At 33.5% G+C, this 72,089-nt stretch overlaps 2 protein-coding genes, 1 long non-coding RNA gene and 1 pseudogene across 3 annotated transcripts; 2 read left to right on the forward strand and 2 right to left on the reverse strand.

Moving 5' to 3' along the window:
• Positions 1 to 7,090: 7,090 nt before the first annotated feature.
• Positions 7,091 to 9,237, reverse strand: LOC140866360 (dynamin-related protein 4C-like; annotated as a pseudogene).
• Positions 9,238 to 13,377: 4,140 nt separating this feature from the next.
• Positions 13,378 to 15,190, forward strand: LOC140860623 (uncharacterized). Its single transcript, XM_073263625.1, has 5 exons — positions 13,378 to 13,697; positions 13,896 to 14,131; positions 14,275 to 14,556; positions 14,638 to 14,891; positions 14,996 to 15,190. Exons 1-5 carry the CDS (start codon positions 13,378 to 13,380, stop codon positions 15,188 to 15,190), a joined length of 1,287 nt encoding a protein of 428 aa, XP_073119726.1.
• A 6,386-nt stretch (positions 15,191 to 21,576) lies between these two features.
• Positions 21,577 to 22,586, forward strand: LOC140860625 (uncharacterized). Its single transcript, XM_073263626.1, has 3 exons — positions 21,577 to 21,916; positions 22,010 to 22,318; positions 22,417 to 22,586. Exons 1-3 carry the CDS (start codon positions 21,577 to 21,579, stop codon positions 22,584 to 22,586), a joined length of 819 nt encoding a protein of 272 aa, XP_073119727.1.
• Positions 22,587 to 60,497: 37,911 nt separating this feature from the next.
• LOC140894407 (uncharacterized) lies at positions 60,498 to 64,274 on the reverse strand. The gene is made up of 5 exons (XR_012153815.1): positions 64,080 to 64,274; positions 63,637 to 63,671; positions 62,815 to 62,933; positions 61,770 to 61,897; positions 60,498 to 60,588 (listed from the first exon to the last, which is right to left on the reverse strand). It is a non-coding gene; the product is annotated as an uncharacterized lncRNA (long non-coding RNA).
• Between the last annotated feature and the right edge of the window lie 7,815 nt (positions 64,275 to 72,089).

Genomic DNA, 72,089 nt, shown 5'->3' on the forward strand with positions numbered 1-72,089 from the left:
AATCGAGACTTGAGAGATTAGCGTGATGATCCGGTGTAGATATGAAGTTGTTGTCATATTATGTTAGTTTCAAGGACTATGCTTGTATAGAACTTAGACTTGAACTTTAGTCTAGAGTGTTGCTACTTGACCTTGTAATTACACTTGAATTAGTTGTGTTACTCTTGCCTTGAGATGTGGATATGATCTTGTTAATAGCTTCACTCACCTTTGTTAATGGTTCTTGAAACTTTTATGTTGTTTATAGCATGTGATTGAGCTTGTAAAATGGATCTAGGATAGCTTTGACAGCAGCTGTGTGTGTGCAGAAATTTTCTGGCCGTTTGGCCTGCGCACGGGCGAGCCCTTGCTCGCGCGCGCGCAGGCCAAGCCAAGCCAAGCCAAGGGAGCCGCTGCCCCATTGAACTGCGCACGCGCGAGGGGTGACCCTGCGCGCGCGCAGGTCATTTATAAAAAAAAAATTTTTTTTTTAAGCTTTGATGCTTGGCCTTAATCCATGAACCTTGGACTCTTATTTTGATTATAGAGATTAAGAACCGGGTCGTCACATCAATTTTCCCTTAAAAGTACTGCTCCTCAAACAAAACTATATTTTACATCTTTATCAACTCACAATACAAATTTGTTTGCCTCGCCGCTTCGCTCAGTAGAGAACGCCGATAAGGATCGAGTTTGAAAATAAATCCTCTATCTTTACAATGACGCTTCATCTACACAGATACTTATCGATGATACTCATATATATATATATATATACATATATATATATATATATAGAGTTTCTTTCAAGTGCCCACCTACCATGCCCACCAATGATGTGGCACTATTCTATTGGATGTGATAAAGATGTGATAAATTGTAGGTCCAATAGAATAGTATCACATCATTGGTGGGCATAGTGGTGGGCATGGTAGGTGGGCACTTGAAAGAAACTATATATATATATATATATTAATTAAATCTAGCTAGATCAATTTGAAATTCTGATTCACCCTTCTCTATTATGTTAATCGATCCATGTATATATGGTGTAGATTAGTTGTTCCCATTTATATATCAAAGATGTTATAAATCATAGTAGAAATAGAAAGATGAGTAGAGAAAATTCTTGAGAATAGAGAGAATCATAGGAGTCAATACTCAGGTGCAATTTTCATTGAACTCAATCACCCCTATTTATATGGAAAGATTACAAAATACAAATCTTCACAAATATTATCTTGACATATTTATCTTGATCACATATCTTTAAAATATAATCATCTATAATAATAATAATATATTTATAACACTCCCCCTTAGATGATTATTTGCACAAGCAACCAATTCTTCAAAATCTCCTTTTTGGCAAGATGGATGCTCAGGACTTCATCGGAACTCGAGTGATGCCTCGTTAAAACCTTGGCAGTAAAAACCCATGGAAAAAATCTGAACGAAGGAAAAAGAGTACATCAACATATACTTTATTCGGATGTCTTTCTGACAATGGATGCACCTCGTTAAAATCTTATCAGGAAAAACCCAGTGGGACAAAATCCTAATGAAGGAAAAAGAGTACGACATCTCGCGATATATGTTAATTACCTCATTAAAAACCTTGTTATGAAAAATCACGTGGAAAAAATCATAGACAAGGGAAAAAGAGTACAACTTTAATTTCTCATCCTCTTGCAAGCATTACTTTCAATTATTAACTCTTAATATTTCAATCTTATGCACTGATTTGCCAAAAATTGATTCGGATGCTGATTTTTTCATATATATGGTACTTCAAGACCAAATATCTTTTCTTCTTCTTCAATTGGCAAAAATAATATTTTGAGCATTGAATCTTTCGAGGATGTTTCTATATGTATCATCATCAAATCAGTGCATCCACGATAAGTACAAATATTTTCTCATAATCCGCTTGAAATACTTTGAGAAACTTTGCTAATATTTGCGCATATTGCCACATATCATTGTTATTGAAAGTTCAACAAGTTGTAGTTCAAAATAATCATCATTTTGCGTAATAGCAAAACACACAAATGATTATATCATTTCGATCCCAAATAATTTGTGAAATCTCACCTTTCAATATACTAATTATTCTTTCAAGAATAACATAATTCAAATTGGATTCATTGAAATAATTGGTCGTTCATGCTTCTAGCATCCTTTTTCATTTACTTGCAAGTAATATAAAATATGGTCCTGCAGGACGTCGATTTATTTCATAACGACCAACCTCCATTGTTCTTTTCACATTGAGATGTTCACTCATTTTCTTTAAAGGGGTTCTTCGTCACTAAAGACGATTTAAATTATTCAACTTGAACATAAATGAAGCTAAACGATCTTACACACAAGATCAAATAATATATTTGAGATTTAAACTTTGAACGACATGTTCACTTTATATTTCATTGGGATCGATCTCAAAAATATTCTTGTAGCTTCTAATTCCTCCCCCTCAATGTTGGAAACATTGTTTTATAAGAATAATAAATGAGAATTTCGCGTCATAAAATATCATTTCTCAAGATAATTGATCATAAGATTCAATTTATTTCCAACATATTTACAATCTATTCAAGAGATTTATGTAGTACATTTCTCACACAAACATTAACTTTCAGTACATGAGCATTTGACATAATATTTATAATATATCTTTCAGATATCCCCAAATATGACGCATTTATTTTCATGATTTAATAGTTGATTGGAGGCAAAATAAATCAACTAAACCAACGTATTTATAATCATAAAATTGATATGCATATCCTCTTCTTTTTTTTATCAAGCTTGTTTTGATTACATATCTGAAGTTTTTCTCAATACATATTTTCGCAAACATCATGTTGCGCTTCGTGGGCCCATGTTATTTATTTATTCCAGATAATACAGGGATTCTCTACCAATTTGAGCTAATGATAGTGATATCAAATTTGATAAGCCAATAAGAATTCATAAAATCTTCTGGATCTTTGATTCAAAAACATCCATATTTATCGATCCAGGAAATTTTGGCTTATTCATTAACAACTTTGTGCACTATCAATAATTTTTCAACTATTTATATGATTTGAATGCTCAATTCAATCCATTATGCCAAACTCTGAAAGTATTTGTATCAATGATACTTTTGGAGCTCTTTAGCTCTTATAGAAATATTGATTTGTAATATACTTTTTAAACCAAATCAATATCTACTAGATTCAAAAATACACATACGTCAATATTGTGTATCTCTATTTTATAATATCAAGCACATCATCTTTTATTATCGTCAATCAAGCGATCTTCAAGATTTTGTATACATTTATATATCATCATACGATGAATAATTTTGGATAGACATCAACGGTCTCCAAAAAAAATTTATATCTTGCTTGATAGATATCAATAAAATCTCTTTACGTACTTCAGGTACGATAATGATACGAGATACCGGTATACATTTAGTACAATACTTCATTGTGACGTATATCTCAATATTTTGTGTCGAATTACATAATTCATACGAGATAACATATTCTTCCTTGAAGAATTAAACTACAGTGTATCAACTGTGTTCATTGGCACTGTCACATTCTCTTAAAAGAACGGACAACATTAATCAGACATCTTTCATAATTGTTTTCCTTGAACAAAATATCATAAATAAGATATTACAAGAATTGAAATTGAAAAATCAATTGTACCTTTTTTCAAATTCTTGTATGCACCAAATTGAGCTTTTATTTTCAACAATAACATTCGATCTATCATGGATATCATTTCACATTGAATTTGTATTCCTACATTTGCAAAACATGTAAGATAATATTTTATCATTCATTTAAAGAGTAATAACTTAATAAAATTTTGTAAGAGTTCAAAATTTATATCCACAATCAAAATTGAGTAATTTAACATCCATAATCAAATTTTATGGAATAAAGATGTAACAACTCAATATATCCTTAAAATATAAAAATTCTCAAATCAATAAAATTATCATCCAATTACATATTATGCAATAACTCATGCAATATATAAATAGAATTTTAATATCTAAAATATATATAATCAATACATTAGGATTCATACTCCGAACTAAAAATACAAACATGAATCAACCAAATAATAAAATCAAATATGGAATATAAGATAGAAATATGATACATTTATGATATGATATATAATTAGTATCATTGTTATTGTGATTTTAACGATAAATAAGCCACTATAAATTAGTCTAATAAATAAATAAATAAAGTGGATCAAAATTTCCATAATCAATTATCAATTAACCAATAGTAAATCATAAGCTACGTGCTACCATCATCGTTGCTCAATCAATTGAAATATTTTATTTTTCAATTGATGGTGTTGCGGTATCACTACCACGCTTTCATAAATTTTAATAATTAGCCTATGTAATTCATCGTTGAATATCATGATTGAATATCAAGTTACTTTTCATAAAAAGTGTGACAAATAATAGATAATGCTTCTTCTAGAACATTAACAAATATATTATTTGAATCGATATTTAGTCAATATCTTTTGATATATCTGACATATATCTTTAATAAATTTTTCTTATGAATATTGACAATTTTAGATCATACATCGATATTCTTTGAGAAATTGTACTAAATTTCTCAATTCATAAGATCATCAACAACCAAAAGGGCATTAAATTATATTTTTCGAGAATATTTCCAAATCATGGATCTTATATTAATATTCTTCATCAATATTATCAAATCTTGCATCGTTTATCAATATTTCAATATTGATACAACATCATTTTATCAATATGTCAATATTGATATATTTTGACATGAGATCAATTTCTTCAATGATATTTATCATGATTTCTTCACTTTCTCAATATACGAAATCATATATCACATCTTTATAATGAATCTATTCAGATTCTCAATATATTATATTATAACTAAAAATCTCTTTAGATTCTCAATATATTTGATCTTATATCAGATCTTAATCTTGAATATCTCAATATTCAATATATTATATAATGAATTCATGAATAAATTTCGATATATCAAAATTGTAATCATGAATCTCTCAAAATTCTCAATATATTATATCGTGATCATGAATTTCTTCAAATTCTCAATATAAAATCATGTTGTGCTATTTTATAGCCATCAACATATTCATGATATTTCAAGGGCACCAATATATCAATTATTTTCATTGTGCTACTTCTAGAGCACCGATGAATATCTTTTTATGTTACTTCTAAAACACCAATGAATATCTCTTATAAATTTGAGTATTGACAACACATTGTGCTATTCCAATAGCATCAATAAAACGAGAATTATTTTCATTCTCAATTGGTTACATCATCGTGCTGATAACGTGTTATAAATCATAGTAGAAATAAAAATATGAGTAGAGAGAATTCTTGAGAATAGAGAGAATAAATTTATTTTGGGATATAATAAATTTGGCATTATGCTTTTTGTTGTCCCATATCTTTTTAAAGATCGAAAACGAAAAGTTTTTTTGACTTGAATGTGAGAAATTTATTTTAATTATCCATCTGATTTCATCATGTTAAAGATATTTTAGTACCAACTTGATAACTTTATTTTTTTACATTTGAAAATAACAATTAGTTCTCTGAAGTTGTTGAGATTAGCGAACTTGCTAAAAGAATGGTTCAATAAAAAAAATCAATTATATCATTTGGTACACAGATTTACTTTTAAATTTAGCATTATTATTATTGTTGCAACTCTAAAGATAGTGTTATCAGCAATGAAAATCATAAAAACATCACTTCGTAATAGGTTGGGAGATGATATGTTGTTAAATGATTGTTTGATACCATATATTGAGCTATGTGTATTTGAGACAGTTGATAATATATATATTATTAATCATTTTTTTTATTGAGTATTATTCATTATTTTCAGATTATAAAATCTTGGTAAGTGTTATTGTAAAAACATATAAAGTTAATTATATATGATATTTGTTATATATTTTGCGTTGTATTAATTTTTTAAATTTGTTGAGTTCGCCCCTCCTGGTTAAAAATCCTGGGTACGCCACTGGTTCCAAGCGTCCCAATTCTTTTAATTATACATCGGTTTACTTTGTGCCATGTCGAGAAATAAAACATTCAAAATTATTTTAAAAATTAGATAATATAATCAAAGTTTTGTTCAAGGTACAAAAATTTACGTGATTTTGGGGAAAGTTGGGTCTTTTATTTTTTGAGAAATAATTTATATTTTAAAAAAAAATCGCACTCCAGTCACTAATTGATAGGTTCCAAGCGTCCCAATTCTTTTATGCATCGGTTTACTTTGTGCTATGTCGAGAAATAAAACATTCAATAAAATTTTAAAATTAATATGATTAATTACTAATTGGTTTATTTGTTTAGAACCAATGAACTTAAAATACTTTTTGTGATGTCTTTTTTTGGGTAGTATTTTTAGTGTTTTATGACACAACGTAAAAAGTATTTGACGACATAAAAATTCTTGGATAAATAGTCATCGGCGCAAATAAAAACATGCACACAACAACTCCGCAAATAAAGTTCAAGTCTTGATAAATTCTATATATCTTGTCAATATTCACCAGATTTCACGAGTATGATTTTAAAATTCTTCATTTGAACACAAAATTAATGGTAAAATGACAAATCAGAAAGTAGCCGATATAGCAACTCATGTGCTTCTTCTTGATAGATTTTTATCGAAGGTTATGGAATTGAATTTTCATGGTTTGAGTGTTGTAGACTATAAGCATGCAGCAGCGAGACATTTGCATTGTTGAAGAGAGGCATGCATATGATATTGGTGACTGTTATCTATTATCCGGCACTTAGCTACACAAACATATATATTGTATTTCTCAAAACTCAAAGAGACTCTTTACCGCCAAGCTTAAGGTGCGCACTTGACTAAAAGACTGGGCCGCCGACAGCCTCGTTGCATCTTGAATCTTTCCTTGGGTTCATGGGCATTTATCAATATTGCTGTAAACAACTCCGATCCGAAAGATTCAATTCTCAAAAGACAAAAATGGACAAAAATTCAACTTCAAATGAATAAAGCCAGAAAGATATTAAATACTCATAGATAACCGATTCCTAGTAGCTGATCGATATTAGTAGTAAAGACAGCAAAAAATTAAAAACCAAACCAAAATCACCACATACGGACATAAAAGCTAGCTATATATCAGTAGAGCAACACAAATTAATATTTCCACAAACTACTCGTAGGTACTAGCAATCCGGTCCAAAATATTCGCTACTGCATCCTTCGACTCCTTGAGCAATTTGATGCTATTCTGCAGCCTCGAACGTTTTTTTGCCACAGATGGTGACTCGTCCAACATCCGTTGCAATCCATTTCCTTGGGGTCCCATCAGCTCATGAATGATCTCTTTTTCCATATCTTTGTCTACAAGATTTTGTATGCCAAACATCAAATGCAGGGCCATACAATCTACTAGTCTCCCAAGGACAATCCTCCAGTATGCGGTCGTCCTCATTTTCAAGTCGAATGCTTCTTGCACAATATCCACTTTGCTCCGCAGGTGAGCAACCGATACCTCCCCAAACCCGTCAATCTTCACCGTTGGGGGTTTATAATGATCTTTGGCGTGTTCCATTAGCCTCCCTTGATGAGACATTAGTTGATTCCATGTAGTGACGTATCCAGGATTACAAGTATATTCAGTCAGTTTCTCCATCTCGACAACATCCTTTACCCATTCGATGGATTGTTGTTTCTTATTTGCGACAAGATTTTGTGCTGCCCTTCTTGTTGATGGCAAAAGTTGTGGGTAATTTTCACAATGATGAGTCAAGACTCTAACCAACACGGCCTCTACATAGTTCCATATCTTACCCACAAATTCAAAGGGTGTCGAATGAATTCCTTTTATCTTTTTTGGACTAGTGAGAGGAATGCAGCTCTAGGGAGGAAATTTGGCAGCCCAATTGCTTTGGTTTCCTCCAAAACCTTGATCTCATCGAGTAAAAAACTCCCTTGAGCATCATTTTCGGGGCAGTTAGTTTTAAGTTGTGCAGAGTAGTTGTTCAGCATTTCAGCAATTCTTGCGGTACAATGCATTTCAATCACGTCAGGATACTCATCAAACTCCCCTCTAAGCAGAATCTTCAGTAGAGATTCTTTCGCGCAACCAAGCACGTGCATGAAGGCTGTCATAGCTTCGGGAACAGAGCTCAAATTCTTGGGCAACCTGTTCATTTCATTTATGCTTGTGGATAGCTTATCATCGATCTTCCTGACAATGTCTGGCAAGCATTTAACAATGATTGAAGCCTGAATTCGAGCCAGCTTTTGCGCCAAGACAGGTATTCCAACCATGGACTTGCTTATACTGGAGAGAAGGTGATGATTTTTGAAAAGCCTGGCTTCTTCAGCTCGCGCTTCCTCATAAGACTCTTCCCCGATACGATTCCTGACACAGACATATCCAAGGCCTATGTTGACATCATCGGCAGTTACCTTCTCCAGCAGGCCTTCAGGGGATTTGTCAGCTTTGGTGACAACAGCCAGAGTCCTCTCCCCATTCTTGTCCACTTTTTGAGACATTCGGATGGACTCACAAGTGGTGAAATCCACACTGGCTGAAAGAACATTCAATATCACGCTCTCTTCTGGAGTGATGAATTCCATGATTATCTTGGAAATCTGTTCGTAGATGTCTTCTGGCTGCCCATGAACAGAAACACGAGTTATCCCAGGCAAATCAACCATGGTGAGATCCGGGACTCCCTTTTTCTTGACGACCAATGTTAAGGGAGTATTAGAAATCCCCTTGCCTTCCCCAGCAATGTCATCGGTGGCAGCAATTATAGCATTAGAAATGTGTTGTTCATCAGTAGGAACAACTCTTCCATCGAACTCCAAGTAAATCTATCTCGGGCTGAGGGTTGAAATGATTTTGCAACCTCATTATAAGTGGAACCCTTGTGCAAATTCCTTGGCCCCTAGGGAGGTTGATTCCTGCAAGAGACTCCAAAACACTGGACTTGCCAGAAGACTGGTCCCCGACAACCACGATAGTAGGCAGTTGAATGCCTTCTTGCATGATATTTAGGTTGCGGAGCTTGTCAACAACATCGAGAAGCGGGCGAATACGATCATTGTAACAAGAAACTAAAGGCGCATCAACATGATGATCAGTCTCAAAAGGGCTGATGATGTTGAGCGAATTCATCCCAGCTTGCAACACAGAATCATTTATTGAACAAACTGGACGTTTCACCAATTCCAAACTAGACATGATTATCAATTATATAAGTAATGGAATTATTATATATTTTCAAAATGAAACTGCAAATCAGGAAGAGAAGAGAACAATCCGTTTATGTACAAGAACACGCTGCTCATTCACCCTGGTCAAACTTTTCTTAACCATGATTAATTTACTCACACCGCCTTACCTTAAAAAAGCAGCGGGTTGGAATTGGATTGGCCTATCATTTGTTTGAAAAAAATAAAATTTTATTATTTCTTAAACAATTACTTCTCTCCTTTTCGATTTAATTGTTACGTGGTTGTGTGAGTGAAATTTGGGAGAGTATATTATGCTTATATAGTGAGATTTGTATGTTTAATTAAGCTTTCTTTCGTTTATTTCCAAAATTAAATTAGGTGCGTTATAAATATTAGATTTAACGTATTTTAGAGCAAAAAATTATTATAGAAATTATCATTATTGATAGGAAAAAATAAAAATAAAAAAAGATATGAAATTTTTTAATTTTAACAATCAATATTCTCAATCATATTTATTTTTTAAAAATACATAATTTTTATAAATATATATATATATTATTATAGATGATTATTTTATTTAGTTAGGTTTAAAAGATATGTGGTCAAAATAAATATATCAAGATAATATCCGTAAAGATTAGTATTTTGTAATCTATTTTTTATTTAAAAAAATAGATAGTTGTAGATGATTAGTTATTTTTTTAGATTTGAAATATTTGTAGTCAAGATAAATATAGCAAAATAAAATCTGTTTAAATTTATATGTTGTAATCTAATTTTTAAAAATAGATAGTTGTTATAAATATATTGTCATTGTAGATTATCATCTTATTAGTTTGATTTGAAAGATTTGTTAGGAAGATAAATCTAGCCAAATTTTTATATTGTAATATTATTCGATATATAGGGTGATTTAGTTCAATAAAAATTTATATGTGAGTATAATTATTTTTCTCTTATGAATTCTCTTTATCCTTCCTTTTTTTTTTTCTTTTATGATTTATACTATGTTATCAGCACGAAGTTGTAAACAATTGAGAATGAAAATAATTTTCGTTCTATTGATGTTGTGTTAGTGGTGGGATTTATATCCATAAACAAATGTTTTGTTTTATGCGAGAAATATTTCAATATTATTTTTTCATGCATAATTTTGATGCTTTATAAATATAGAAATTCCCAATATTATGTTATGTGAATTTAAATATTTATATATAAGTGTTATATACAGGAGGGTAATATTTAAATGATAATAATCTAAATATGCCCGCAATTAGAAATTAAAGTTGGGATATTTAATTTAAAATTGCTAGCGTAATTCATTATATTTTGAATAAAACAATCTTATCCGATTGTTGATAATTAGATTATTGGAATGAAAATGCTTTATATAAATTTTTATGACGTTGAAACCCGCAGCTGCTTGCGCACTGAATAAACCCCTGGACTAACGCAATAGCCTGAAAACTACGTTAGTCGGGTAAACTAACGTAGGCAAGTCATGTGTGACAGACTAGTACACGAAGATGTTGGTAAGAGAAATTGAACTTCCAACCTCTAGTCAAGAGTTCACCTACTCCGCCAACTTGGACACCCCTTATAAATTAATTATATATGACTGGAACATGATTAATTTTTAATATCTATAAATTTTCATATAATGTTGAGAGTTCAATATTAATCTGATGGTCATATATGAGTCAATCTTAATTGTGAGTGATTAATAAACTCTTATTTATGGTTTTGTATTTTTGGACATATCAAGTAATAACACAAATTACATGGTGTCAAATTTCTTGGTACATTGGAAATACAATAAAATAAATAGTTGGGAATATTAATATATAAGATGAAATCAATTACTTCGTAAAGAAGTCAGATAAGTGGTTTCCTTAAGTGTTGATTCATTACTTGAATGCGCTCAATTAGTAATTAGATCATAAATATATTATTCATTAGAGAATCAATAAGACTTAAAAAATATAATTAAAGAAGTTAAGTGAAAATTACCTAGCTTTAATTATGAACCATTTATGAAAGATTAATTTATATGTACTTATGTAGTGACTATATCAATGTACTATTCAATTTCGTTGAGTAATTTTATATCTATTTCTTCAAAAGTGAAATTCCAAGTTTATAGTGGAATAATTTTGGAATTAATAAAACTAATATATAAATTAAAGAGTATAATTTATTATCAATTTTATTGGAGCTTGAAATTATAGGTCTATAGTTCTTCATGCCATCTTTGGTTTAAGAACATTTATGATATGAGTATTAAATTTATTAACTTAAAATTATTGAATTTTAAGTTATTGCACACATTTTTTATGCATAAAATCATAAAGAAAAATGTTTTCCTTGTAGTTTTAATTACAAATTTATATTTTATCTCAGTCAATTAATTTTGAATTAATTGTCTACCATTGTTTTGTGATGCAGATCACAAAAGGATATATGTATTCCAAATAATTAATTTTGAATTATTGAAACCTATAATTTTCTCTTTAAAATATTTGTTAGATAAATAGCTGAGAAATGTGATTTGAATTGTGAAACATATGAGATTTTCTCCACTATTCACGGTCAGGTATATATATGATATACATGAATATAGGTAAATGATTATATATATATATATATATATATATATATTATTATTATTATTATTATTAATAATAAAACAAGAGGGGTGAATAATAATTGCTTTTTTGGTGAAACCTTTTTTTTAGTTCCAAACCTACCCTTTCATACATTAAATACTAAACATATTTAATTTAATTTTGTAGAGATACGTAATTTCTCATATTTTATATAAAGAATTATCTTACTAAATCTTATATTATATTTATTTTTATACTATATGGTAATTAAATTAAAATTTTCAAAAAATAAATATGAATGGAGGAGGAGATCATGCCTCCTCCACGTCAATCACTTCCTTCAAAAGAGGGAAGTGACATTTAAATTTTAAACAAAAACATCATTTTACTTGATGAAGGTGATATACCAATTTAGATAAAATATACGATATATATATATATATATATTATTTTCTCAAAAAATTTGAAGAAAAATATATATATCTATATATACATATGGTGTCAGTTCGTTTGACCCGGAGTGTGAGGCTCTCGACACACACAAGTAATTATCATGCAATTTTTTTATATCATTTTAACTATATACAACGAAAAATGTGATTTTTAAATATATTACGACGTGAGTCCCAAATTTTATTTTTAAAATATAATTAATATTATGGGGAATCTATAAATAAATCCCCAAGCTGAGGTTTCATTTGTGATTCAGTCCCTTTGTCCTTACATGTTAGTAAGTGGTCCCCAATTGCTGAAAAAAATAGTTTTAACTCCTTAATACAACCAAAAGTCCTAAATGCCCTCATATGTGAGTACAGCTAGCTCACTTTCTCTTTTTCCGAGGCCATAACTTTTCCTGAATTTCCTTTCTTCTTCACAAGCATGTAATCCGCAACCGAAGATTGAATCTTAATCTGTTCTTGTATAATTGTAGCTTCCACTCTTGGGCAAAATTTCTGCGCTCCACATTTCGAAAGTTTGAAGCGTATTTTCTACTATAGTAAGTGTGTGTGTTTATTTCGCCTATATTTTTTGAGCAATTTCTTGTAAATTTTATTTCACCAATTCGTTCCATAAAATAGTGGTTTAATTCTTGCTTTGTTTTTGGTGAGTTATAATCCATGTTTTAGTTTTTGATGACCTTGTGTTCCTCAATTTTTCCCCAAAAATTACGTAAATCTTCGATTTTACTTCAATAATTTGTGTCCAAAACTGCGGTGTAATTATATTTTGTTGTTGGGTTATAAAACATGTTTTAGTTTTTTATTAACTCGTGCTCTTCAATTTGCACCTAATATTTGATATTATTTTCGAACAAGAATAATGCATTTCAATTTTTATTCTCTCATTGGTGACCAGATTTTCGAATGAATGAAAAAATCCGAAAATGTATTAATTTTTTATTGATTTGGCATCACAACAATGACATTATAAGCTTGAGACACACCATATTCTCATCAATGAATTTTTTTATTTTTTTTATTATAGCAATGAATTTAGGGGCTGGAAGTTCAAATACTGGTTTTATTGGTAGTTGTCACTACAATGGTGAACTCTATATGATTTCAATCAGCAATCCGACCACTTTGATGGAGCTTTTCTTCACCCTGTCAAGAAAATGTGTGGATATGAGGCATGAACTAATTTTCCTACAATACCAAGCTCCGCATGAGAAAATTTTTGTTACTTTGAATGAGGACGATAACGTTGCTACTATGCTTAATCTCTACACATGTTTGAAGCTGACAATCATTGATATGAGAGCGGTGAGGAGAAATGATTCATCTAGGGGCAATAGGCAGTATGAAAGGTAATTTCATTTTTAAAATATGTTACTTTGTATTCCAAATCCAATAAATATTCTATAAATTCATTTATACTACAGCATTTATGTGAATTAGGAAATAAATTTTCTGAATATGATTATACATCTGTATAAATTAGCTCTGCATGTTATATGAGTATCCGAAAAGAGATGACTGTATTGTGGTTGTTTGAAACCGAGAAGGATTGGACTTATTGAAGAGAACACCGGTTCGACCAGTGAGTCGCAGATGACAGTGCGTACTCTTAGAAATTCTTTGGATTCATGGAGTCATTGCATACGTGGTGAGGGTCAGACATTTAAAGATGCGGCAGAGTTTAGGGTTTATCTTAAGAGTTATGCTGTTGCAACTAGAAGATCTTTTTTGTACAAAAAAAATGATAGCGTGAAGGTTATTGTGGTTTGTAGTGATAGCAATTGTAATTGGAGGATATATGCATCAAAACATAAATCTGATCATCTCTTTGGCATTCGTAAATGCAATCTTGAACATAGCTGTGGCGATGACCATTTGTGCAGTCGTGGGCATCCTAGGGCTGATTCATCTTGGGTTGCAATGTAGTGAAGGATAAGTTACGAGCTGAACCCTTGTATCGTCCATGTGAAATAATAAAGGACATCCATCGAGAATATGGTGTTGAATTAGAGTATCACAGAGCTTGGATGGGGAAAGAATTAGCTATGCATGATATACATGGGACTGATAAAGGAGCGTATGGAAGATTACACTGGTATTGTAATGCTGTGAAAGAGACTAATCCAGGGAGCTTTGCAGATTGTGAGATTGATGATGTTACTCAGAAGTTCCAAAGGCTTTTTATTTGCTTGAATGCGTGTGCTATTGGTTTTGTTAATGGGTGCAGACCATTTCTTTTTCTAGATGGAACTCACATAAAAAACTAGTATAAAGGATGCATATTGGCAGCAGTTACAAAAGATGGTAATGATGACTTATTCACGCTGGCTTACGCCGTTGTTGACGCCGAGAATGATAAGAAATGGCTGTGGTTTTGTTATAAGTTGAGACAAGTACTCTTGTACAATAATGTGACGATGTTCGATGATTATACATTTTTTTCGGATCGGCATCCTGGGATAATTAAGGCAATTGAAAGTGTATTTCCCAGTAGCCATCATGCATACCGTCTCAGACATTTGGTTGATAATTTTGTAAAACAGGTATGTATTGCACTTGATTTATTTTAAAACTTTTTCAAATCATAGTCATTTTGATTAATTGAAATATTTGTTTATATTCAATATTTGTTTATATTTGATTTCAGGTTATGCGTAGATATCCTTTGCACAACAAAAAACATTGGAGTTCCGTTTTCAAGAAAGCTGCTTATGCCTATTCCAGACAGGATTATGTTGAACACATTAATAGCATCATCAAATCAATGCCAAATGCAAGAGACTTCATTATTAACTCACAACCACAATGTTGGGCCAATTCTTTATTTCCTGGTAATCGGTAGGGAGTGATCAACAATAATATAGCATAGTGCTGGAATAGCTAGGTGAAGGCTGCTAGGTTTCTCTCTATTGTCCCTATGGTTGATCATATACGCAAAAAAATAATGAATATGATGCATCAACTTCGTGAGGCATCTTTGGTATTGAACAAAGAACTTACTCCGGAGAAGGAGAAATTATTAGTTTCTACCTGCATTAGTTCTAGAAGTTTGAAAGTTGATAGATCTAGCAATTCAAGTTTTGAGGTTGTTGAGGGTGATAAGACATATGCTGTTGATTTGAAACATCATAGGTTCTCGTGTCGTGCTTGGCAAGTACTTTAAATTCCTTGAAAGCATGCTTGTGCAACGATTGAGTCTAAGTCGTTATATTTTTATGACTTTTGTGATAAGTATTACACTACAAGAATGTATCGTGAGACATATAGAGCGACCATAAATCCGATACCAACATTTGACATGTATTAATCTTAACTGGATGAAGATGATGCGATATATGCACCTGATTCTCGAAGTCAGCATGGCCGTAGAAGAACAAAAAGATTTCCATCTCAAACTGAAATACGCACATTGAACTGTGGTCGGTGCCATAGAAAAGGTCACAACAGAAGAACATGCAAAGAATCACTAAACTAGTATCACCATTTTCATCAATTTCTACATTCTCTTTTTCAACCTTGTTGCTACTATCTTCAGTTACATGTTTCTCTTTTAAACGTTTCAACTCATTCTCTAATCTTCTCATATGTGACATTATTTTGGCACCATTTTTCAACGTACTAACCCGACCAAAAAAATTTGAACTTTAATAAAATTTATGGTTGCTTAACATAATAAAAATTAAATATTTATTGGATTCTTTCAATTACCGGATCAACACAATCCATGGTGGCAAGAACAAGTTTCTTCTCCTGAGAAAATGGTTTTATCCAAACAATCTTTTCACAATAGAATCTTTGTCAGTTGCAATTGTCAATCTATATAAAATAAAATAAACATTATTTAAATTGTGAGAACCTTCGTAGAAGTTATCGATTGCAGGAATGATTCAGCTGCTTTCGATTGTAAAGGGATCTTGCTTTCTTCCCATTTGAACATCCTTGGAAAACAACGTATGCAACGAGCTTTGCCAAGCATAGGCACATGTTCATAAACCCAAGCTTAAAAAACTCAAAACATTATTGTATACTTAACAAAATATAACCATTGAAAGTAAATATGTCTTACCATCAAACCAACAAGACATCCATCGACATATTTTTTGCTAACCTTCTTTTTCTTCTTCGAGAACCCCAAATGATCTAAAATATCATCCAACAAGAATCTATATGCAGCATCACCCCAATAATATTCGAAAAATGTATCCAAATCATCCAAATAAGACCAAATATATTGTGGTGTACATAAGTTTCTCGCTGGAAATACCACACAATTAAACACAAACAAAATAAAAAACCTGACAAAGTCATCTACTTCTTGATCAGACTCCTTATTAGCTAAATCAAGAAGTTTTGTGGATATAGCATCTTTGTCACCAATTGATCGTTTTCCTTGGAAATAACGATCCAGGAAATCTGATCCCAAATTCATATCCATGTCCACAGGTTGTCCTACTTGAGGCAAGCCTAAAATAATTGAGAACTCGGCAGCAGTGAAGGGCACATTCATATCGGGTCCAAAACAGAACGATATATTTTCTGCATCAAATCTTCTCATGATGAAATCCACTCGTGTACTAAATATGGCTAACTTTGGCATTTCCAACCATTCTGCAAGCGGTGTTTTTGAAATTCTCTGTCCCTGTCTATCACCTAACTTTGGCGACAGAATGTTCATCACATCTCTAAAATTAGTTGTAGAACAACGTGAAAAGGATCCTTTACCAATACTTCGACGACCCTTAATTCCATCATCAATCTTTTCCTTGTTCCGGGATATTTCTGAATTGTAAATCTATTATTTAAACAATGTACACTTGAATAAAATTACATAAGAAAAAATAATCACATAACTAAACTAGAGCATTTTAACTATTTAAAGTCATAAATGTAATCCATTGTCTCATGAAACGAATGTAATTAAATATATTAAAGTCATCCTAAAAATCATGTTCAATCGAATATACTAACCAACCGAAACCTTTCTTATAATCCAACAATATGTGCACAACCAGAAAAAATAATTATGATTGAATCACTTTATCACAAAAATTGAGCTCCACATTGACACAATTGAGTATTGAACACATTGAAATCATATTAGGTCAATGCTTCATTTTCAACCATAAAACATGAAAAAAAAATACCGCATAAAGAGCTAGCTATAGTTTATGTTTTTCTACTGTTCAAATTCTGAAACCCTAGAGTTTGTGCATTCATTCAAAATATTCAAATCATCTTAAAATCGAAACAAAATAAAACATTACACACTAATAAACGCAATGTATCAAAAAATTAGTAGAAATTACACATTTCTTTGGAATTTCAATCTCCAAATCTCAAAAAAGAAGGGAAAATGGGTATCGGTGCATGTCAATAATATTGGATTATCTGACTAACCTTCGTTCAGCTAGCTACAAGAACGATGGTGCTACACACTTGGGCCTGAATTCTCTTCTTCTCCGTTGAAAAGTAGCTAAGAAATATGAAGCACAAATAAAGATAGTTCCACGGACTAATGTATTTGTTGAAATGGAGGGAAGTAAATGGTACACAGAGATAATAAGGTATTATTGTGGATTTAAATAATACTCAAGAATAATATGGTATTATTACATGAACAGGGAGTTAAAACTAAGAAAGAATATTTATTGGGGACTGATTCACACAAAATTCTGACATAGGGACTGAACTCTATTTGAAAATTAGGTTTGGGGATTTTTTCCGAAATTTCCGTAATATTATTCTGTATAATATGAAAAATAGAATAACATTTATTTTTAAAATATACTTGATATTATTCTGTATAATATGAAAAATAGAATAACATATAATTTATAATAGTCGAGACGCCACAATCACTCAAATTTGATCATCCAATGTTTAACATACTTTTAAAATATAATCTTGTAACAACATTAAAGTATTTCCAATTTCAAACAATATTTGTATCATAATACATGAACCAGAAGATTTCCGAGCTACACCAGCTGCTTGATCTTCTTCTTTGATTGATACTCCCTTTGAACTTGACTCTCTCCTGCTTCAGATTGATTGTCTCCCAAGTTGATCTTCGTGTGTTTGTTTCTCTGTTTCTCTCTCGAACCGATCAACCAACTAACCAGCATACAAGCTTATAATTAAAAGGTCCCAACGGCTCTCCCAAGAAATGGGCTTCCCCACTTGCAAAGGTAGTGGGTTGATATATCTATTTCAACCCTTAGGCCATGTACAAGGGACGAGGATGTGGAGCGAGGATGTCCACATCCTCGGCCCACTTTCTCTCTCCCTCCTTTCAAGGGGCGAGAATCATCCGCGTGCAAAGAAGAAGCGGGCCCGCGCGGTGATGCCCCTTCTTTTGTTTTTGTTTTTTTATTATTTTTTTAATGTATCAAACGGGCTGTTTTTTATTTTTTAATTTTTTATTTCTTTTTTTAAAATTGTATGGCCAGATTAATCTGGCCGTTGGAGATCCAACGGTCCAGATTAATCTAGCCTTTTAAATTATTAAAAATATTTTTAAAATAAAATTTATAATAACATAATTTTAAATCTATATATATATATATATATATATATATATATATATATATATATATATATATATATATATATATATATATAAAAGCAGAGTTTTTACTAAATATAGCAGTTTCCCGCCAAAACATACTTACTATAAATGAAAATTATGGATGAAATTTTGTTAAAACTATAGATAATATTTTCGGTTCAAATAATAATAATAATATGATGATTAGGGTTATAGATAATGTATTCGGTTCAAATAATACTAATAATATTTTTGGTTAAATTTGTAAAAAAAAATTTATACTTACTACTTTTATCAATGTTTGTTTTTGAATTTCAATTGATTTATTGTGTCCATATACAAATTAATCTTACCAAAAATATCATAAATAATTTAAATATCGTGTATATATATGTCAAATTAATAATAAAAAATTTACGACACAACCTAAAACATTTATATATGCTTACATATAGTTTTCATAAATGATATATATATAGAGTTTTGATATGGTGAGCACCTATCATGCGCACTTATGTGTGTACCTGCTGATGTGGCGTTCACATATTGGATGTAAAAGATGTCACGTCAGCGGTGCACACAAAAGTGGATATCATGGGTGCTCATAATATCAAATCTGTATATATATATAGATATATGATAATTTTTGTTTATTTCCTATGCCTATATATATGCAAAATTTTTCATTAATTATATTCACCTACCAAATATAAAATTAATTTCAAAACTTTTCAAATTCATATTGAGATTGAAATTAAGAACATTGAAAATATAAAATAACTTTAAATATATCTGCATCGATTATACTATTTCATTAATTTTTTTTATTTTAGGTTTATCGATTTTTTTCTTATTATTATTATTGTTTTTTAATTGATGTATTTTTTTTTAAAAAAAAATAATTCATAATTATTTCTCATATATTTATGTGAATATATTGATTTTGAAATAATATTAAACAAAATAAAATTAATATATTTGCATGTGTGAATCGTGATCAGCATATACATGTTATCAATAATAACTACCAGCTATACAACAAATAATAACAAAATTGCAATAAATAATTTTATCCGTCTTTAAGAATTTTTATAATTCATTAAATAAATAAGTATTATCAATAAAATTTAAAATATTTATTTGAAATATTATTAATTTAATTTCAGTGAATTATTTACGTGTGTGAAAATTCTCATTAATTGTATATATATATATTTCGGTTCAAGATTTGATATTTGATTGGATATTTCAAATTTTATAATTTTATTGAATGTTTCAATATTTTAGGTTTCAAAATTTTTTTTTATATCATGATCTTTTGTTCAAAATTTATCTGATGTTTCAAAATTTTAAAATTTTTGATTCAAAATTTAAAAATTTTTAATGTACCAATTACGGTTCAAAATTTGAAATTTGATCGTATATTATTGCCGTTTTTTTTTATTTCAATTAAATTTTATGTTCATATATATAAGTGAAAATTTTCATAAATGTTATATATGATAATATACCAATTTTTTGTTCAAATTTGAAATTTGATTGGATGTTTGTATGCTATCAATACTTTATAATTTCAATTAATTTTTGGTCAAATATGTAAAAAAAAAAATTGTAAATTTTATATATAATAATGTACCAATTTTCGGTTTAAATATTGAAATTTCAAAGGATGCTATTAATACTTTATAATTTCTGCTAATTTTTTTTGTAACCATTTATGTGTGTAAATTTCAATTAATTTCAGTTAAATTTTTTTGCCCCTATATATGTTAAAATTTGCATAAATGCTATAAATGATAATTAGGTTTTGCTTAAGATAATCGATGTTATGGCTGGACCCACCTGAAAAATATAGGATGCATTATATAAAATGATGTATCATTTTATTCAATTTATGTTATTATTTTGAGTGTTGTGTTACTTTTATATTTTTAGTTATCACTAATATTTATCATATTAAATATATAAAAAAATTTATATAACATTACTTTTTTTAATTTTTAAAAGAGTATCGTTGTGAATGTTTTGTATATTCATTGTTAGTAAATCAATTTTATATGTATATTAATTATAAACTTTATATAAATTTTTTATGATATATATTCTAAAAAATAATAATAATTTTTCATTTATTAAAATATTAATACTCCGTGCATCGCACGGGGTGAAATACTTGTTTAATATAAAAGAGTGGATGCGATGATTTGGCCGTTGTAGATCAATGGTCAATATTATTTTAGCATTGAATATTTTTTAAAAAAGTAGATAAATTATTTTTAAAAAATGGATAAAATATCCAACGGCAAGTAACGGCTATATTCTTGAATCCCCTATAAATTAACTTCACTATAGCTTCAAAAACACTACAATTTCCTTCAAACAAATTTCAAACGCATTTGTTGTTCATGGCATACAAGAGTTCTTCTTCTTCATCACCATCATCGGATGATGAAATTTCCGATCCCATGATTGATCAATTTTTATTCACGACAATATGACAACCGAGCTATCGATTTTTGGAGCACGTCGCTTTGCATGAAATGGGAGAGTCAAGCCGCAAACGTGGCTACAAAAGAAAACAAAAAGATCGAGAACGTATTGTGGGGGCTGAGAGATTATATAAAGATTACTTCGCTGATAGCCCCGTCTACAGCGAGAAAGATTTTCGAAGCTGATTTCGAATGAGGAGATCTTTGTTTCTGAGAATCGTTGAAGCTTTACAGATGAATGTGCCTTACTTTGTCCAACGATGGGACGCAACCGGTATGCTTGGTTTGTCATCACTTCAGAAGGTTACGGCTGCAGTCCGACTGCTTGCATATGATGTAGCAGGTGACGTCGCCGATGAATACTTGAGAATAGGCGCATCGACTCCGTTAGAATGTTTGAAAATATTTTGCAGGGCGGTGTATGATATATTTTCTGAGCAATATTTGAGACAACCAACACGTGAGGATGTTGCTCGGATCACTGCTGAAAATGCTCGAAGGGGTTTTCCCGGGATGCTTGGAAGCATTGACTGTATGCACTGGGCTTGAAAAAATTGTCCAACAGCTTGGGCAGGACAATATCAAAGTGGACATCAAAAAGAACCTTCAATCATACTTCAGACAGTTGCATCGAAATATTTATGGATTTGGCACGCATACTTCGGCGTACCGGGATGTAATAACGACATCAATGTGCTGGAAAGGTCCAATTTGTTCTTAAACCTTGCAAAGGGTGAAGCCCCTCCAGTGCGGTTTGATGTGAACGGGAATGAGTACAACATGAGGTATTATCTTGCCGACGGTGTTTATCCATCTTGGGCTTCCTTTGTCAAGACCATCCCTCGGCCTTTCTCACAAAAACATAAGATATTCGCAAAATATCAAGAAGGTGTGAGAAAAGATGTTGAACGAGCATTTGGTGTACTTCAAGCGCGTTGGTACTTTGTGAGAGGTCCATCCTGCATGTGGTATCTAATTGATTTAGATTATATAATGAAGACTTGCATAATTCTTCATTATATGATTGTGTAGGACGAAAGAGAAGATATGCTCGAAATCGTGATTTTCCTGCTCGTGATAATGATACTTGCCACCGTATATTGTTACTTCAAGAGATCCTACCGCAGAGTTTAACGCTTTTTTGGAGCGACGTGTCGGCATTCGGAACAGAGATTTGCATAATAAGCTTCAGAAGGATTTGATCGAACATATCTGGAGTTTTCATGGAGATGAATAATTAATAATGTATTTTTTCTTAATTATTTGTGTGATTTTAAAAATTATGTTTTTAACTTTGTGTAAGCTTTTAATTTTAATTATGTGTAATATAAAATTTTAAATATGAAATTTTATTGTGTTGAATTATTCATATATTTAATGAAATAAAAATTATTTGTGTATTTCTTAATTTTTTGTAATATTAAAATTTTAATTATGTGTAATTTTAGTGCAAATTTATTTTGAGTTTCAATAAAAATATATTTAATAGAATAAAAAATTAATATCTCAACATCCTCTCTACGACATCATCTCACCCTCGCAGAACCAAGCAATGTAGTCTTCATCGCTGACATCATCATGCAATGAAGTTACCAACTTACTCTTACCAACATCATCTCACAATTGAACATGCTCTTAGCCGAATGAGATGAGTTAGGGCCCAGCCCAAGCCCCTTTAACCAAGTAGCAGATTCGGTTTCCTTGCATAAAGCCCAGTAACCAGATTTTAATAGACACTTGTTCAACAATCTATATATACATATGGTGATATGAGAGTTTTTTTTGAAGTATGCTTTGGAGTGTGTATATCTAATACTATTATATCAGTACAATACTAAGAAAAGTTGGTAACGCCCACACATAAGTTTGTTTATAGTAGGCTTGGAAGAACTACGATGTCAACCCTCAAACATTATCAATCTCGTTTAATATAGATATATTTATATCCTTTGTTGATAATGTGTTAAATTAATATAGTTATTGATTGCTAAATAATTTTAAAAGAAAATTGTTTTTTTTATATGATTCGATCTGTACCAGGCTTTCACTACAAAATTTTTGAAATTCGGTTTACGAAACCAAGTAACCAACACATGATATCAGAGAGGTTCATATATATTGATTTATTACATTTTTTTTTGAAGCTATTACGGCCTATCTTCCAACTTTTATTGTATTTATAATGATGAATTTTTGGTCGGACTATGTCTTACGCTTTTGACATCATCTCCTAAGTTTTTTGTTGCACGATGCAATTTGTTTGGTATATTCATGATGATGAATGCTTATGTGTATGCATTTCTCATTGATTTAATTTAAGGGTTTTAAACTTATATTTCATGTGTTATTTTCATAATCAGTTAAAATGTTTAAAATTATAAAAGTTTTGTGGTTTAAAATGTTTAAATCCAGGATTCTAAACTAACGTACGGTTATTTTATAATATTGGATTTTGTAATAACATTTTTTTTATCCAGTTATAATTTTATACTGCATATCTAAAATTTTATGTTTCAATTAAATCCATGATTCTAAACTTAGGGATGTAAACGAGCCGAGCCGAGCCGATCTTTTGAATGTTCAAGCTCGGTTCATATATAAACGAGCCGAGCCCGAGCTTATTTAACGAATATATTAATGGCTCACGAGCTTATTCGAGATTTTATCGAGACTAAACGAGCTTAATATATTTAAACTATAAATTTAAATATTCATTAAATTAATTAAAAACTAAATTATATATTTGAAAAAAATATAATATTATTATTAAAATTTGTAATTTTATTCTAATAAATTAATTTTTATAGATTTTTCAATATTTTTCATAAATAAAGTGTAAATTTATAAATTAAATATCAATACTATTATTTTTTCGTCTAAGAGATGACTTACGAGCTTGTTAACGAGCCTGTTAACGAGCATGTTCACGAGCTAACAAGCCGAATATTGTAAAGCTCGAGCTTGGTTCGTTTTCCTTAACGAACCTCATTGAACGAGCTCGAACGAGCTTTTAACGAGTCGAGACCTGAACAGTTCGCGAACTGTTCGTCTCATTTACATTCCTATCTAAACTAAATGTTATTTTATAATATTGGATTTTGTAATAATATTTTTTTTATCTAGTTATAATTTTATACTGCATATCTAAAATTTTCTGTTTCAATTATATCATGGGTCTTGTGACTCGTGCATAGTATACCATATTTCCATGATGATTTAATTATTTTTGTGACGTGGAAATCCACGGCCGCGATCTTTGGTGCACACTGGGTAATTCTCGGACTAACGCAATAACCTGCAAACTACGTTAATCAAGTAAATCACACTAGGCAAGTCCTGTATGACAGACTAGTCGAAGGTGTTGGTTTAGGGAATTGAATTCCTGACATTTGGTCAAGAGTTTACTTATTCCACAAACTTGGAAACCCCATTAATTTTTTATTATTTTACGGTGCTTTTCACGCCTTTTGTTTGGTGATGCATTCATAATATGCTTTATTTTTATTTTAAATTTTTTAATTTTTTTTACGTGATTGAGAATTTTATAAAATAAAATTTATTTAATTTTAAAAGTGTTTTAAGATGTTTAAATTCACTACGTATTATAAAATAAAAGTTATTTTATAAATAAAATACATTTTTTTAAATAGTGAATGGGAGGGGGTAATATGACAATATTAACCTTTGGTCTCCATCGTTAAAATAATATCGTGAGTTTTTAGCAGCGCCTTGACACGTTTTGATTATGTCCTTCCTACGAAGTGTATCTACTAGTTACAATAGCAAGGTTGTGTTCCATGAGATAAAATTTAAAATGCATTTTAGTATTGACCTATCTTACGGTGTCAAATGAGTAATGCTACATGTAAACGGAGTGTTACACGTTGAGTTATCCATCACACTTGAAATTACATGATTATCATACATGCATTTTTGAAAGATTTTTTTCAAATAAAGTGCAAGGATAATCATATAATTTCAAATGCAATTTGTATCCCAACGTGTAACCCTCCGTGTACATGTAGCATTGTCCTTTCTAAATTAAGTTTTAAAATCTCATACGGTGGATAACACTCATAAAGAAATAATTAAATTGGTTAATTATTTTCTTGACTAAAACTTGTAGGAAATTAAGAGATGCTAGAAATATGAAATATCTTAGATAACATTTATTAATTGAGAAAATATCATTATATTTAGCAACTTTTGACCTACCCGACATTTAATTGTTGTAATTATAATTCCTTAGACTTTAGATTAGGGATGACAATTTTCTGAACCCGATGGAGAATCCGATACCGACCCGAATAAAGGAGGGTATGAAGGCCTTTTTTGGACCCAATTAAATAAATGGGTAAAAAGGTATGTGAATCTCGTATATGGGGATGGAGGAGGATGTAATAATATCCTATCCATATTCGACCCGATATCCGATTAAATATAAATATAAATATAATATATATATATATATATATATATATATATATATATATATATATCTGTGTGTGTGTGTGTGTGTGTGCATATTAATTTATATTAAATAAATGCTAATTTAATTTGTTTTGTTAAATTATGTTAGTTGGATGAAACAATGAAAATTATTATTATAAATCTAATGCTATTTTGTAGGAGTATTATTTTTTATATAATTCTTAGGTTGTAGATTTTCTTCAATGTTTTATATTTTTTAATGTTCTCTAAAAAAATTTGGTATAAAAATATAGTAAATAAGTATAATTTTATCAAAATAATTCAAAATTTGAAACAATGTATTTGTATGGAGTAGATACGATAAATGAGAATATGGATAGAGTATGGATATCCGATCCTCCGACTGGTATGAGGATGATGATGAAATTTAATACCCGATGGGTATGTGTATGGGTATGGGTATGGGAATGAATTTAATAAATGAATATGTGAATGGAGATACGATATCCTACTCATACCCGACCCATTGCCATCCCTACTTTAGGAAAAATTCGATCCTACCCCATGAGTATTACCTTTATGGGGTAGGTGGAATCATTTTATTTGTTCATATCATGTGACCCATTGAGATAATACTCGGAAAAGTCTATGCTAGCATATGAGTACATCCCAAAGGTAGGGTTGAATCAACCCCACTTTAGTTTAACCATTCACCTTTGCTTAGCTATGTCAAGTTGAGTTTGGCCTATCATTTATTTCCAAAAATAAAATTTTATTATTTCATAAACAATTACTTCTCTCTTTTCGATTTAATTGTTACGTGGTTGTGTGAGTCAAATTTGGGAAAGTATATTATGTTTATATAGTGAGATTTGTATGTTTAATTAAGCTTTCTTTCGTTTATTTCCAAAATTAAAGTAGGTGCGTTATACAAATTAGATTAAAGTATTTTAGAGCAAAATTATTATAAAAATTATCATTATTGATAGGAAAAAATTAAAAAAAGATATGAAAATTTTTAATTTTAACAATCATTATCACTCATATTTATTTTTAAAAATAGATATTTTTATAAATATATTGTTATTGTTGATGATTATCTTATTTATTTATGTTTAAAATTTTTCTGGTCAAGAAATATATCAAAATAATATCCTTAAATATTTTCATCATGTAATCTGTTATAAATATATTATTATTATAGATGATTATCATATTAAAGATATGTGATCAAGATAAATATGTAAAGATAATATTTATAAAGATTTGTATCTTGTAATCTTTCTCTATAAATAGGGTGATTGCGTTAAATAAAAATTGCACCTGAGTATTGACTCATATTAATTCTCTCTCATCTCATAAATTCTCTCTATTCACCTCTCTATTTCTATGATGATTTATAACACGTTATCAGCACGATGCTGTAACCAACTGAGAATGAAAATAATTCTCGTTTTATTGATGCTATTGGAATAGCACAACGTGTTGTCAATACTCAAATTTATGAGAGATATTCATTGGTGCTCTAGAAATAGCACAAAGAGATATTCATTGCTACTCTAAAAGTAGCACAATGAAAATAATTGATATATTGGTGTCCATGAAATATCATGAATATGTTGATGTCTATAAAGTAGCACAACATGATTTTGAGAATTTGAAGAAATTCATGATCATGATATAATATACTGAGAATTTTGAGAGATTCATGATTACAATTTTGATATATCGAAAGATATTCATGAGTTAATGATATAATATATTGAAAATTAAGATATTCAAGATTAAGATCTTATATAAGATCAAATATATTGAGAATCTAAAGAGATTCCTAGTTATAATATAATATATAGAGAATCTGAATAGATTCATGATAAAGATGTGATATATGATTTCGTATATTGAAAAATTGAAGAAATCATGATTGATATCTGATATGATATCAAATATCTACAAATATTATTGAAGAAATAGATCTCATGTCAAAATATATCAATATATCAATATTGATAAAAAGATGCAAGATTTGAAAATATTCGTGAAGAATATTAATATAAGATCCAAGATTTGGAAATATTCTCGAAGAATATAATATAATGTCCTTTTGGTTGTTGAGGATCTTATGAATTGGGAAATTTAGTACAATTTCTTAATGAATATCGATATATGATCTAAAATTGTCAATATCCATAAGAAAATATTATTAAAGTTATATGTGAGATATATATAAAAATATTGACTTGATATCGATTCAAATCATATATTTGTTTTTAATGCTCTAGAAGAAGCATGGTTTATTATTTGTCACTATTTTTATGAATAGCGACTTGATGTTCAATGATGAACTGCATAGGCTATTGATTGAAAATTATGAATGTGCGGTATTAAGATCGCAACACTATCAACCGAAAAAGAAAAATAAATGTTAAACCCAATTAATTGGACCATCATCTATATTGGGCAACGACGATGATGGATTGATGGTAGCCTATGCATGATGATGTCAATGGGTTGATTTATGACTAACTTCAAGTCATTTTATTTATTTATTGAACTAATTATTTTTTGTAAATTAGTTTTTTTTTGTTTAAACTAAATTGTGGAAAACTCTAGCATATATTGTGTTTTGATTCACATAAATTATTATGATGATATAAAATAAGAACTACAAATTTTGTGAATCTATTCTATTAGTCAATATATTGCATGAGATATTGATTATGCAATTTGGTGATAAATTTTTTGATTTGAGAATTTTTATATTTTGAGGATATATTGGGTTGTTAAATCTTTATTCCATAAAATGGGATTATGGATTTAAATTCCTCAATTTTGATCGTGGATATAAATTTTGAATTTTTTTCAAAATGAATGATAGAGTATTTTTATCACATGTTATTATCTTAGATGTAGGAACATGAATTTAATGTAAAATGACATTCATGATAGATTGAATGTCATTATTAAAGGTAAAAGATCTACTTTGTGCATACAAAAATTTGAAAATGAATACAAATTCAATGTGAAATGATATTTGTGATAGATCAAATGTCACTGTTGAAGGTAAAATATCTACTTGATGCATACATGAATTTGAAAAGGTACGTCCGATTTTTCAATTTCAATTCTTTTATTATAATATCTTATTTATAGTAATTTGTTCAAGGAAAGACAATTATGAAAATTTTTTGATTAATATGGTCCATTCTTTTAAGTGAATGTGACAGTGCCAATTAACACAGTTAATACACTGTAGTTTAATTCTTCAAGGAAGAAAATGTCATCTCGTATGAAGCGAGGTATGAATCATAAATTCGGCACAAAATATTGAGATATACGTCATAATCAAGTATTGTACTAAATGTACATTGGTCTCTCGTATCACTATCGTACCCGAAGTACGTAAAGAGAATTTATTGATATCTATCAAGAAAAATATAAAAGTTTGTGGAGACCATTGATGTCTACCGAAATTATATATTTCATCGTATATTGATATGAATGTATGAAAGATCTTGAAGATCGTTTGATTGACGATGAAAAAAATTTGATATGATGTGCTTGATATTATAAAATAGTGATATACAATATTGACGTATATGGATTTTTGAATCTAGTAGATATTGATTTGGTTTAAATATTATATTAAAAATCAATATTTCTAGAAGAGCTAGAAAGCTCCATAAGTATCATTGATACAAATACTTTCAGAGTTTGGCATAATGGATTGAATTGAGCATTCAAATTATATAAATAGTTGAAAAACTATTGATAGTGCGCAAAGATGTTAATGAATAAGCCAAAAGTTTCTGGATCGATAAATATGAAAGTTTTTGAATTAAAGATCCAGAAGATTTTATGAATTTTTATTGGCTTATAAAATTTGATATCACTATCATTAGCTCAAATTGATATAGAATCCCCATATTATCTGGAATGAACGTGGGCCCACGAAGCGCAAAATAATGTTTGCAAAAATACGTATTGAGAAAAACTTCAAGAATATGTAATCAATACAAGCTTGATCAAAAACAAGGATATGCATATCAATTTTATGATTATAAATACGTTGGTTTAGTTGATTTATTTTGTCTCCAATCAACTATTAAATCATGAAAATAAATGCGTCATATTTGGGGATATCTGAAAGATATATTATAAATATTATGTCAAATGCTCATGTACTGAAAGTTAATGTTTGTACTAGAAATGAAGTACAATAAATCTCTTGAATGGATTGTAAATATGTTGGAAATAAATTGAATCTTATGATCAATTATCTTGAGAAATGAAATTTTATGACGCAAAATTCTCATTTATTATTCTTGTAAAACAATGTTTCCAACATTGAGGGGGAGGAAATAGAAGCTACAAGAATATTTTTGAGATCGATCTCAATGAAATATAAAGTGAACATGATGTTCAAAGTTTAAATCTCAAATACATTATTTGATCTTGTGTATAAGATCGTTTAGCTTCATTTATGTTCAAGTTGAATAATTTAAATCGTCTTTAGTGATGAAGAACCCCTTTAAAGAAAATGAGTGAACATATCAATGTGAAAAGAATAACGGAGGCTGGTCGTTATAAAAGAATCGATGTCATGTCGGACCATATCTTATACTACTTGCAAGTAAATGAAAAAGGACGCTAGAAGCGTGAACGACCAATTATTTCAATGAATCCAATTTGGATTATGTAATTCATGAAGAATAACAAGTATATCAAAATATGATATTTCACAAATTATTTGGGATCGAAATGATATAATCATTCGTGTGTTTTTCTATTACACAAAATAATGATTATTTTGAACTACAACTTGTTGAACTTTCAATAACAATGATATGTGACAATATGAGCAAATACTAGCAAAGTTTCTCAAAGTATTTCAAGCGAATTATGAGAAAATAATTGCACTTATCGTGAATGCACTGATTTGATGGTGATACATATAGAAACATCCTCGAAAGATTCGATGCTCAAAATATTTTTTTTGCCAACTTGAAGAAGAAGAAAAGATATTTGGTCTTGAAGTACCATATATATGGCAAAATCAGCATCTGAATCAATTTTTGGCAAATTAGTGCATAAGATTGAAATATTAAGAGTTAATAATTGAAAGTGATGCTTGCAAGAGGGGGAGCAATTAAAGTTGTACTCTTTTTCCCTTGTCTATGATTTTTCCCACGTGGTTTTTCATAACAAGATTTTTAATGAGAAAATTAACAAGTATCAAGAGATGTTGTACTCTTTTTCCTTCATTAGGATTTTGTCCCACTGGGTTTTTCCTGATAAAGTTTTAACGAGGCGCATCCATCGTCGGTAAGATATCCAAAAAAAATATATGTTGTTGTACTCTTTTTCCTTCGTTCAGATTTTTCCCACGGGGTTTTACTGTCAAGGTTTTAATGAGGCAACACTTGAGTCCCGATGAAGTTTTCGAGCATCCATCTTGCCAAATGGAGATTTTGAAGAATCGATTGCTTGTGCAAATAATAATCTAAGGGGGAGTGTTATAAATATATTATTATTATAGATGATTATCTTATTAAAGATATGTGATCAAGATAAATATATAAAGATAATATTTGTAAAGATTTGTATCTTGTAATCTTTTCCTATAAATAGGGTGATTGAGTTAAATGAAAATTGCACCTGAGTATTGACTAATATTAATTCTCTCTCATCTCATAAATTCTCTCTATTCGTCTCTCTATTTCTATGATGATTTATAACATAATCCATTTTTTTTGTTTTTTTATTACAAAAAAGATAGTTGTAGATGATTAGTTATTTAGTTAGATTTGAAATATTTGTGGTCAAGATATATAAATATAGCAAGTTAAATCTCTTTAAATTTATACGTTGTAATCTAATTTTTAAACATAGATAGTTGTTATAAATATATTTTTATTGTAAATTATTATTATCTTATTAGTTAGATTTGAAAGATTTGTTGTCAAGATAAATCTAGCAATATTATTATGACAAAAACTCCTATAAAACGGTGTCAATGGTCATTTTTTTGAGACAAATCTTTTATATGGGTTATTCATTAAAAAGTATTACATTTTATGTCAAAATTATTAATTATTATTATTATAAATATAGTCAAAGTTTACCCGTCTCACGTATGAGACCGTCTCACAACAATGTTACTCTATTTTTACATTGTAATATTCTCTAATAAATAGGGTGATTTAGTTCAATAAAAAAATGTATGTGAGGATAATTATCTTTCTCTCATTATTCTCTCTATTCTTCCTTCTTTTCTTTTATGATTTATACTATGTCATCAGCACGATATTGTAAACAATTGAAAATGAAAAATACTTAATTTTATGAGATCTTTATTTGTGCTCTAGAAATAACTAAATTATAAATTGGTCCCTTTGAAAATCACGATTTTATGATGTTGATGGTTTTAAAGTATTACAACATGATTTTATATGGAAAAATATTTATGATTAAGATTGATATAAGATTAAATAAATTGAGATTCTAAAGAGATTTATGATTATTATATAATATTATTACACCTCAAGACTTAAGACGCATAATCGACGTCGTTTAAAAATTTAAAATCATTAAAAACAAGTCACACTATATAAAATAGCTAAAAAACCAACATATTACATAAAACAGGACTGTTTTTACAGTGCAAAACATAAATGCAGAAGCGATAACTTATGGAAAATAAAACTAAGATAGATGCTTGAAACTTCAAGTCTAGAACTTGATCACCAACCACAAAGCATGTGTTGTTCATCCTTTCCCAATTGATCTTCGCCTTTATCTGGGAAAAAAGTAATGTGGTGAGTGTTTGAGAAAACATTCAGTAAGTGGGAGTGGATCGTACACAAGAATATCAAAATATACATATAATATGAGTTCAAATTTGGCATGTCAGAGAACATGTCGCGACATGAATCTAGACATGGATCAAACAGGATTTTTTGGGATCAAAGATGTGTGTATAGGGGGTGGGGTGAATACACAATTTAAAAAATTTCTTAAAAATACTTGACCGGTCGAGTAGGTGTTAATCAACTAGACCAAAGTTCTCAATTTTGAAGATACTCAAACAACTTTAAAAGTATTGAAATAATTTGATAGCCTTCAATGAGGCTCTATTATCACAAATATAACAACAAGATAAGAGAGAAAATAAAGAGGGTAAATAACACAAGATATATGGAAGTTTGTAGGTTGAATCCTTGTACGTCTCCCTTTCTTCCATTTAGGAAGAAATTCACGAGAAAACTTTGGTTTTACAAACACTGTAGCAACCCACTCCAATATTAGTACTTGTATATGGTTTAACTTGGAACACCTAGTACACCACAAGAAAAAATTACAGCTGTTATCAAACTACATGAAACACAATGTCACTTGTTTGAATCCTTAGATCCAAATTAACTATCAAACTTATTCTTCAGAAAGCCTTCCATTTGAAATGGTCAAGAAGCTTTAATGAACTTTTGAGTAATCCTGAAGATCTGATATATGAAAGTAAGTGAGGGTTGGTTTTAAAGATTAATATGGACCTTTCAAGTGTGCTCAAATGTTGTGAGAATGACAGTTTGTAAGCAAGAGAGACATAGATAGCTTAGATTCAATCTTCGTAGTTGTCTCTCTGATGCATCTCTATTCATAGTGACTTTTGCATGAGACAAATCATCAATCATCTGTAGGCTCATACATGAAAAAGCACTATTTTTGCCTTTTTTTTATTGATACAAAGTGCACTTCAATAAATGTGGAGTTTGGATCTTTCCAAATGTAGGAGACAACGGTTGTAGACAGCTCCCGTGAATAAAATGTGGCTGTGGAAATTTTGGGAAGATATTCTGATCTTCTGATACTTTGTTAGTTGTGCATGTTTTGACAATCACAGTAGTGACTCACACCGTGATCACCTACTAATAAGAGTTTAAGCATGCAATTAACTTAACAGAACATAATCAAATTAGATCAGCGGAAACTTAAAATATAACAACCCAAGAGAACTAAATTTGAAATAGTTATACAACCATATCGAATAAATGTATCAACAAATCAAACACAAAACTTAAAAACCCCACTGGAACCTATCTCCATCACTGCTGCCATCCTGCAACTACAGTCTCCCAAAACCTCCTGCTCTATCAAGTCTGAGACCTATCCCATGGAATACGGTGTTCAAAAATATTACGAGGTGACTCCCATACCCAACAATGGAATAATGGTGACCTGACACGAGTCCACGTGTCCAACCATCAACTAACAAGATAGTGTAAACACCCTACTACCGGATATCGAAAGGATAAAAGCTCAAGATGATCATGCATGAAGCATAATAACATGTCATAATATATGCAGATAAGATCATTCCATATAATCAATTCAATACATAATACATGCAAACTCAGTCAGGATATCTCGAACAGTACTTCCGTACCTTAATTCTACTAGGAAAACTACACTAGCTCTATGTCCAAGCCTATATTCACAAGACAAGTATATCACTAAACAATATCTAAAAGTCTTAAATTAACTCAAGTATACCTCATTCCGTCGTCAGCCCTTTATTGTCGAATGCCCCAGAACTCAACTCCGCTATGACTTCTGAATGCCTCGCCAAGCTCCACCCCTCGATAACTAAGTCTAGGAAGCCCCTAAACCACCCAAGAACTGAGAGAGAAAGTGTGAATTGGCAAGAAAATGAAATCTCGGACCCTATATTTATAGGCAGAGATCGGAATCTCCGAACGCATGATCGGAAGCTCCAATCTTTCATGGTAGCCACGTTGCAAAAATGCAACGATCGGAAGTTCCGAACTCCTCTTTGGAAGCTCCGATCTCCTGTGTGTCAGAACTCCTTGACACCTTGATAATTCACATGGCCTAACTACGATCGAAAGCTCCAAACACCAACATAGCTTCTGAACTGCTGCTTAGCTTCCGAACCCAAGTCAAACTCTCGACCCTTTGACCAAGTTTGACATCCCAGAGTTGATTTCTTAGTCCATTTGATCAAATTAAAGTTTCCTAATCATGTAAATTGGAACTGGACTACTACAATCACTTTTATGACAGAATGTGTTGAACACCTTGCAATAGATGAAACTTAAATCAGAATACATCTTATGAAAGTTACAAAAGATCTTCAATAATACAAACGGTCGAGAGAGCTATCTGTGAAAAGGCCGGGCGAGTAGATCAAGACCAGTCAATGGGTACCGTGCTGTGATAGTTGGAACCGAGCTTGAGTCTAACTTAAAAAAAACCTCTATAAAGTCATAACACTTCATAGAAATTTTCTTAAGTTAAATCAACAAAAATAAAGACAATTTATACAATGAAATATTTCTATTATAACTAAACAATCATGTGCAAACATATTGTAAATGATCACTTAAATACAACTCACAATACAGTTTATGTGGAAAAAATATTAGGTGAAAACACAATATTTGGACCTCTCTCTTACAAAAGGTATATCATTTTTTATCAATATTATTCCACTTTCCTGGATCATCAAAACAATTCCATTGACTTAAAATTTCATGTTGAACTTGCTAATCATTTTTCTCAGAAAAATTGGATTCCTCCACAATTAGAAGTTCAAGAACCCCTCTTCATTATTGTTTAATCCATATTTAAAGGTTCAAACACTTCATCATCATCATTTAATTCAATATCTTCTTCTTCATTCACCAAATTTCCACCCACATTTTTACTATCTGCAATATTGGGAGTAAAATACTTACATATATCTCTAGGTTGACTTTGAATTAATGATTCTATCCTCAATTTTTTTTTTTTTTGCTGTCACGACATGTACGTACTTGGAAGGCATGCTATATGAATTTTCCTAACAAACAAACAATGAAACAAAATAACCAATATAATTACAAATATCTTACCTCAAGGAACAAAAATTGACAAAATAACAATGTAATAGTTGTAAAAGTGCAATCACAATTATATAATTGCATCAGAAATAATTAAATAAACATCTTGAAAATGGTTAAAAAATAAGTTAAATCAGAAGGTCCAAAAAACCCAATATCCAACAGTAAGCCTAAACATATAAAAATTACAATCTAAATATCTCATCTCATCTCATAGTATAATCAAACAAAGTGCCCAGTTTTTCCAAAACAAGATGAGTAATCCGAGAAGAATAAATCAACACATATATAGTCCGAGTCCCAGTCCAAGTCATAGAATGACATATACATTATTGCTTCAAAATAACAAAAATGTAACCCAATTCTATAATCTATAAATTCAACACCATAATTTAGAAACGTGTTTATCAATTCAATACAAATTTTGAAATACATCAAACTATAATTTCATAATATTAAAACTCAAAACAAACAAATAATATCAAGTTAGGGCTCCCAAATCTAAAACACAAAAAAAATTACATATATACTAAACTGTGAAAGGTAGATTTTATTGATTTGATGAACTTTTCTCCACAAATCTTGATAAATTATGATACAAACTTTAAAGCTCCAAGCTAAAGCTAGAACTATTTCTTTCAAATAAACGAAAATTGGAAAAGAAGTTTTCGCGTACACATCAAATGAGAATGGTTGAATGGAGAAAAAATTGCCGATTGGAAGTACAAAATCTGAAAATTAAAAGTATATCATTTAATTTAAACATAATTGGGCCACTCCACAATAAAAAAACTAATGAACTTGTATTTATTAGTATTACTATATAATTATATAACCCCTAAAAAAATGGGCCCTAAAAAAATTAAAATTTTGGGGCTAGAGTCCATTGATTCTTGAGCCTCAAGGAAGGAACGGCCCTGGCCGAGGAGGTGATCTGAAGACGCTGTAATACAAGGCCATTACAACATTATTTTAAGGCCATGATCATTAGCCTTAACTTTCATGGCTGTTACTTGTGAAGTCAAACCAGTTCTTTTGAATGCCCATTTTGAATGTCATCGTATGATACAAAGGCTGTTACATGATTTAGTATATCGAGCAACTGAATATATTCATAATTGAGATCTGATATGAGATCCAATATCTATAAGTATTATAAAAATATAAATCTATGTCAAAGTTATCGATATTTACAAAGAAGTATTGATCAAAAGAGGCAAAATGTGATAATATTTATGAAAAATATTAATTTAAAATACAAAATTTGGTAATATTTTTGAGGAATCTGAATGCTCTCAGTTGAATGACTTTTTAAGAATCATACGAATTGAGAAATATTGCAATTTCCTAAAAATTATCAATATAAGATATAAATTTGTCAATATTCCTGAAAAATTCATTAAATATCTAAGATTTATAAAAATATATTGACTTGATATTGATTTAAACATATATTTGTAATTAATTATTAGTAAAAGTATGATCTATTATTTGTCGCTATTTTTATGAATAATAACTTGACGTTCAATCAGGGGCGAATCTATGATTTCGGCTTTGGGAAGACCGCTTACAAAATATAGACAAAAGATTAAAAGACAAAAGATAAAAATTAAACTGCTTTTAACAAATATATTTTTAGCTAAAAGGAATTTGACGTTCTATAAATTTTTTAAAATCTTCAATGATATCATCAATACAAATTTTTTTGGATATGTCTCTTTCAATAAATATCATCAATGCATTTGAGAGAAAATCGCTCCAAAGCCTAGTTTTGACAATATTCATACATGAGAATGATAGTTTTGTAGTAGCTGTATAAACCGACAGAATAATCACAAGCAATATCAACCTAAAAGCAAGGTCGTATATAGCAATTTTTTTAATTTTTACCAACTATTGACACAAATAAATAAAATCTAGGCAGCTGATCAAGAGAATATTACAATGCTAACTTCTAAAATATCAAAATTTAGCAACTGATGTGACTTTAATTAAATTGAAAAATATTTTACAAAATAATGATTAAGTAGAAAAATGAAAATCTGGATGAATGTGATATTTTGTTTGCTCTTAGTAATTTTATTTCAATCCAACAAGAAAATTATGATTATGAGTATTCACTTTTCATGATGAATATATAGCCCTTTCCACGGAGTATTTTCATTCACTTTGGGGGCCAAATAGTTATATAATATAATTTTAAAAATTAATATAAATGTATACATATGCTAAAAAAATTTCAAAAGTTCAGGGGGACCGTGGCCTTTTCCCTATGTGGGGGTCCACCCCTGCGTTCAAGGATGAGCTGCATAGACTATTTTTAGATCGATTGTATGCGTAGAGGATGGGTGAATACACTCTTAAAATATTTTAAAATTTTTTTGAATAAAGCAAACAACCTCATTAGCTATGTAGTAGCCCAGTTCCATTTTACAAGATTTAGATTTAAGTAAAATATGATTAAGAAATATTAATTCGATCAATCGGACCAAGAAATCGGATCCACAATGCCTAAAAGTGGTTAGTGGGTTTAATTGGGCTCGGAGAGTTCGGATGGTTTGAACTTAAGCCCATGACAGATAAGATGATCCGATAGAGATCGGACGCTCCGAATTCAAGTGGACAGATGTCAAAATCCAGTCAAATGGGTGACATCATGGCTGACATCACTAAGCCGATCGGACAATCCGATGAGGGATCGGAACGTCCGAACTTCGCATGCAGGCGACGTGACCCTCATGCAGGATCGGACGCTTCGATCAAAAGATTGGACGGTCCGATCTCCACCTATAAATAGGAGGTCCAAACTTCATATTTTCACACCAATTCCTATGTGGTGTTTTTAGGGTTTTCAGCCTTCCTAGGCTTGGTCCAAGAGTTTACAAGGTGCTCCGAAGTCGCAGCAGAGTGATGCTCAAGTTCTGAGGTAGTCATCATCAGCGGGTTGACGACGGACGAATGTATAACTCTAACTCCTTATAGAAATAAGGAGTATGCTATAACTTAGGTAAGACTTTTAAAATAAGATTATGATGCATGAGTATTTTGCATTGTAGTGTCAACTATAGGCTTGGACATAGAGCTGGTGTAGCTTTCCTAGTAGAATTAAGGTATGAAAGTACTGTTTGAGATACCTTGACTGAGTATGCATATATTATGTGTTGCAAACTTGCATTGATTATATGACATGATTTTTATCTGCATATATTATGACATGTTATTACTACATTCCATGAGAATCTTGAGCTATCACCCTATCTTTTTAGTGGATGGTTGGACATATTGATAATTGTTAGGTTATTAGTGTTTCAGTTGGACACATATACTCATGTAAGGACACCAGTATTATTTCCACTGTCGAATTTGTGAGCCACCGCCTGGGCGACAACGCAGAGTGCTACATTACCCAGGGCCCATTTTTTATCTCGATATTCTTGACCTCGAGTCTTGGTAGCCTGTACACTTACATACATGCACATATAATATTGTATGCTAATACTATAGTACTGAGCGTTTCATGCTCACATCATTGTATTGTTTTTGGACACCCTATTCTATGGGGCCTGTCTCAAACTTGATGGAGCAGGAGGCTCAAGGAGACTATAGTTGCAGGGTGGCTGCTGTGGCAGAGATGGGTACTTCAGTTTGGTTCTGATGAGAGTTGTTGTTACAGTTATTCGATTTGGTTGTAAAACTTAAGTATTTACAGATTCCTTTTCTTGGGATTGTAGTTTGTTTATGTTTTTTGCTGTTTACTTCTAATTACTATTTAATTAAGTTAAATGCATGCGTAACCTCTTGATTTGTAGGTGATCATGGTATAGGTCACTACATTTATGGTATCAGAGAATGCATAAAAATCTTTGGATCTAGAATTTTCATTAGGAATTAACCTTTTGATCATCATGTAGATGGCGGGATATGATGATGATAGTAGGCATGGTGGCGTGGGTGGACGCTGGGGCATTGAGGACGATCGTGAGCATCATCGGGGCCATCATCACCATCGCCATGAGGACCGTAGACGCTTCACTATGAATCTATTCATGTAGATGAGTCCTAAGCAATTGGTTGGAGGCGAGTCTCCAGAGGATGTAGAAAATTTTCTAGAACGCATGGAGAACTATTTTCGGGAATTTCATTGTACAGAAGAGAAGAATATGCAGACTTTTAATTTTTTGGTAGAGGGACGTGCTCGGAAATTGTGGATATCCATGTCTGCGCCTATCATCTCAGCACGAGGGGTTGTTTCCTGGGTGGATTTTTGCACAACTTTTCATAAGTTGTATTTTTATCCTGCACTCCGACAAGCAAAAGCCAGTGAATTTCTAAATTTAAAGCAGAGCTCGATGTCGATTGAAGAGTACCAGCTGAAGTTATTTGAGCTATTGCCTTATTGTCCCAAGATTTTTGACAGCACTGAGGCAAAGTACAATCTGTTTTTCCAAGGCCTTAATCCAAAAATCCATGATCGATAGTTGTGGGAAATGACATGAATTACGATAGATTGGTTAGCCGATGTCGCTAGGCAGAGGACAATATTCATCGTAACAGGTCTTTTCTCCCTTCTAGACCTGTGAGATCTTTGGGTTTTTGTACTTAGTCTTTCAAAAAATCTGCTTCTTTTTATTCCTCCGGATCTGAGAGAGTGATGCATTTTGGAAAGAAGGGTCAGAGTAGCCATTGTGGAAAGATGGATATCTGGCAAGTGTCAGAAAGCTTCAAAGTCTTGTTTTCTATGCGAATAGATTGGTCATATTAAGAAGGATTTCCATAGGCCGGGGGAGTAGGTTCTGGTTGTGGTTCTAGTTTTGGTTCCCAGACTACTGTTCAACAGAGACCACTAGGGCAATCTGCAAGAGGTTCTAATTTGCGACCTCATACTTCAGGCTAAGTGTTTTCTCTAAAGAATGACCAGGCAGTGGAGGAGAATGAGAGAGTGATATTGGGTACGTTTATTTTATATGAAATATCTGTTTTTGTTCTTAATGATACGAGTTCATCAAATTCTTTCATATCTGCACGTTTTTTTAAGCGTCATAAGTTACCTTTCATTGCCCTAGACGTGGTACTTTCTGTTTCTACACCAACGGGTCAGCCGTGTTGGCTAAGCGTCTAGTATTCTGTTGTCCTTTAGAGTTAGAAGGTAATATTTTGGCAACCAATCTCATGGTATTAGCAATGTAGGATTTCGATGGTATTTCAGGAATTGATATGTTGACCACGTACCGAGATTCAGTGTATTGTTACCAAAGATTTGTACAGTTTCACCCGGTTGGTGGTGATAGTTGGTTTTTCTATGGCAAGGGAGCATGACCCTCGATGCCACTGTTATCATCTTTGAGAGCCTGCGTGCTCTGGTGTCTAGCGGGGAAGGCTACCTCATCTATGCTATTGATTTGTCCACTGAGAGAGTTGGTATAAGGGATCTACCAGTTGTGAATGAATTTCCTGATGTCTTTCCTGATAAGATTTTGGGTTTTATTTATGTTAGAAAAGTCGAGTTTGTTATTGAGTTAATGCCAAGAACTTCACCTATTTCATGAGCACCGTATCATCTGGATCCGTCAGAGATGCACGAATTGAAGAATCAGTTGCAGAATCTCTTAGATAAGGTGTAGTGACCCTGCATGGTATCACCTACTAGCTGGCAACTAATAGCAAGCATTAAACTTAATACAGCAAAATAACTTAACAGAGTAAACGTGCGGAAACATAACCATAAATTACATATCAGCTTAGTATAAAAGTGTCAAGCTTATTCATCAGTAGTGATACAACCATATCGAAATACTTAAAAGTAAACATTATACAGCTATATCGAATCCTGCTGTATAATTAACTCCTCAAGGCCTGCTCCCTAATCCTGCCTTGAACCACCAGCTCCGTCCATCCTGCGACCTGCCCCATGGAATAGGGTGTCCAAGATAACAACTAGGACGTGAGCGCTAACGCCCAGTACATAAACATGAGTACACGTATAAATACGATGCATGCAACATGATGACTGGTAAAGGGTCATCTGAAAAGTCATGCTCAGAACCGGCGCCACATGAGTGCTGCCACCGCACGGATCAACCTCTGGGTGCAACCACACTCGTTAAGTACACCAGAGTAGTCAGACATAAATGCCCGCCGTCGCGGTACTCTCAGTGACAGACTATCGAATATAGAGCTGAGCTGGCATCAACAACTGTGCACGCCTGTGGCTGGTCTCCACAAGACGGCAACGGTTCACCAAAGTCTCATAAGATACTGGGTCATCACAGACAACAACCTGTGAGTAGATATCTTAGTTCAGACCTTGTAGAAAGAGATCATACTTCGATGCATCACTCTCATTAATATGAGGACTGAAAGGTAGCAGATCAAGAAATCGTTGCTGATATTGATCAATAGTCATTGATCCTTGCCTCAGAGTAAGAAACTCCATCGATCGTGCTTGGCGAACAGCTGGAGGAAAATACAGTTTCTGGAACTGCTGACAAAAATCTCCCCAAGTCACCTGTCCTCTATCAGTACGTGCCTGAACAGATTTGGCATCCCACCAAAAACGTGCTCGATCCTCTAGAACAAATTCTAGAACTTCCAATTTTTGATCCTCAGTGCAATCGAAAGCACGAAAAGTACTCTCGCGTTTAGACATCCAACTTCTTGCTTGTTCAGGATTCTCGCCTCCCACCAAAGGTTTCGGTCCTACTTGCATGAATTTATTAATAGAGTAGCGACGTCTACCCTCATGATGACGATGTTGATCATCATGATGGCGGTGATGACGATGATGATGACCACCTCCCTGGCCAACACTACCGTGACTCTCGTCAGCCATATCCTGAAAAGAATTGCACATTAAAATCCCAAATGCTCAAGAATTACTCAAAACTAATTCTAAATCCCAAGTACTAATCCCAAAATCTAAGCATGCTCTGATACCAAAAATGTAGTGACCCTGCATGGTATCACCTACTAACTGGCAACTAATAGCATGCATTAAACTTAATACATCAAAATAACTTAACAGAGTAAACGTGCGGAAACATAACCATAAATTACATATCAGCTTAGTATAAAAGTGTCAAGCTTATTCATCAGTAGTGATACAACCATATCGAAATACTTAAAAGTAAACATTATACAGCTATATCGAATCCTGCTGTATAATTAACTCCTCAAGGCCTGCTCCCTAATCCCGCCTTGAACCACCAGCTCCGTCCATCCTGCGACCTGCCCCATAGAATAGGGTGTCCAAGATAACAACTAGGACGTGAGCACTAACGCCCAGTACATAAACATGAATACACGTATAAATATGATGCATGCAACATGATGACTGGTAAAGGGTCATCTGAAAAGTCATGCTCAGAACCGGTGCCACATGAGTGCTGCCACCGCACGGATCAACCTCTGGGTACAACCACACTCGTCAAGTACACCAGAGTAGTCAGACATAAATTCCCCCGCCGTCGCGGTACTCTCAGTGACAGACTATCGAATATAGAGCTGAGCGGCTCTATAGTCAGGTATAACAAAGGTATAAGCTCAACGTGTATATGCACATGACATATGAATATAGAAAGCGGTAAATCATATATCATGCCATATAATAATGCCAAATAAATGCAACATATAAACATGTATACTCGCTGGCAATCTCAGTCAATGTGTACGTACCTCTAGTCTAGTTCAAGTATAGTAGGATCCTAGGTTCCAAGTCTATATTTAAAAGTTCACCGTATCACTACATAAATTCTATAAGCCTTAACTAAGCTAATAAGTACTCCCAAAACTTAAATAGATTCCCGGACCATACCTTCGTCCGTAGATAGCCCTTTGGAGTCGCTAGTCCCGGATGACCATAACCACACCTTGGTTATTCCAAAACCTCTATTATAACCGATAGGGCCCTCAAGTGTATAACTCACACTATATAACTGAACACTCGAAATACTTTATTTATATCTAATTTCTCGTCCGAATGGCCCTATTTATAGTCAAAATATGCTGGAGTTCGGAGCCTCCGAACAGGGGTTCGGGCCCTCCGAACCTGCATGCCCGACACTTGTCAAAAATTTTGGATTAGTCATCTAGCATTGCTGTCTGGGGGAGTTCGGAGCCTCCGAACTGGCTGAGTTCGGAGCCTATCCGAACCCAGGTTCGGATGGTCCGAACTTGGTCTTTGAGTTCGGATGGTCCGAACTCATTTCGGTGCCTCTGAACTGTCCGAGACCCCCGGGACCCTTCCTACCATTTTTGGACGTTTCGGAGTTGATTATCGACAGTTGAATCGCGTGACCATAAATAATAAGTATCTCCGTGGGGAGTTCCTGTACTTTTCGTAAAGAAGAAAGATGAGTCTATGCAACTGTGTAATGATTTTCGACAGTTGAATCGCGTGACCATAAATAATAAGTATCCTTTGCCTCATATAGATGATTTATTTGATTAGTTACAGGGTACTTCAGTTTACTCAAAGATTTATTTGAGATCTGGATATCACCAGATGTGAGTCAGAAATCAAGATACAGTCAAGACTGCATTTAGGACCAGGTATGAGAATTATGAATTTTTGGTGATGCCATTTGAGTTGACTAATGCACCGCTGTATTCATGGATTTGATGAATCGAGTATTTCAAGAATTTCTGGACAATTTTGTGGTTGTCTTCATTGACGATATCCTGGTATATTCATGTGGCGTGAATGAACATGCATATCATCTGAGGATTGTATTGCAGACTCTTCAAGAGAAGCAATTATATGCAAAGCTGAGCAAGTGTGAATTCTGACTGAATCAGATGGTATTTCTTGGCCATGTTATATCCAGGGAATGATTTGCTGTAGATCCAAGCAAAATTGAGGCTGTATTGAATTGGTCACATCCGACGACGGTAACAAAGATCCGTAGTTTTCTGGTTTTGGCAAGATATTATCGTCGCTTCATCGTGAATTTATCGCCTCTAGCTCGACCTCTGTCGCAACTTACTCGTAAGGGTGTAGCTTTTGAATGATCATCAGAATGTGAAGATAATTTTTGTGAACTTCATTGACGGTTGACTTCTGCGCCTATCTTGGCATTATCGTCTTATGGAGAGTATGTGGTATATACTTATGCCTCTCTGCAAGGGTTATGTTGTGTCCTGACTCAGAATGAACATGTTATTGCATATGCTTCTAGACAGTTGAAATTTCATGAGAACAATTATCCAGTGCATGATCTTGCGTTAGCTGCTATTCTCTTTGCGTTGAAGATTTGGCTTCATTATCTATATGGAAAGAGATTTGAGATCTTCACAGATCATAAGAGTCTCAAGTTATTTTAAGGGCATGACACGATAAGCTTCAAGTTATTTTCAAGGTTCATGATGACATGATGTTGGGGATCTGGGATGTGTAGAGAGAGAGAGAGAGAGAGAGAGAGAGAGAGAGGGTGAAAGAATGTTGCGTATTTTTGTGCCCGCAAGTGCACGAAGTCAAGTTTTAATAAAGTGTTAGTAGAGTATCGTTCCCACAAAAAGTAATATTGAAATTTACTTGGTACTTGTAATTAAAACAATCCGAAATTTATTTAGAAAATCAAGTTTTAGAGATTTTGCAGAAAAATTAAATAAAAAATAAACTTTAACTAGCACGCACACAATGTCAAATAAATATCAACAAGAGAGTAATTGTCTAGAGGTTTTGATTTCATCTGGTTTCGACAACTACTCTTAATTAACTCATTTTTATGAATTCTATTCAATTAATAGCCAAGAACATTTAATTATATTATTTCCCTCTCCCGAGCAACAAATAATTTATATCAACAAAGATTCAATTCCAATATCCCTATTAAAAATCTAGTCTTAGTGATATGTGTAAAACGATATTCTTTCTAAATCTCTATTAATGTTATACACTCTCCCGAGCTATATAAATAATTAATGGTGTAATTTCTAATGGTCCTATTCAAAATCCCCTCTCCCGAGCAATGATTTCAAATAAATATAACAATTTAATTAGTGTTCAATTAATTAAAAAAACAATCAAAACTAGAAAAAAATAATTAATCTAAAATAATTCAATCCAATAAAATCAAAAACTTGTAGAAGAGTCTATACTGGGCTACGTCAACCTCTAGACTAAGAAAATTTAGTTCATACTCAAAATAAATAAACAAAACTCATATTAAAAAGTTCAAACATCAACTCAATAATACAAAAAAGTTTAGATAAGAATAACAAAGTCGTAGTCGCAGAATTGTTCTTGACCTTCATCTTTGTTTTGAGTTGTTCTTCTTTGTTATGCATAATTTTATCCCAATCTTTTCTCTCCAATCTCACATAAAAACTCTAAGAATTATATGATGTATTGTGGTGGCTGCTTCCTCTCTTTGTTGTGTCTAAAAATCTCTTTTTATATGCCCTTAGAATCGTCCAATAAAAGCCCAAAAGAATCCCCAAGTTTCATTCTAAAATCGGACTCCGAACTTCTCAAAATCGTGGCAGCGCGAGCGCACAGTAAGACATGCACGGGCTAGCATAGCTATCTGTCCCGTAGATTCAAATTTCTTCATGTCGCGTGGGCGCGTGTGTTCTTTTGCGCGGGTGTGCATGGCTCTCGGGTATATCATATCTTTCCTCCTTCATAGGCGCGGGCGCGCCATTAGATACGAGCGGGTGCGCAAATTTCTCAGCCTTAAGCTCTTTTCCTTTCATTCCTTGGTCCAATTCTTGCTCCTATTTTTTTTCTTGGTTTTGTTTTGGCTCCAATCAACACAAAATCATGTTTTCTTGTCATTCCTTGTACTCAACAAAAATAAGAACAAATAACGCATAATTCCACTCGAAACAAATCAATTAAATATTAAATTCATATTCAAATTAAGTGCACAAAATACACTTAGCAACATCTTGTAATACACCCACTCCAAGTTAGGACTTGTCACTGCCTAAAATGAAACTCATAAATTTACAGTGGAAAGATCCTAAGTTCTTATCAAACTTCTTCGGAAGATGTTGTCAATGACTAAGCTTTGGAAGATATTCTCAAATCCTTAAAATGTATTAATTCTCTTTAATTAGCAACTAGATTTGAGTAACCCTTAAAAGATCTCTTGAAGATCAGATAATCTTATGCTTTGCGAAGGGTTAAATGAGAGATTTGAGTGTTGAGTAAATTTCGAGTGCTCAAGATCAATGATTTTGATAATGTGATGGTTCTCTTCTTTTTGTTACCTTTCATTTTTCCCTGATATATATAGCTCAATCTCCAACGGCCCTTTTTATTTGATATACGTGGTTGCCCTAGTTGTTTTGTCAATGTTGTGAGTGATGTCTTATTGAACAAATAATTTTGCAGAGCAGTTTGTAATATTTTATCAAACGGCTCCTTAAATGCTTGTTCTTTTGCATCTAAGTTGTCTTGGCAAAGTTTCGTTAGTCAATATTTGTGTCTTAGGAGATCGGTAGGTATTTCTAAAATGGTTGATATATTCTTGTACTTGGTTGACATCAATACTTTCCAAATGTGTCTTTGGTATTCTTTAGAGCTGTTGACATCCGAGGGCTAGCTATAATGCTAAGACATGAAGAGTCGGTAGATATACTCAGATCAGTAGATATCTTCAAGTGATCGGTTGACATCCTTAGTTAAGAGGTTGATATCTGGATGACCGGTTGACATGTATATGTTTTTACAATGAATAGGCGAAAATCCTATAACAATGATATATATTTTTTTTGTTATAACCAAAAGTTAGGATTCAAAAATTTTCCACTTTTTAGAGATGAAAAAACCTATGCCCCAAAAATAAATCATGAGAACAGAGTAATGAATTCATTAAGAAAATGAATTTCATAAATACATATGGAATTTTTACAAGGCAACATCAAAACGCAATGTAAATCATATTACACCTACTAAGATAAGAAAAATAAGATTTACCTTTTGAACCAACTAATGCTTCTGCTACCACCGCCTTTGCTTTTCTTGACATCAGATTCTCTTTGCTTGTGCTGCGATGTTTCGCATTTTTTTCATTCTATATCAGCTGAATTTCTCAATTATTCCCCTTTTTTGGCATCATCACAATTAAAATGAGAGATGATCTCTCCTAGTTGAGCACCGACTGTGACTTGAAATCAGTTGATGTGAGAGTCGATATGAGCAGTTAAATCAGCTTGAAACATTTTTAGGCAAACTGAGGTGTGATCATTTGTGTGTTGCACATTTTGAGCGACTTTATCAGCGACGACCTCCATAGCCTTCTGGTTTTTCTCTTTGTAGTTCTTTAATTCGGTGACAAATTTTGAAGATTAGAAGAGAAACCATTTAGGTGAGAGATGAGATTTGATCGCACATCAATGATTTCAGCATATTGGCCTTGAAGACAATTGTTCAACGTGTTCATGGTAAGCCACAGATTCTCAATGATGTCTTCTAAACTGTCTTGAGAAGATTTGTCAAAGACAGTTAAGAAATTTGCTTGGATCAGCTAGAATAGTTTCACAAATATCAGAGCTGACACCCGATGAGGTGAGTAAAGAAGGCTGGCCGGATATGATACTGAGTGTCCGTGGTTCCTGCAGCATCTGGTAAAACGAGAGAAACTTCATGAATTTCGTCCAAGATTTCAGTATGTTTTGGTATTAAAAGTTTCAAATCTCCTGATTATGTTCTTTGGCCTCATCTGTTGGCATGGATTCTTAGAAAATGGTTTCCGGAGAAGCATGATGTGAAGTGTGATAGAACAACTTCAAAATCATATAAGGATTGGAGAACTTTGGTAACAAATGTTAAAGGAATTTCCGGCAGAGTATCTTCAACTATAAAATTTGTGGTGATAACTGAGGATGGTTGATGTGATACTTCCTGTTAAAATATAGTTGTTGATACCACGGACGAAGTTGCGAGGTCCATGGGGACTTTCATTGAAGATGATGGAGGTTCATATTGTGTTGTCAAGAAGGTTTGTTCCTCAGCAGTTGGAATGGGTTCATCTTCATCAGAGGCATCGTGAGCATGCATAGCAGATATCATTGTTTATGATTCTTCAAGATATTCTTGGATGTACTCATCTGATAACACGGAAGAGATGTGATGCTTTGATCGGTATGCATGAAGAAATTTGGTAGTGATCTCGGTAGATCACTTCAGTCTTTAAATTACGTCAAGATCATATCTGGCAATTCTCCTGAGAGGATCAAAGTTCTTTTAATATAGCGAGTTAGGCTGTCACAAAGTTGGACGTCAACAAGTTTTGATCGTCCTAGCGCTGTCTCAAGATGCGAGTTAGCTGTGAGAACGAACATATTATCTTCTAGATTGGCCAGGTAGCTTGGCTTCTTTTCCTTGAGAATTTTAGATTATGAGATTTGTGTTATGCATATGAACCATTCATCAAATTCTCTCAATCAAAAATGAACTTCTCAAAGAATAATTGATAGGATAAGCATAGCCTCAACTTTGTCAACTTGTGGTGGCTTTAATTTTGGTAGAAGAATGTGTTTGCCTTTATCCTTGGGATCATTGGTGGGAATATGTCTAGATCCCTGAGTATATGGCTCAATAAGGTTAAAGGTGCAGAAAATGAGGTTAAAGGTGCATTGATGTGTTGGTCAATAGATGTATACAGCTAACCGATGGAAAGATCGGTTCCTCAATAGATAAAGATGATACAATCTCAACTGTTATTGTAGAGCTATTGATTGTGGTGGATAGCATGTGTAGAGGAGCACAACATTAGTAGAAGATGTCTTGGCAGTTGTCCTCTGTGAATCAGATGCATGAGAAATTGTGAATGGATCTTTGGTTGATATGATGGTGACCTGATCCGCTAAGTTGATGACTTTGGTTGAGGAGACAGTGATATCAACCGATGTAATGATTTCCTCAACCAATATATAGGTACCTCTAATGAAGAAATAGGCACCTTACTGAAGAGCTGATTTCCTTGGTGGATGATGTTGGAGTGGTGACTGTTGATAGCAATTTCATATTTTTTGGCTCTTATTTGGGGTCTTTTACAATCTTGATTTTTTTCATTGGAGATGGAAAAAAAGTACCAAATACTTTCACTAGAGTATGTTGTCCATAACTTCTTCTATGCCATCAGGGTCAAGATTAATGACACGCTTGAATGCCTTGGATCTTTGCTTCTTAATTGAAGCTACTGCAACCATTGTTGTTTGTTGCTCAACACCAATTTCTTGTTTAATTTTGCAAAGATTGTCAGATATGACTCGGTTCTTTTGAAGAAATATTGGAATAGTGACAACATTGAGCCATTTAGATACATGCAGTGGCTCGAACTCGGAAGAATCAATGCCTAGAAACCCGCGTATATGGAAAATCTACCTTGCATAGCCTACTGATTGCCTTTTATCCCTTATCATTTCACATAGGATAGAATATAAGATAGAAGACCAATTGACGTTTAACGTGGAAGCAATCAAAGCCATATATTGAAATTTTCAAGCGTAATCTTATCGTAGGAACCTGCTTTGGCGAGAAGAGTCTTGGCTTCGATGTTGGCTAAAGTCGATAGGCGGGCTTTAGGCTCTGCTTGAGTCCATTAACCTTGATGGGTACACTATCCAAGGTAAAATGTTCTGCCTAGTGTGAAACATTTCCATATGGTAGGTTTGAGCATTTAGCCAAACCCTTGGTGGGCAACTCGAAAGTGTTCCCAAAGAATGGTTGATTGAACTCATATTTTTTGCCATAGATTACACATGAGATAATGTCACGATTGATCTGTGCGGTAGCAAAGAACTGTATGACTATCCTGTAATTAAAATTAGAACAATCTCTGAGGAACTTTCGAAGTCCTGATGCTTCAAGCATCTGAAAGATCTCAGTGATTTCTGGATTGTTGACTGAATAGACTTCATCAAAGTGGATTCCTAAACACATCTTTTGAATTGAAATAAATATTTATTGGTAATAATAACCTTAAACAAGATCAAGTGTTTTTGTGGATGATTTTGAGAGATAATATTGCGTTTGATGCATAAAAGTGAGAATACAAAGAGATGTGTGTATTTATAGTTTTTGATGGAGTAGAAAACTGATCCGATGTGGCTTGCTCAAAATGTAATAGATTTTGAAATTTGAAATTTGAAAATTTGCGCTACTACCGTGTAAAGTTATTTGGGCAGTAGGGATTTAATTACAAATTCCATGTGTCATATATGGGTTGATGTTAAGTGAAAGGACATTTAATATTAAATAATATAAATCGACGGCTAACTCAAGTCCCAATGACTATCCTCTATTGATAAATGCTAAAATGGCGTGTAAGGTAAGTCATCAGTAGTTATAATGACTGTGGACATCTTGTGATCGGTCGATATGAGGAGGCAAGAAGACATTGATAACTCTTCATCTTCCAACATGTTCCTATAAATACACAGTCACTCAAAGATTAAAGGCATCAGTTGTTTCCAACACACATAATAGCAAAAAAATACCCGGCCCTGTAGTAGAATATGTGAGGAGTTTAACGCTGTCCTAACCCATGTTCGGAAGAGGGATTATGAGGAAAGGGTTACTTAGAAGGTCCTGACAGTATGATCAGCTTTGGAGGAGCTTCGTCTGCATTTGTCTCCTGCTTCACCACCATTTTCCTCTGCTGCTGGTCGTCTCTTTGCTGCTTTGGAGCGACATTACAAAGAGGTGTTGTGGACTTCCCGCACCAATTACATTTTCTGTTCTGAATGTGTCTATCTGTTCTTGCTTTACAAAGAGCGGGAGTAATTGGAAGTCATCCAAGCTAATGATTTTGGCTTTGGTAGATCACCTACTCTCGAGCTTACAACCTTTATGAATGTATGGAGGGTGACTGTAGATAGGGAAATCACAAAAGTTTTGCTGGTCTTTGAGGCTCTTGAATAAAAAATCTTTATTTTTCTGCGAATATTGTGTTAGTTTACTGCTGGGTGAAAGAATTAGTAAGCAAGTAATCAACCCATACTCGGTTAAGAAGAGCTCAGTCGTGTCACACCCAAATTACCCGACTCAACTCAGATAAACAAAATATGCAGTAGTGAGAGTAGGGATCGATTCCACGAGGAAAGTGAAATTTAGCATGTTCTAAAATAAAATGAAAGGGGTTTTGAGTTTTGAATTAACTACTAAAATGTAACAGCAATTAAAAATAAATTTTTTCACTAACATGCAAGATTGAAAATTATAGAAAAGAATCAAGTAAAAACAAGCCTTGGGATCGGTCAACTACACCCTTGAAATCATTCATTCGATCATCGATTATCTAAAAATAATTAATTCTAATTGAATATTCATCATTGTAAATTTAATTCCGATTTCACCTTAATCTTAGTTAACTAGACATAAGCGTTCTAAATTAACTCTTACCAATAAATTAACCCAATACAAGCGATTAGATTTAAATTCAAGGTAGCATGCAAACTAGTAAAACTGATGAATCTAGATAACACATACACAGGCGGACGTACTTAATCTAGTCAATTGTTGTCCCTACAAATTAAAAAATTCGCAAGCGAAAAATATCAATCGTAGTTGCTTCGCAAATTAGTTGATTCAAACAATTTTGGATTTGAATTCTAATTTAGCAGTAGATTGTAAAGCAAAATCCTAGAGTGATCAATCCGAAAATCCCACATACAAGAATGAAATAATCCAAAACTCAATAATAATTAAACACTGAAAATTCGAATCTCACAAATAAATAAAGTCAAGGGCTTTTATTCCTCAACCAAGTTCTAGAGTCTAGCCACAAATATTCATGAAAATTCACAAGAAAAATCAAAAGAAAAGAAGAAATGTACGAAAAGTTGGAATAAAACTTAGCCGCCAATGAATACTTGGTGTTATATTGGCCAAAAATCTAACTATAATCTAGAAAAATGGAATATAAGACCTAATAAATTACTAGAATCCTTAAAAAGGGAGTTTCCTAAATTAAAAAGGCTTTCCCCAACTGCGCGGCTCGCGATTGGTAAAAGTTGGCGGATCGAGCGAGCCAAACTCTGTTATATTTTCCGCAATTTTTCTTCCTGCCACTCGATCGGTAGAGTTTAGCAGATCGAGCAGCCAAATCTCTATTTTGAATTCTTATTTGTTCACCTCTCTCGCTCGATCGGTTAAGTCTCGCAGATCGAGCGAGAATAGTTCTGTCCAAATGTTCTTCAAAATGTCACGTCCTACAAAATAAACCCGGGAGAATGTTATGAAGACACGATAAATGAAATACGAACAAAATACCTAATTAAAACACATAAATACATGCAAAACAACAACAGAATGATATTAAAATATTCAACACAAACATGACTATCAAATTCCCCCACACTTAAATCCTTGCTCGCCCTCGAGCAAGTTATGCAAAACAAAATGAAAACATAACAAAAACATAAGCAAGGACGAATCATGCATAACATAGCCTCAAAGAAGTTCCTCACACAAATAAAAATTTTACACATACTCTCGATTATCAATGATACACCTTCGGTCGAATGTGAACGTGTGTGTGTGACATGTTACCCCAGCTACATGCAACTTCAAAAGACAAAGTTTCAAGACTGTTCACCGACCTATAACAATTCAGTGTAAGTTTCACAATTATGAACTCTCCTCTCAATAACCTTTCAACAAAACACAACTCTCTTGATATATAGTTATGCACCATCGGATTTTGCATCCGACAATTTAAAAGTCCCAATAATTGCCCGCATACTTAGCTATAAGTAGATATTATTCGAATTTCAAGCCCCTCGTCTATAGCCCGGATGGAACTATAATCTCATTAAGTCCGCAAAATTAGCTATGAAATAGTGACTAGAATTTCAGCCACATTCCAAGCCTGGATGGAATTGTTATTTAAAAAATTTTCAAAAAGTTTAACCCCATTTTATGCGCATACTTAGCCACAAACAAGACGATTAGGATATCAATCTTCTTGCTCGCAACCCGGATGGAGTTAATTGGAATTTCATAAACGTTTCATAAAATATTCTAACTAGTGCGCCCAAGATCATATATGTCACATCAAATAGATCATCAAGATTCAAGAAAATATCAAGTTCCACAAACACTTATTGCCGTGCAATGGTCCAACAGACATCCACAGTATCTAATACATCACTACAATTCACTGGTTAAACATGTGTGCTTGAAATATATTCACTAATCAACCTATGTTTCTTATATCCAATCAAGAGTAAAAATTTTCACAAAAATTCAAGTTTTTCAATTTCATCATCATAGGCTAACAATCTTCATCCTCAACTTATGCATACGACACAAACATGAAACAACGACAAACAATTTACAAACTCTATGAAATTATTCAACAAAAACAAATGAAGAACCATGAATGCACCCACCCACACTTAGCTAAAGCATTGCCCTCAATGCTTCAAAACACAAACTCAAACACAAACAAATAACAAAATGACAATGCAATGCAATGCAAAATGCAAAATGCAAAATGCAAAACAAAACTCCCCTAATTTAATTGTTGGCGTCATCCTTCTCTTAGAACTTATGAGGGAGGACCTGATTGACATACTGAAATTGGAATGGTAGAGGGTAGGGTAAAGCAGCCGTAACAGAGGCTGTATCAAGGCCGAGATGCATAGAGATGCCCCGTAGAAGAGCATCCACAACTTGAGAATTATGCGCAGCCACATAATTGAATTCATTTTGGTAATGGGCAAAGGCTGTGAGCTCGCGGATAGAATCAGCTTGAGAGTGATGAGAAGGCTGAGGTGGCCGAGGTGGAGCCTGACGAATAACAAATTGACCATCCTCCACAAAGTGCTTGACCCTGTAGGATTTCTTACCATAAACTGCAGCTTTGTCCACGGGACGCATGGGCTGCAACCATTCCTCATCGAAGCGAGTGGGAACACTGGCGCGGATACACAGTTATGTAATAATAAGCGAGAAGTAGAGACCCAATGAGGCGGAGGAAATCGACCATCGGATCTCGCTGTGTATCATGCGGCCCACATTTATCGGCCATCCCATATCGAGAGCATAAATAAGTAAGGCACGCTCAAGATTAACATCGCTAGTGTGCAATATCGACATCAAGGGTTTAGTCAGAAAGATGTACCATGTGGCCGGATTCAAGGTCAAGTAACGCTCCTTAAAAATCAGGGAAGATACATGATCAAGCCACGAAGCTCCAATGTAGGCCAGTTGGCCGATTACCTCATCTAAATCGGGTCGATCTTTAGGCTTTGATGAAGGGTATCATCGACGTCCTGAGTCACAAGCAGAGAATTCAACTCATTCGGCTCAAAAGATATCAATTTGCCTCGAACAAACGCTTTCCCATCGGTCCTCTCCGCAACATTTGCGTAAAATTCACACACTATAGGAACGATAGAGGCTTGCGGTTGTTTACAAAATGATTCCCAACCATGTTGTTCAATAAAACGATACACCACACTATCAGAATAAGCAAGTTAAATCCCGTGTTCGGGGATAGGAGAGCGGTGTACCTTGGCGTGATCGTATCGATCACGTGCCGCCTGGTTAACGAATTTTTTGGCGAGGGCTTGTGAAGAGGCAGCGGCCATGGAGCTTGGATTTAAAAGTCTCGTTGGTGAGTCAAACTCTTTTGGGTCTCATGATCAATCAGTAATAGAGACGTAGAACACGGTGCGGGAATAGAAGCGGCGACATCTAGGAACCGGGTAGTGGCCGGAAAGGACAGGGGCGGCAACCGGGCAGAGGAACGGCCGACAGGTGTGAATGAAGCGCAAACACGATAGAAAAACAGAGAACTGGCCAACGGAGGTGGAGAGATGTGGCATCCGGTGAGTCAGCAGTGATGGCGGCGTGCGGCTTGAGTGAGTGATGGCAGCCGGCGAGTCGCAAAGACACGGCGTGAGAGTCTTCTAGACGGAGGGGATGACCGGAGATGGATGAAGACAGTGACAGAGGTGTTCCTGCGATTGAGATGAAGGGGATTAGAGATGGTAAGGGTTTGGGGATTTAGGGATTTCAGAAAAAGAGAGAAGAGAGAATGAGAGAGGTAAGAGGGGGTATCGCGATTTTAATCGCGATACAGGGGCCTCGCTCGATCGGTTGAAATCATGGTTCGCAAAAACGGTATTGGAATGGCCGTTTCGGCCGTTCCAGAACCGTATCACTCTCCACCTTTACGCTATTCCGGAGCTTGAATGGTGTTGTCTTGGGTCGCCGTTTTAGAGGGAAAAAACGGGGATATAATGGTGAAATAACATCGGAACGGTGGAACGGATCGGTTTTTTTCTGAGAAATAGGAGAGGAACATTTACCCTAATTTTATTCCTGTGCTCTGTGTCTGTTTTGTGTTGACGAGCTAAAGGGGAGAGAGTTAGACGGTGAGGTGAGATGAGCGATGATAGAAATGGGCTGGGCTGGGGCCGTAAATTTTTTTTTGTTATTTTATTTTATTTTTTGTTTTATATTATATTAAAGTTTATTATATTATAATTTATAAAATATGAGTTATTATTTAGAAAATAATTTGATTATTTCATGTATATAAATATATAAAATGAAATAAATTTTTTATTTTTAATGTATATATAATATATATTATATATAATAAAAATAAAAATAATTTTATTTTATTTCAATTTTTTTAGTTTTTGGTTATAGTATTAGAGGAAATTTACCTTCACAATTTTTATTCAACTAAATTCTATTTAAAATCATTGATTTATTTTTATGTATAGGTTTATTTAAAACTAATATATATATATATATATATATATATGTATGTATATTATAAATTTTAATATATTATGATTTTGGAAGACATTATATGCTGATTTATTAATTTTTATTAATCCTCGTATTTTATACTTTTTTAAGGGACTGTATTTTATACTTTAATTTATTATCATCATTATTATTAATTTAATCTATATATTTGTTCTATTAATTTTCTATATTTTTATTTTGTATTTTTTTTAATCCGTTCCGTGAAATGACATTGTAAATGGGACGATAGTGCCCACAACCACTACTGCGAACCATGGTTGAAAGTGACCGATCGAGCGAGCAAATAAAACTACACAAAATAAATTCCAGAGAATTTCTCGCTCGATCGGTAGAGTATGACCGATCGAGCGAGGTAAAAGTTCCAAAAAAAATTCAGAGGCAGAGAAATTCTCGCTCGATTGATTAAACTCAACTGATCCAACAAATAAAAATTTAAAAAATATTTTTGTATTTTTATTTTTCAAAAAAACCAAAATAAAAAAATATGCAATGAACAAAAAAAAAAATAAAAATAAGACGAAAAACACTGGGTTGCCTCCCAGTCAGTGCTAAATTGACAGTCTATAGCTCGACTCTATGCTGTGATTTATTCAATCTCTGGCGGAGTATCGAGTGTTAGATCATGCTCGTTCTCTCCTTCGTTCTCTTGGACCCCTTCATAATAATGTTTCAAACGCTGTCCATTCACTTTGAATATCTTCGAGGTCTCCAATCTTTGAATCTTGACTGCACCATGAGGAAACACATTAGTAATAACAAAAGGTCTTATCCATCTGAAATGCAACTTACCTGGGAATAATCGAAGTCGTGAGTAATAAAGCAGGAATTTTTGACCGACTTCGAACTCACTTCTAGGAATCATCTTGTCATGGAAGGCCTTTGTATTTCCCTTGTAGATCTTGGAACTTGCATATGCATCATTGCGTATCTCTTCTAGTTCATGCAACTGAAACTTTCGATGCTTGCCACTTTCATCCATCTGCATGTTAAAGTTCTTGATAGCCCAATAGGCTCTATGCTCCAATTCCACGGACAGATGGCATGGTTTCCCAAAAATCAGACGGTATGATGACATGCCAATTGGCATCTTGTACGCAGTTCTGAAGGCCCACAGAGCATCATCCAATCACAAGCTCCAGTCCTTCCTTGTCGGATTTACTGTTTTCTCTAAGATAGATTTGATTTCCCTGTTCGATACTTCAGCTTGGCCATTTGATTGCAGATTATATGCAGTGGAGATCTTGTGAGTCACATGGTACTTCTTCAGCAAGCTAGCCACAGTGCGGTTGCAGAAGTGAGTTCTTCTATCACTGATGATGGCTCTTGGAATCCCTAATCTAGAGAAAATATTATACTTGATAAACTCTGCAACCACTTTAGAATCGTCAGTACGGGTGGCCTTAGCTTCCACCCATTTCGAGACATAATCCACAACAAGTAATATATATAAAAATCCAAAGGAATTGGGGAAAGGTCCCATGAAGTCGATGCCCCAAACATAAAAAATTTCCCAAACTAAAATGGGTTGTTGAGGCATCTTCTTTCGTTGGGATATATTACCTGTCTTCTGTCATTGAGAGCATGACTTACGAAAAACGTAAGCGTCTCGAAATATGGATGTCCAGAAAAAATCCACAGTCTAACACCTTCCTCGCTGTTCTTTTCGCTCCAAAGTGACCACCACAAGAATACGATTGAAAAAATGTGAGGATAGGAATTACCTCACTTGCTGGGACACATCATCGTATGACTTGATCAGGGCAGTGTTTCCACAAGTATGGGTCGTCCCACACAAAGTACTTAGCATTGCTTCTGACCTTATCTCTATGCGCTTTGGAAAATTCAGGGGGAAACCCATTAGCAACTAAATAATTCACGATATGCGCATACCAGGGTAATACTGTGCTCGCTGAAAATAGTTGCTCATCAGGAAATTCTTCTTGAAAGCTTGGCTCCTCATCAATATGAATCAGACGGCTCAAGTGGTCAGCTACTCAATTTTTTGTTCCTTTTTTATCCTTGATTTCCACAACAAATTCTCTCAAGAGTAGTATCCATCTTATTAGCCTTGGTTTTGCCTCCTTCTTTGCCATCAGAAAACGAAGTGCTGCATGATCAGAATAAACAATGACTTTTGCACCAAGTAAATAAGAACAAAATTTTTCTAAAGCAAAGACTACAGTGGTGGAATAATTCCGTTGGGCATCGTTTAGAATTTGTGAGGCGTAGTAGATGGCATGCGATGCTTTGCCAACTTTATGTCCCAATACCGCTCCTACAGCATAGTCGCTGGCATCACACATGATTTCAAATGGTTTGCTCTAGTCCGGTGGTTGGATGATTGGTGCTGAAGTCAATGAGTCCTTATGTTTGTCAAACGACGTTTTTCATGGCTTATCAAACTCAAACGGGACATCTTTCTGCAACAATTTGCACATGGGAGATGCGATCTTGGTGAACTCATGGATATATCTCCTGTAAAAACCTGCATGACCAAGAAAAGAGCGCACTTCCCGCACACAAGTGGGATAAGGTAGAGACTGAATAATATCAATTTTTGCTTTGTCTACTTCCCTTAGATGAGACGACATGACCCAAAACAATACCTTATCCAACCATAAATGACATTTTTTATAATTTAAAACTAAGTTGGTTTCGACACACCGATTTAGGATAGAAGCAATTAGACAAATATTTTTCGAATGAATCACCATAGACAGTAAAATCATCCATAAAAATCTATAAGATATGCTCAATAAAGTCAGAGAAAATACTAACCATACACCGTTGGAATGTGGCCGGTGCGTTACAGAGTCCAAAGGGCATAAGTCGATATGCAAAGGTGCCGAACGGGCAAGTGAATGTCGTCTTCTCCTGATCTTCTGGTGTGATCACAATTTGAAAATAACCAAAATATCCATCAAGAAAACAATAATAAGAATGACATGCTAACCTTTCATTCATTTGATCAATAAAGGGTAAAGGAAAATGGTTCTTTCGGGTTCCAGCATTTAATTTTCTATAATCTATACAATCCCTCCACCTATTTTGAATACGGGAGGGAACCAATTTGTCATCCTTGTTCTTCACAACTGTAATCCCGGTTTTCTTGGGAACCACTTGGACAGGACTGACCCATTGACTGTCAGAGATTAGGTAAATTACTCAAAATTCAAGGATTTTGAGAATTTCGGCCTTCACCACCTCCATCATAGGTGGGTTCAACTTTCTTTGCGGCTGACACGAGGGGTTCACCCCTACCGCTATTAGAATCCTATGCATGCACGTAAAAGGGTTGATTCCCTTGGTATCTGCGATGGTCCACCCAATAGCAGTCTTGTGTTCCTTCAATACACTACAAGAAAAATGCAAAACGACAACGGATTTTATCCGTTGTCGTAGGGGGGATAAAACCGTTGTAATTGTAGGCGTTGTAAAAAGCATGCCCTACGACAATGGTTTATATCCGTTGTCTTTGGTAGTATACCACAACGGTTTTGCAACAGTTTATACCCGTTGTCGTATGTCTCCAAATACAACGGTTCTGCAACAGTGTAAATCCGTTGTCTTTTGTGTAAGACAACGGTTTTGCAACAGTGTAAATCCGTTGTTGTTTGTGGCTTACGACAACAGTTTTGCAACAGTGTAAATCCGTTGTGTTTTGTTGTTTACGACAACGGTTTTGCAATTGTGTATATCAGTTGTCTTTGGAGTCGTTTTGCAACATGTTAAATTTGTTTTCGTTTACTGGAACAAAAAATTTTATATTATCCGACCACATGTTAAAACCGTTGTCTTTAATGAATCTTCATACGAACTATAATATAAATAAAGAAACCAATATAAAATAAAATATTTACTACATTCAATCCATGAAAATGTTATCTTCAAGTTCCAAAAGAGTTACACACATCTAATTTGGAAGATAATGCCATGTAATCGAAACTCAAAATATCCCAGCTAATAAGATAATGTAACGAAAGTAGTAGTTCCAAAGGATAGTCATATCAAAACATAAATCATATGTTCTTGATAACGATGTTCACGACATGACTTATACGCATTACCAAGGCGATCTGAAACACAACTCAATCCTTCTTGCATCAAAACCCTTATGCATTACTCCCGGGTTTCCTACAAGAAAAAACATTTTTAATTCAAAATTTGTGAGAATGCAGAAGAGACCATCTTTACAAATTATCAACACAAACTTAGACCAATTTAAAAACATGGAATCCAATCACAAATAGCAAAATAATATCTCGCTTGCTATGGGAAAAAAAGAAAAGAAAAAAACTCAGCAACTCCAAAGGGAAGGGCAATGCACATCAAGAGGATTTATTCAACTCATTTAGCATTTGTGATAAACAACTGTCATTCGCCAATTGCTCGGAAAGCATCACAACAATCTTTCTTAGTTGTATTAACAATTTTGAATATAAGTTTGAACATCAACAATTGATTTCTCAAAGATAAAAGAAAGCAATCACAAGAATATGAAAAAGACTTGAAACAGGAATTTATCACATCAAGGTTCCTATCATCAATATCACATAGCATACAGAAAGAAAATGATAAGCACAAAACACGTGCAACACATGGTTTGAATGAGGCAAAATATAAAATGCCAAGTAGATAGATCAACTGCCGCCACAAGAAAGACTCCTAAAATAATACCTCATTGTACCAAATATATTAATCAAAATAAACTTTACATAAAAAAAAACTCAAGTTTTAAAGTTGTATATTCCTTTTACTCGTTTACTACTTTAATATGTTGCATTTAGGAAATAATAATAATAATTTAATATTAAAAATTGATGCACTACTGTACATCAAAGCTAGAAATGATCTATTCTACTAATTCTTAGGTACCGCATGCGTCGCGACACCAATAAGAGAAACATCAATAACACAACTTAATATGCAGTCCTACATACATACATACATATATGTATATTATTCTAATTCCAAATATTCTGTCTATTTTCCGTATTTAATATTGATTTATCTATTTTTTATCAATATAATCTCATAATATAAACGTTGTCAATGAATCCATATTTTTAATTCACTAATTTTCACTTCTGCTTTTAGTGATTTTTACTCTATTCTAACGTAACATCGAAAAACTAACATAGTAAGCTAGCCTAAAGGTAGTGAACTCCAAATTTATTTTACTCGAAAATTATAACAATATGCAATGATAATATGATTTTCAGAAAGTCACGCATATAAAGTACAACTCTTTAGAGAACCATCATTAATCACCAACACTTTATGTGCAGGGAACTTAAAAAAAGAACAAGACTAACCCTTCACATTGTAGATCCCCGGGCCTGGAACTATCTTCTCCCGTGGATTTCCTGATTGTCTCTCAACCAATTGGTCTTTTGCAATTTGCAAGTCCCGGCACTCAGCAGAGCAAAATGCACAAAGGTTGCTGAATCCAATTGAACACATATTGGGCAATTCTAATGCGTAGAAATATATATAATCTAGAGGATCTTGGTCGGACAGTTTTGTACATGACATTCATAATAAGAGGTGCATTAATAAAGCAGAAAAGTAAAAAGATTGAATCCCTTTATAGTGCCAACAAATTGATTCATCAAGTTTCTGCGGAGATGCTGGATTAGACAAAATGGGATTTTATATCTTTGATCAAATGATGACAAGACAAAGATAGATTATTTTCAAGTTGAAAACTTTTGAACACCATATTGGACCACCTAAATCCTGATGAAGAAATAAAAATCAGGATATATTCTTGGAGGGCAAATAGCATATAACATATAAACTGAATGATCTTTCACGATCCTCTGCTTTTAAAAATCAGGCGTAAAGCCCCCGCAAAAGGGGTAATGTAAATAAATATTCCTCTTTTTTTAGAACATGTGATTTTAAAAGGCTATGAATTTTACATAGGGGAGACCAAGTTAATTGACTTATAAGATGATAAATTCCTTAGTAATCGGGAAGCAATAAAATAGGAAGATCAAAAAATGGATAAACAAAGTATACAACAGCGAGAGCAAAAAATGTATCTCTAAAAAAGTTGAAGCATAAAAAAAAAACAGAAACAAAAAAGTACAGTTCCATGATCTTTTCATACTATTCAGAGTTAGAAATAAATCATCAATCATCAATTACACACATTCCCTAGCAAGTTCCCTTTACCTATACATGAAGAGACTTGGCAAGGTTTTCGTTTTAATTTATTTTTTCTCTAATAGTTTAATAAGCACTAGTCACTACCAATTTAAATCACTCAGGATCCTTAGATGAAATTAATTGATAGAATGAGCTTCACAATCAACAATTTTTTGAGGCGTAACTAAAGATTTAGGGAACTAATACCAGAGGTAGCATAGCCATAACTAGGCACCAGCCAATGGACTGACTTATGCATCAAAAACCATTCTCTCTAATATCACAAATCAAACCCAAAATGTTCATAATTGCCTTTAAACCATAACCTGCCAAGAACAAAAAAATTCATCACCCCACTTGCATGCTGATAAAACTCAACACATACGATTGATTAACATTACTTTCTATCAACAGTTGACACTGGAACATAAGACCTCCGTGAAAGACATGTAGGATTGCAAGTAATTATATGATCAAATAGAGATCAGCCATATGGTGTTTGTAAAATAGAATAAAACCGCACAAGCACAGAATCATAGCAGCAAAGATCGTTAAGATCACTCCACCAGACTACCAAAACACATAAAAAATCATTAAATAACTGAAAAAACTCTCTAGGATGAGTAGCACTACATTTTACTTGCATGAACAGATGGCACTGAAACAAGAAATACAATAGCACCACGACCTCTCAAACAAATCCAAGTCTAAACTCGTAATAAATGTCTGGAATCAATTCTCACAGATCAACCATTTTTCTCTCAAAATTCAAAGCAGTAACAGTCCAATGAAAACTCATAATCAAGCCCAGCTGGAAAAAAAATTTATTTGACATTCTTCCGCAAAGAACAGTACATACGCACACATGCTTGAGATATAAAAAACAGCAAGAACGTGAACAAAACCACAAACTCTGCCAAAAAACGATAGAATCGCGTAAAGCACATCCAAACCCCACAAAAAACCATCAAGCACATTATTAATTCCAAACAAACAACTAACAAGAAAATCATAAGACCAATTGCTGACCCGTTGATGCAGCTCTAAACTAAGGCCCTAAACCCCTGCAGACACAACCAAAACAACAAGATTCAGAAGCGTAAAAATAATTAAATCTGCAGCATAAGTAACGTTATTTGAAAGAAATTAGAAAATAAAAATTCATACTCCTTCGAGAAAAATAATAAAATAAAAATAGAAACCATACCGCCGCGGCTGGCGGGTGGTGTCGAAATCTCTATAGGTCTTGAAAAATTGAGGTAAATAAAAGGAAAATCGGAGCAAAGATTAGGAGAAGACAGACCTCAAGAAGGAACCCAAAAAAAGAACAGAAAACATACGTATTCAATATTTAACCCCTTTTCTCTACCCATTCACCGAAAGCCCAAACAACAGTAAACGTAGACCTCAGCATCTAATAAAAGACCACGAAGCAAAAAAACGAAGCAAGAGAACGAAGAAACAAAACTTACACAGTGATGGTCGCGACAGTGCAGTTTCGATCCAAGCTGTAAACTCGAGATTGAAGTCACGATTGGAGTTTTTAAGGCTTGGGCTAGCTGAAAGAAGGTCAGACGACCAGTTTCTGGCGATCGATCGGCGTCTAGGGCGCCGGAAATGAGCTGGATTGAAGGGGCGACGGGTTGGGGCTAGGGATTGGGTTTCTTTTTTTTTTTTTTCCATTGTTTCTTCTCTTAAACCACTCAAGCGTGTAGTAGGTTATTATATAGGTGTAAATTTTTTTAAAAAATAAAAACAAATAAAAAATATCAACGACAACGGATTACAAAATGTGTTGTCATAGACGCCAAAAAGAACGCACATTGACAACGGTTAATTAAAACCGTTGTCATAGGTTAAAAAAACCCGCTCATAAACAACGGTTTTTTAAAACCGTTGTCTTTGACATATATACGACAACGGTTTTTTAAAAACCGTTGTCGTTTTTAATTAAAATACGGCCAACGACAACGGTTTTTGTAAAAACCGTTGTTAAAAATCAAAAGACAACAGTTTAGATATAAAACCGTTGTCTTTTTAGTGTGGTTAATTAACATATTTGTTGTAGTGATACTTTGATGAGTTTCTCCTTTTGTTAGACTTCCAAACTGTTAGAGATGATAACTGACAATGTTTCTCCTTCTCCAAGGAAAAAATATTTAAGATGATTGGGAAACATTTTCAGCTCAATAACTGGCGCATGCACAACAGATGGAAGACGCCGAGTATTAAATAGAAATTGGTAAAGAGAGGTAAGCAAGATTACCTAATTGAGGTAGCTCAGGGGCACTGTTCAGAATGTTCAAAATTTCTTTCACTTCTTCATTGCAACCAATCCCATCATCATCCTGCTGAATGAGTGCTATAATAGCCACCTCTAGCTCATATTTTCTTGAATGCTCCAAACACTCTTGTGCCAAGTAGTCCACAATATCAACAGAATAAACACAATCATCACTTTTAGGAAATTTCATGGCATCATAGATATTAAACTTTACAACCTCACCATCAAATTCCATAGTAAGTGTGCCACTGTGAACATCAATTTTAGTCATCGACGTTTTAAAAAATGGTCTGCCTAACAGAATTGGACTATTTTTATCACATTTTTCATGTCGAGCACATAAAAATCAGCAGAAAACACCAAATTATTCACTTGCACTAATACATCTTCTACTAATCCCCTAGCGTATGCATTAGACCTATCAGCTAACTGTATGACAATTCTAGTTTTATTCAAAGGACCAAGTTTCAAAGATGCATAAATGGAATACGACATAACATTAATCGATGCTCCTAGATCTAACATGGAATTCTCTAGTCTAACATTCCCTATAGTGCATGAGATAGAAAACATACTTGAATCCTTGCATTTAGCAGGAAATTTTCTTCGGATCACTGCAGATACATTCTCACCCAACTCCATTTTTTGACATCCCTTCAACGTCTGTTTCCTCTTCTCCGTGCACAATTCCTTCAAAAACTTTGCATATCGAGGTACCTGCTTAATAGCATCTAGCAATGGAATGTTTAACTTGAATCTACGAAAAGTTTCATAAAGTTCCTTAATCTCTTCATCTTTTCTAGACTCCTTAAGTGCTAAGGGAAAAGGGGCTACAGGCTTATATTCAGAGAGAGGAGAGAACTTACCTTTTGGCACTTCTTTCTGAGTTGCTTCTTTATCATCCACTTTTTACTCTTCATTTTTCTCCTTCTTGGACGAAGCATCAACTTTATTCTCCTTGACTTTAGACTCCTTCCCATTCCTTAGAGTAATTTCACTTGTGTTCTCCCTTGGGTTTGGAACTGTTTGGGATGGTAAAGCATTGGAATATTGTGTTTCCAACTTGTTGATTGCATTGGCAAGATGTCCCATCTGGTTATTCAAGTTTTGGATACTTGCTCGGGTTTCCTTTTGGAAAGTCAGAGTATTAGTTGCAAGATCTTTAACTATATTTCAGAGAAACTCACCTGGTGCTAGAATTTTAGGATGCTGTTGTTGTTTAGGATAAAATGGCCCGTAAGCTTGATCTACGGTTGTGCCAGAGTTCCAGGTTGATTCGCTGGAGGGTTTCCATATCTCAGATTTGGATGATCCTTCCAACCTGGATTGTATGTGTTGGAGTACGGATCATACTTCCGCTGTGGTGGTCCAGGAAATCCGCTAGGAGCATTCACCTGTTCAACCGATTCTTATTGAAGTGTGGGATACATGTCAGTTGCATGTCCCACTGCAGTGAAAATTCCACATGTCTTTGTAGTCTGTCCATTCCCTATAGCCATTTGATGTACGAGAGATGTCAGTTCAATCAATTGTTGCTAAAGGGAAGAGACATTTACCTCATTATTTTTCTTAGGTTCATGATCACTCATGTTGGTGCCAAATTGTTGAGAATTGGCCGCCATATTCTCGATTAAGTTCCTTGCTTGTACTGGAGTTTTGTCCAGAAAAACTCCTCCACTGGCCGCATCTAACTTACTCCTGTCATGGGGTAACAAACCTTCATAGCAATATTGAATTAACAGGTTTTCACTTATCTGATGTTGCGGACAACTAGCACATAGCTTTTTGAATCGCTCCCAATATTCATAAAGTGTTCCCCCGTAAATTGCTTGATTTCATATATTTCTTTCTTGATATTTGCTGCTCTAGATTCTGGGAAATGTTTCTCCAAAAAAATCCTCTTCATTTCAGTCCATGTTGTGATGGATCCCGAGGGTAAATAGTACAACCAATCCTTTGCAGCACTCTTCAAAGAGAAAGTAAAGGCTCTCCGTTGGATCTGCTCCTCTGTTACTCCATGGGGTTTCATACTCGTGCAAACCACATGGAATTCCATCAAATTCTTGTTAGGTTCCTCACCTGCGAGACCATGAAAAGAAGGCAATAAGTGAATTAATCCAGAATTTAACTTAAATGTAGCATTATTTTCTAGAGCAGGAAAATTAATGCATAAAGGTTGTTGATTTGGATCAGGAGTGCCCAGTTGTCTCAGGCTCAGATTTGCGTTGGCAGCCATCTCTTCCTCAGGAATTTTAGTCTGAATTTCGTCCTCTTCTTGTCTCCTACAAGCTTCTCTCCTTCGCCTATGAAAAGTTCTTTCTATCTCCGGGTCGTATGAAAATTTTTATTCAAAAGAGTCACCTGAAAGCATGAACGACTTGAGAAGTACTAGAAACAAAGAAAATAAAATAAAATGAGATTAAACAAAATACATAGAACAAAATAAATTAAACACCGTCCCCGAAAAAGGCGCCAAAATTTGGCAGCGCTCTGTCGTTTCACGCCCAAATTACCCGACTCAACTAAGATAAACAAAATATGCAGTAGTGAGAGTAGAGATCGTTCCCATGAGAAAATTGAAATTTAGCGTATTCTAAAATAAAATTAAAGGGGTTTTGAGTTTTGAATTAACTACTAAAAAGTAGCAGCAATTAAAAATAAATTTTATCACTAACATGCAAGATTAAAAATTATAACAAAGAAATCAAGTAAAAATAAGCCTTGGTATCGGTCGACTACACCCTTGAAATATTCATTCGATCATCGATTATCTAGAAATAAATAATTCTAATTGAATATTCATCATTGGAAATTTAATTCTTGTTTCACTTTAATCTTAGTTAACTAGACACAAGCGTTCTAAATTAACCCTTACCAATAAATTAACCCAATACAAGCGATTAGATCTAAATTCAAGGCAACATGCAAACTAGTAAAACTGATGAATCTAGATAACACATACACAAGCGGATATATTTAATCTAGTCAATTGTTGTCCCTACAAATTAAAAAATTCACAAGCGGAAAATATCAATTGTAGTTGCTTCGCAAATTAGTTGATTCAAACAATTCCGGATTTGAATTCTAATTTAGTAGTAGATTGTAAAGAAAAATCCTAGGGTGATCAATCCGAAAATTCCACATACAAGCATGAAATAATCCAAAACAACTTTTGATACTCAATAATAATTAAACACTGAAAAATTCGAATCTCACAAATAAATAAAATCGAGGGCTTTTATTCCTCAACCAAGTTCTAGAGTCTAGCCACAAATATTCATGAAAATTAGCAAGAAAATCAAAAGAAAAGAAGAAATCTAAGAAAAATTGGAATAAAAACTAGCCGCCAATGAATACTTGGTGTTCTATTGCCCAAAAATCTGATAATAATCTAGAAAAACGGAATATAAGACCTAATAAATTACTAGAATCCTTAAAAACAGAGTTTCCTAAATTAAAAAGTTTTTCCAAAACTGCGCGGCTCACTATCGATAAAAGTTGGCGGCTCGAGCGAGCCAAACTCTGTTCAATTTTTCCGCAATTTTTCTTCCTGCCACTCGATCGGTAGAGTTCAACAGATTGAGGGACCAAATCTTTGTTTTCAATTCGTCTTTGTTCACCTCTCTCGCTCGATTTGTTAAGTCCCGCAGATCGAGCGAGAATAGTTTTGTCCAAATGTTCTTCAAAATGTCACGTCCTACAAAATAAACCCGGGAGCATGTTATGAAGATACGATAAATGAAATACGAACAAAATACATAATTAAAACACATAAATACATGCAAAACAACAACATAATGATATTAAAATATGCAATGTAAAAACTACTATCAAATCCCCTTAAGGTTGTGCATAAATTAACTACTTGAGTACTAAATTTCTTCAACGAGTAAGTTGAGATAGATACGTCACATAATATTTTTTTAAAAAAACATCGAGATTCCCCATAATTTATCTCCACTTATACGCTTCTTATTAAATGAGTATAGGCGCTTGATGAAGATAATTCATTATAATGTCTGTAAGATGAAAAGCGTTGATGGGACATATGGCTGAAGTTTCGATTGGGTGACTTTTCATCTTCTCTTACTTTCGCGTATAATTAATAACAAAAGCAAGGATTAATTTTTCAAGACAAAAAAATCAGGCAAAATGGTTTGGCTAAGCCGTGGTTCAAGCGATAGATGTATTGCTCAAGAGTTTGTAATCCGAACGAAACAGTATAAAGATAGATCTGTGTTGAGAGTAATGAAGGTGTGGAGCAGCTTATAGAGGCTTTGATGCCATCTGTCTTCCAACTTTTCTCCTTGTTTGACTGTTACTGCATGACATTATCAAGTTATGGAGCATTTCAGGCCTCTCTTGGGGACCAATTCCACTAGGGATGTGCTCAAGCCTGTTGGGGTTCTGCTGATGCTCTATGTAGAGCAAAATGATATGAAAAACATCTACCTTGATGATGATGTTTACAACGACATGGATTCACTGACTATGTTGATGGTCAGGTGGGGTGCTGCAATAAGCAGGGAAATAGAGCTTGCTACCATAAATTAATAAATTGTCTTTTGTTATGATTATCAACTGCTGGTGTAATGTTTTGTGTATGGCTTAGTAAATATGTATGCTACTTGTTGATCGGTAGGGATGTAGACCATTTGAATCTACTTTTTAAATTCGTGGTCTCTGATGAAATGATGACGCACATCAATGTTTTTGGTTTTCGAATGCATCACAGGGTTCTGGGTGATGGAAATCACTACAACAAAAATGAGTTTTTGCGGCGTGCAAATTAGCTATCCGCAGCGCGCATTGCATACTAGCAAGCTGTTGAAAATCATGGGATATCTGCAGCGTGCAATGTGCGCTGCGGAAACTAACATCCGCAGCGCTCATCGTAAGCTGCGGACACTTGCATCCGCATTGCGCAACGCTAATATATTATTGACAGCCTACAATGCGCACGGCGAAAACTTGAATCCGTAGGAAGCAACATACGCTGCTAATATATTATTGACAGCGTACAATGCACGCTACGAAAAGAGTTGGTACATTGCAAGAATATTTTTTCACAGCCTACAATGCACACTGCGAAATAGTTTAACATCATACTTTCAACACTGCAAAAATATTTTTGGCAGCGTACTTTGGCATGCTTAAAAAATAGTGTTCACAGCCTATTTATTGATCATTAATATCGTTCTATGATTCAAATGTAACAAAAAATCCAACTTAAAAAAAAAAAAAAAACTAAATAAAACAATTCATATTTCATTCATGAAAAAAAAAAAAATCTTTACACAAATTAAACGCAAACTTAGCTCTAATATATATAAAGTTAATAAAACTAACTTATTTGCTACCAACATAGATGTCTTAACAAAAAAAAACAAGATATAAAATCCCTCATAAACTAACTACACATTAAAATGTGTACACTTTCAATCCACTCAAATCGGTAGAATGTATATCAATCACACAAGACAATAAATTTTGTTAGCCATGCTTCAGTACTTCCTACTGCATCCTCGAGAAACGCATTTCGTCATTTGGTCGAATCAAGTCCACCTTCTACACAAAAACCCTATCAACCCAAGCTTTCCAACAAGATCCACCAAAAACAACATGATGCACTTTTGCATTTGGATCTAATACAATTCGACTTTCTGCAACAGTTAATCCATCAACACACCAGTAAAGCAGATTATAATATGATTAATAAATTTGGATGTTGAGTGGTCTACTCCATAATTTTAATTTTTAAAACTAAAAATGCAAGGAAGTAAAAAATAATCGGCAACAACTTTTTAGGAAAACAGTTTAATTAAGTAAAAAATTTTCAATAAAATAAACCAGTTGGGTCTCATTAGCAACATAGGATGTAAATGTAAGAGTGGGTGCCCAGTGAGCCAACTGTGTGGCTATGGGCTTTGATGACTCTTTGTATAAACAATCTTTTGTTTAATCTTATTTACACTTTTATGGCAATGACTTTATATTACTTCATATTGTTATATTGTGATATACTATTGTTGTTTTGATAAAGACCTTGAATATACTATAGTGTATGTAAGATGTGGTAGAACATGGAGATGTCTATCATGAAATACATCTTATAGTCACTGTATATTCTAAAAACCGTTCCTAGTCGATTGAGCCGTCCGATAATAAGGATAAGGATCGCTCGAGTTTGAGACTAGCATTTGCGATGCGGAGTACCACGTTTCATTGGTAGGGAACATGGAGATGTTCGAAGCATGCAAATGGATATTCATAGGATGAATAATCGAACTACCCTATCCGGACTTTCCAAGTGGTTATCACTTATCGAGTGGATAAAGTCCGCGGTTTTGGTTGTACACCATTAGTCCTTACGACTTGAAACATCATGGAGACTCTATATGCTAGTGCTGTGCTTTGACTCGTTTACCGACTCTATGGGGGTCATCAGGTGTCGAGATTGGGTACAGTCACGACACATATAGGAGTCAATGCATTGTTGTCAAGGATTCACCACATACTTGCGAGTGTGGATATCCTATGCGATCTGAGGAGATATTAGTGTGATAAATCTCTGGCCAGAGTAATTGATGTGATTTAAGAAATGGTTTCTTAGTAGCACATGCGATGTCACTAATTTGATCTTCAAGATGTATTGCATAGTTATCGAATCTTGAGCGACTCTCGATATACCAATGGTTGTTGATTCGATCGGGATATATGGATGAAGGGACCGTACTGTACGCTAACCAAAATCTACTGGTTCTTGTAGGCACTATCAGTGATACCTAGGGAATCATGGGGCGATGTTGCTAGGCGCTTTACCATGATTCGTTGGGCAAGTCGGAAAGTGTTGTTCCGAGTCACAAGGAGTTGTGAGCCCACGGCTAGCTGTATCCCTGAACCATTGAGGGTCACACAGTGTAATGGAGTTTTAATCCCCGTTGAGATAGTTAAATTTAAAGAGTTAAATTTAATGAACTAAGGAGTTGGACTTCTTAAATAAGAGTAAGGGAGTAGGATTTCCTAAAATGACATAGGGATGGACATTTTTGGAAACCACTGAATTCGGATTCAGGAAAATTTATTTTGACTTTAAAATGTGCAGAAATGGTTTCTGTGCACATTGGTGAAATCAGTTCATCAATCGGAGTCACGATGAATTTTATATTAATTTCTGAACGAGCGGGCTTTGCTTGTC

This window comes from Henckelia pumila, chromosome 4 (assembly GCF_033568475.1).
Source record: "Henckelia pumila isolate YLH828 chromosome 4, ASM3356847v2, whole genome shotgun sequence".
NCBI lineage: Eukaryota > Viridiplantae > Streptophyta > Magnoliopsida > Lamiales > Gesneriaceae > Henckelia > Henckelia pumila.

Coding starts and splice junctions, on each gene's coding strand:
- LOC140860623 (XM_073263625.1), top strand. CDS start 13,378: ATGAATTTAGGGGCTGGAAGTTCAAATACTGGTTTTATTGGTAGTTGT. Junction 14,132..14,274: donor GGTTTGTAGTGATAGCAATT/GTAATTGGAGGA, acceptor GTTGCAATGTAG/TGAAGGATAAGTTACGAGCT. Junction 14,557..14,637: donor CTTGAATGCGTGTGCTATTG/GTTTTGTTAATG, acceptor GCATATTGGCAG/CAGTTACAAAAGATGGTAAT.
- LOC140860625 (XM_073263626.1), top strand. CDS start 21,577: ATGAGGAGATCTTTGTTTCTGAGAATCGTTGAAGCTTTACAGATGAAT. Junction 21,917..22,009: donor GATGCTTGGAAGCATTGACT/GTATGCACTGGG, acceptor TACTTCAGACAG/TTGCATCGAAATATTTATGG. Junction 22,319..22,416: donor ATTTGGTGTACTTCAAGCGC/GTTGGTACTTTG, acceptor ATGATTGTGTAG/GACGAAAGAGAAGATATGCT.